Source organism: Talpa occidentalis, unplaced genomic scaffold (genome assembly GCF_014898055.3).
Source record: "Talpa occidentalis isolate TD23 unplaced genomic scaffold, MPIMG_talOcc4v2.1 talOcc4.7, whole genome shotgun sequence".
NCBI lineage: Eukaryota > Metazoa > Chordata > Mammalia > Eulipotyphla > Talpidae > Talpa > Talpa occidentalis.
In genome coordinates, this window is record NW_023605083.1 from 120,929,482 (window position 1) to 120,980,995 (window position 51,514).

The 51,514-nt window shown below is 50.2% G+C and overlaps 6 protein-coding genes across 7 annotated transcripts; 4 read left to right on the top strand and 2 right to left on the bottom strand.

Annotated features, from left to right (window-relative positions):
- Positions 1 to 266: 266 nt before the first annotated feature.
- Positions 267 to 5,537, bottom strand: PTGES3L (prostaglandin E synthase 3 like). 2 transcript variants are annotated; one of them, XM_037491592.2, is made up of 7 exons: positions 5,190 to 5,537; positions 4,708 to 4,821; positions 4,542 to 4,608; positions 4,340 to 4,438; positions 2,954 to 3,043; positions 1,614 to 1,667; positions 267 to 1,117 (listed from the first exon to the last, which is right to left on the bottom strand). In XM_037491592.2, exons 1-7 carry the CDS (start codon positions 5,195 to 5,197, stop codon positions 1,082 to 1,084), a joined length of 468 nt encoding a protein of 155 aa, XP_037347489.1. In that variant the 5' UTR covers positions 5,198 to 5,537; the 3' UTR covers positions 267 to 1,081. The 2 variants fall into 2 exon arrangements, with proteins under 2 accessions (XP_037347489.1, XP_054544745.1); XM_054688770.1 differs by having other exon boundaries at positions 4,542 to 4,636; positions 4,708 to 4,868.
- Positions 5,538 to 5,712: 175 nt separating this feature from the next.
- On the top strand, positions 5,713 to 15,151 carry RUNDC1 (RUN domain containing 1). Its single transcript, XM_037491540.2, has 5 exons — positions 5,713 to 6,223; positions 9,644 to 9,802; positions 11,201 to 11,399; positions 12,125 to 12,244; positions 12,603 to 15,151. The coding sequence occupies exons 1-5, from the start codon at positions 5,723 to 5,725 to the stop codon at positions 13,466 to 13,468; spliced, it is 1,845 nt and encodes a 614-aa protein (XP_037347437.1). The 5' UTR covers positions 5,713 to 5,722; the 3' UTR covers positions 13,469 to 15,151.
- Positions 15,152 to 17,614: 2,463 nt separating this feature from the next.
- Positions 17,615 to 20,682, top strand: RPL27 (ribosomal protein L27). The gene is made up of 5 exons (XM_037491593.2): positions 17,615 to 17,683; positions 17,958 to 18,040; positions 19,033 to 19,202; positions 20,304 to 20,414; positions 20,519 to 20,682. The coding sequence occupies exons 2-5, from the start codon at positions 17,960 to 17,962 to the stop codon at positions 20,565 to 20,567; spliced, it is 411 nt and encodes a 136-aa protein (XP_037347490.1). The 5' UTR covers positions 17,615 to 17,683; positions 17,958 to 17,959; the 3' UTR covers positions 20,568 to 20,682.
- Positions 20,683 to 23,776: 3,094 nt separating this feature from the next.
- On the top strand, positions 23,777 to 33,575 carry IFI35 (interferon induced protein 35). Its single transcript, XM_037491569.2, has 7 exons — positions 23,777 to 23,969; positions 31,699 to 31,797; positions 32,157 to 32,304; positions 32,374 to 32,480; positions 32,578 to 32,764; positions 32,859 to 32,965; positions 33,188 to 33,575. The coding sequence occupies exons 1-7, from the start codon at positions 23,949 to 23,951 to the stop codon at positions 33,365 to 33,367; spliced, it is 849 nt and encodes a 282-aa protein (XP_037347466.1). The 5' UTR covers positions 23,777 to 23,948; the 3' UTR covers positions 33,368 to 33,575.
- VAT1 (vesicle amine transport 1) lies at positions 33,363 to 41,191 on the bottom strand. The gene is made up of 6 exons (XM_037491559.2): positions 40,713 to 41,191; positions 36,900 to 37,107; positions 36,347 to 36,517; positions 36,161 to 36,250; positions 35,374 to 35,615; positions 33,363 to 35,229 (listed from the first exon to the last, which is right to left on the bottom strand). Exons 1-6 carry the CDS (start codon positions 41,118 to 41,120, stop codon positions 35,146 to 35,148), a joined length of 1,203 nt encoding a protein of 400 aa, XP_037347456.1. The 5' UTR covers positions 41,121 to 41,191; the 3' UTR covers positions 33,363 to 35,145.
- A 1,827-nt stretch (positions 41,192 to 43,018) lies between these two features.
- Positions 43,019 to 48,286, top strand: RND2 (Rho family GTPase 2). The gene is made up of 5 exons (XM_037491577.2): positions 43,019 to 43,206; positions 43,669 to 43,756; positions 44,517 to 44,626; positions 45,337 to 45,471; positions 45,650 to 48,286. Exons 1-5 carry the CDS (start codon positions 43,105 to 43,107, stop codon positions 45,902 to 45,904), a joined length of 690 nt encoding a protein of 229 aa, XP_037347474.1. The 5' UTR covers positions 43,019 to 43,104; the 3' UTR covers positions 45,905 to 48,286.
- The last annotated feature ends 3,228 nt before the right edge of the window (positions 48,287 to 51,514 follow it).

The window sequence follows — 51,514 nt, forward strand, 5'->3', positions numbered from 1 at the left end:
AGCGCGGGAGGGTGAGAGAATTCACCAGAGCCAGAGCAGGGAACAGAGCAGGCAGACTGACGAAGTACAATGCTGAGGGGAGCAGCGGGCAGCAGGAGAGGTCTGCGCGCCATGCGGGACCCTCCTCCGGTGGCCGGGGAGCGGCCGGGGATCGAACCGGCGCTGTAGAGGCTGCGGGCAGCTTCGCAACCCAGCGCTCAACCGCTGCGCCACCGGGGAGGCCCTAAAGCTGAATTTTTTAACAAATGTAAATGCTTTATCATGGTTCAAGGGCAAACTTCAAGTATTGCATTTTGTTTAAGTCATAGTCTCTTGTACATATTGGGCACTTTAAAAATGTATGTGGAGGAATGGGATAGCTGATGAATGGAAGAGTAAACAGACATAAGTATTAAGCTATATAACAATAAGCTTTAAAAGTGCATAGAGCAGGAAGCTGAGGTAGTTTTCTAGTGTTTATAAAGATGCAGTTATTAGCCATATAGTGAAGGTCTAGATTCTGCTGTGAGAAATAGGAACACAGATTTGGGGAAATCACCCAGCATGGTTACAAAGCCTGCTCCCAATGTTTGTCTTCTTCCAACCTCAAGAACGAGGACCCAGATCTCTGATAACCACCCAGCCTTCCCCTTCAAAGGAACTCTAGAGAAAGAAGAAACTTGCCTCCTATAACTTGCCTTATCTATCTGTAAGAAGGAAAGAGACAGAGAACAGTTCCCAGAGATTTATTATAATCAATAGGTTGCTTCTTTGGCTTTTGCTCGATCAGGTCCACACGCATGCTTAAATACTACAGAGAGCCCTGCTGAGGGGCTCAAACACAGAGCTTACAGCCAGTAGGGAGGGAGTCAGCACCTACCAGTTTACTCCTCTCCTATGCTGTCATCTGATGCAGCAGACATAGTCAAGTGCTTAGGAAGAAGAAATAAATCATGAAGGAGGACCCTGAACACAGAGCTTCTAGGAAAGTTCAGAGGACCCTGGTGCACAGCCAAAGAGCTGCCAAAGACTCAGGCCATAGCTTTTCATGGAGCCTGGAACAGAGCCACAGCTTCCTTCCCATCTCCGCTGTCACAGAAAATTAACTGCTTGTTGCTTCAGCACTGTCAGAATCATCCTAGGGGGAAAAAAAGATAACAGAACCTATGCAATCTGCAAATAGTGAATAATTGTGTTCACAAATACTGCTCACTCCTTCATGCTCTCCAAGTTTTATTTTGGGATTTCCTCAATCACACAACTTCTTGGGAGGCTAATAAAGAAGGATTTATTTAAACTTTGGATAATAAAAGAAAGCCCTGGTCCTCAACAAACAGTACTGCATCGTACACCATTTAGTTTCAGAATTTAAATTAATGCTACTGCTTCTTACAACTGTAAAGCTATTCAATAGGCTCTGTTCTAGGATGGAGAAGTAGTGAGGAGATGAGAAGGAGGGTCTTGCTGGGGTTTTCTAAAGCGTAGAGAAACATTTCACCTCCTCTGTCAAAGTGAAAGTGGGTAAACATGCACTGAGAATTACTGCATGCTAGATACTGGGCCAGGAGCCTTTCTGGCACCTATTTTTAAGGGCCAAAAGAAAATTGAAGGGTTGACAGGTAGACTTTACTTACATCCAGGTCATCCATGGCAGGGGGAGTTTTCTTAGTGCTGACCTTCTGCAAAAGCTAGTGGGTAATGAAAAATAATCACAAGACAAGAAGGCCAAAGGAAGAAGCAACCAGCATATTGATGGACCACAGGAGAATATCCCAGCCAGACAAATGCCCCATCGTTAAGCCTCTAATACATCACTGGACAGAATGGAGAAAAGCAAATTTATCCCCTTTTTAAAAAGGAATTTATACATACAAACAGAACACCCTCCTTACTAATCCAGGTTGAGGTCTCTTAGTGTTTTTGCCATTTGAATAAACAGTCACTGAAATTCTGGAACCAAATAATGTATGACTAGGTGCAATTTACAGGGATTCAGTGATTTATTTTATTTTTTTTAAAGATTTATTTATTTATGCCTACAAGAACTGGAGTGTAGGCCAGAGGTTTGAGGGGTGAGAAGATTCACCAGAGACAGAGTGGGGAACAGAACAGGCAAAGCAACTGAAATCCACTGCTGAGGGGAGCAGTGGATGAGATAGGAGAGGTCTGCTGCATGATGTAGGTTAGCTCCCTGGCTAGAGATTGAACTTATGTTGTAGTGGCTGCTGATAGCTTGATAGCACTGAGACTTTAACCCCTGTGTCACCAGGAAGGCCCCTGATTTATTTTATGATGTTATTTTTATACTGCTTAGTTTGAGTTTCCTATAAATTTGTCTGGCTGAGGCACACAGGCACATATGCACAGGTCTGTGCGTGTGCGTGCGCATGCACTCACACACACACACACACACACACACAAGAATTACAAAAAAGTAGGAAAAATCTTTCCCAATTTTTTTTCAAAACACAGGCTCAATTCTGTGAACAGTGAATGAATTTATGTATATAATTTCAATAACAGAATATCCATTTTTCTCATCCCTACTAAATAAACAGTGCACAAAACATGTCAAGAATATCAGCACCCAGCCTCCCTGGTGGTGCGGGTGGTTGAGCACAGCACTGTGAAGCTGTCCACAGCCTCTGCAGTGCCGGTTCAATTCCCGCCATCTGAGGAGCTACCCACATGGCACAGCAGACCTCTCCTGTCACGCCCGCTGCTCCCCTCAGCAGTGTGTTTTGGTTGATCTGCCTGTTCTGTTCCCCACGCGGTGTCTGGTGACACACCCTCCCGCACATCTGGCCTGTGCCCTGGTTCTTGTATAAATAAATAAATCTTTAAAAAAAAAAAGAGTATCAGCACCAATGAGTGGCCTGTCTGGAGAGTTCCTATATGTCTGCCTGGCCCTGATGACAATACTCTGTGCAGGGAGACACAGAGAATGATCTCGAAGGGCAGAAAATGGCATTACCTCTGCATAATGTTCCACCTGAGCAAGCTCCATCTCTTCATCTCCTTCCCAGTCTCTCCAATTATCAAAGTCCACATTCAACCACACTGGCTGCAAGAGAAGCACAGAGAGTCAGAGACCAGGAGGGCAGCAGCAGATGCACACAGAAGAGTGTGGATGTGTGTAGAAGAGCATACATGGGGAAGAAGGCCAGTGGGTGCCCAGTCTTCCCAACAGCACCCCTTTGACTAACCACCCTGTGGGCTATCATGTCATTATCATCCACAGAGATTGATCAGAAACCTACTAGATGCCAAGCACAATGTCATTGTAAGGGATGGAAAAGCATAGAATTCTGCCCTCCAGGAGCAGATTACAAAGGAGATGCATAACCGGAGAGATAACTATGTCATAAAGCATGATAGGAGTCAACCAAGCGATATTCAAATGCCTGAAATCCAGAGAGAACATTGCTAAGAGAATCAATTGATCTTAAAAGTTCTCATCACAAGAAAAAAAATTTTTGTACCTGTGTATGGTGACAGATGTTAACGAGACTTACTGTGGTGATCGTGTAGTCATACACCTGAAACTAATATTATGTCAACTATACCTCAATAAAAATAAATGAACAAAATAAAAGCAAATAAAACTCAAATTACAAAACCAAAGAGTGAAGGCAATAGTGAAAAGACTAAAGTAAGGTGGAACGTGTGCCCCATTTATAGGTCCAGTGCTAGGCATGTGGGAATTTAAACCAGTGTGGGCAGAACCTCCATTTTCTTGGGGTAGCTGATATTCTGGAAATTTTTTTTTTTTTTTTTTTTTTTTTTTTTGTGTACCCTTGCCGGTGGCCGGGGAATGAACCGGCGCTGCAGAGGCTGTGGGCAGCCTCGCAGCCCAGCGCTCAACTGCTGGGGAGGCCCTATTCTGGATTTTTTTAGTGACATCTCTACATTTTTAATACGTCAGCAACTAATCAAAAAAAAATGTCAGTAATCGGTCAAAATAATTTTTAACATTAGGAAGATTGTTGAAACAAATGTGAGAGCCAAAGTCAACCAGCAGGCATCAGTGCTCAACCTTTAGGGAAAAAGAAGCCACTGGACAGTCCTAAGTGGGAAAGTGACAGGGTCAAGTCTGCGATTTAGACAGAACATGCTGAAAGCAATACAGACGGTGGGCAGGTGGTGGGGCTGAAAATATGCACCAAACCTCACCCAGGGATAGAGGTGTTCTGAATTAGGAAGAGATGAAGTAATAGGTTCAAGATTATATAAGAGGTGAATGAAATAGGCAGGACATGGGGAATGACTGGGTGTTGGTGGGAAAGGTAGCAAGGATGATTCTCAGACTTCCATTGAGACCTGGGCACATAGATAAAGAACACAAGAGGGAGTTTCCCACCTTGTAATCCTCTTTGGTGAGCCGGGGCCAGGCCACCTTTTCCTTCCATTTCCTCACAAAGCAAGTAATGGAGCGGCTAGAGCGCTTATCCTGGGAGTCCTGTCAAATAAAAAGCCTCATTCACAGGGTCTGGGGTTTACAATGAATCTCACTTCCCTGGGCCAACTTTCCCATCCATACCTTACTCCCACCTCATTCTTACCTTGCAGTTCACCTTGGCATAGAACTCAATCTCATTGTACAATTCCACCCCATCGGCATTCTTGCAGCTGATGAAATAAGACAGCTGAGGAGACTCTGGGAGCTGAGTGTTGGGGGCACTGGGAGAAAGAAAGGGTCTCCAGGCTCTCCAGAGGGGAGGCCCTTACCTGAACACAATGCGGTGGTCTTCGATGAGCACATGGACATCGGTGCTGTCCTCGACACAAAATTCCATGAACACATACTTTGGCCTGTCGTACCAGAGGGTCCGGGCATGCTGCCTGAAGAGGAGTTGCGGTGGGACTTCATAGGGGTGGCAGAGGCAAGACTGAGGGCATTTGGGGAAAGTGGAAGGAGGGGAAAATACAGGGACGTTTTATGCTACGGCCCTGCCAAAGTGGAGCTAAAAGACACAGAAGGAGGTGAAGGGGAGTGATGAGTGGGTGTGTGCAGTGAGGTTGAACCTAGCGAGAATCAAAAGAGCCTAGAGATGCAGGGGGTTATCACCATTCAAGTCACACTCCCCCTTCACCGTCCCAAAGTTAGAGACCTGAGCTTGGGGGTTCCCATGGGCCCTCGTAGGTCCTGGAGTGCCCTGGAAATGTGGGACAGGGAATCTCCAGGGAAAAGGACGACTGGAAAGACTTACTGTGCCATGGCGGCTCCCGCTGTCCTGTGGCGTTAGGAGTCAGAGGGCCACTATCTTTAGATTCTGGGGACGTCCCCAGCAGCTGCCTCTCCTTATATGGCAAGGGGAAGGGTTCAGGGGAAAGAGGATCGTGTTCCCAAAGCCAAGGGGTCCGCTCTCCGGAGGAACTCTGGGGAGCATAATCCCTGAAGCCCTTCGCATACCCGGGGTCTCCAGAAACGCACACAGTAGACGACTGATGTGCTGGACCTGGGCAGGCTACTAGGCGCAGTAAGGTGGAACTCTGTTTCTCCAAAGTTTATTACACTCAGCGCCTGATTCACAGTAGGCGCTTAATAGAAACGTATTGGCCCGAATTAAATCCCCGGGGAAGGCCCGCCCCGATGACGTATGAACCCCGCCCCGCCCCGCCCCGCCCACCCGCCCCGCCCCGCCCGCCCCGCCCCGCCCCGCCCCGCCCGCCTTCCCGGGCGGCGCGCCGTTGCCATGGCAGCAAGGGGGCGCGGCTGACGTGCGGCGGCGATTCCGGGAAGATGGCGGCCGTCGGAGCGGCTGCGGAGCCGGTAACTGTGGCGGCAGCCGTTGTGCCAAAGGCGAAGAACGAAGAGGAGGAGGAGGAGGAAGAGTCGCTGCCGCCGTGCGAGGCGGTGCGCTGGGCCCCCGTGGGGGCGGTGGCGGAGGCCGGGCCCGGGACGGCCGCGTTCTCGGAAGAGGCGGCCGCCGAGGAGGCCGGCGCGGCCCCGGGCTCCCCGCCGGACTCGCCGGCTCGGACGGTGCGGCGGCTGCGGGCCGAGCGGCGGCGCCTGGACTCGGCGCTGCTGGCGCTGTCTTCGCACTTCGCTCAGGTGCAGTTCCGCCTGCGCCAGGTGGTGCGCGGGGCGCCGGCCGAGCAGCAGCGCCTCCTGCGCGAGCTCGAAGACTTCGCCTTCCGAGGCTGCCCCCACGTCCTGGGTTACGGGGCGCCCGGGGACTCCGCGGGCGACGAGGGCGACGAGCCGCCGGGGGACTGGCCGCGGTTGCGCGGCGAAGACCAGGTGAGCCACTGGGGCTGGGCCTCGGGGACGTGAGAATCGGGCGGCTGGGTGGAGAGCGACAGTGGGAAGCGGACGGCGCAGGTGAGTCCGCGCGTCCCAGACTGGCGAGCAGACCGGAGGCTGGTTGGTGTGCGGAGCCTGTGCGGGGCCTGTGCAGGGCGAGCGCGCCCCGGGAACCTGAGGGTGAGGGGTGTGCAAAGAGACATGCAAGTGTGATCATGTGAGGAGCGCGCAGAGGTCAGCAAAAGGAGTATTGGGGGCCTCCCTGGTGGCGCAGGTGGTTGAGCGCGGCGCTGTGAAGCTGTCCGCAGCCTCTTCAGTGCAGGTTCGATCCCGGCCGGCCAGGGAGATACCTACATGGCACGGCAGACCTCCCCTGTCTCACCCGCTGCTCCCCTCAGTAGTGTATTTCAGTAGATCCGCCTCTCCTGCTCCCCACTCTATCTCTGGTAAATCCTTTCACATACACCCCCAACCTCTGGCCTACACCCCAGTTCTTGTATAAATAAATCAATTTTTTAAAAAGATTTATTTATTTATTTATACATACAAGCACTGAGTACAGTCAGAAGCGCGGGAGGGTGAGAGAATTCACCTGAGCCAGAGCGGGGAGCAGAGCAGGCAGACTGACAAAGGACACTGCTGAGGGGAGCAGCGGGCGGCAGGAGAGGTCTGCGCGCCATGTGGGACCCTCCTCCGGTGGCCAGGGAGCAGCTGGAGATCGAACCGGCGCTGCAGAGGCTGCAGGCAGCCTCGCAACCCAGCGCTCAACCCCTGCGCCACCGGGGAGGCCCAATAAATCAATCTTTAAAAAAAAAAAAAAAAAAAAGGGAGTATTGAGAGGGCTGCTCCGCTCACCTTGCTGGCACCTCTTAAAACACCTAAGTCCCGAACCCATCTGCTAGAGCACCCCCTCCTGGGGATTGGGAAAGTTGGTGAGTAAATTGTCTCAATACTAACTAGACCTCTGAAGAAATTGTTATGGAATTGTTATGGAAACCATAGCAATTTAGCTTTGATCCTGTCTGTGCCTTTCTGGACTCAAACGAAAGTGTTTAACCTCTAGACCTCTCGTTGGGTGAGAACTTTGGTAAACAGTGGGATCCCATAGTGATTGAAAGAGTCTATGAGAATCCTAAGGTTGATATTTTAAAACTTCTTTCCCATTCTGCTTAATAACTACATATTCTAAATGTGGTCCCTCTGGTAACTGTAGTAAGATAGATCCAGTTAGCCTACACTGGTAAGTAATGAAGATTGGTATACCATAGGAAGGGAATGTTTCCTTACAATTTTTCTGTCTCTGAAAGGGCAGAGATTGCTTGTCCATCGCTTGTTGGAGATGTTGAAAAGACTTGCTATCTTTTTTCCACCTTTTTATTCTTCAAGTTACAAATCACATATGGCTTTCTTCCCACTTAGATTTGTTTTAAGCAAGAAAACTTATCAGTAGCAGATATTGACTCATTTATTTTAATCTGAACAAACAGAAATTTTCCCTAGTTCTTTTCCCTGGACTGGTTAAACAACTTCCTCTAGTCAGAGTTCATTATTTAAAATGTGGGTTGTTTTTTTTTTTTTGCCTCCCCGGTGATGCAGCGGTTGAGCACTGGGTTGCGAAGCTGCCCGCAGCCTCTGCAGCACTGGTTCGATCCCCAGCCACCGGAGGAGGGTCCCACATGGCGCGCAGACCTCTCCTGCCTCCTGCTGCTCCCCTCAGCAGTGTACTTCAGTCCTTCTGCCTGCTCTGCTCCCCACTCTGGCTCTGGTGAATTCTCTCACCCTCCCGCGCTTCTGACTATACCCAGTGCTTGTATAAAAAAAAAAAAAAAATCCTTAAAAATAAATAAATAAATAATTAAATAAATAAAAATAATATGTGGGTTTTTTTTAAAAAGATTTATTTATTCATACAAGAGCTGGGGTACAGGCCAGAGGTGTGGGGGTGAGAGGACTCACCAGAGATAGAGTGGGGACTAGAACAGGAAGATCAACTGAAATACACTGCTGAGGGGAGCAGCGGGCAAGCAGGAGAGGTCTGCTGCGCCATGTGGGTAGCTCCCTGGCTGGGGATCGAATTTGTGCTGCAGTGGTGGTAAACAGCTTCATATGTTGCATCCTAAATCCTTGCGCCACCAGGGAGCTCCTAGAATGTGTTTTCTTAACTGATTCATTCAGTGACATATCACAAAGAGTGAGAACTTACCCATTGCCAGGCATTGTCCTAGGCATTGGGGCTGCAATGTCAAGGTCCTTGCCCTTAAGGACTTACTAATTGGGGGAGACACAATTCTAAGCAAATCCTATTTATAATGTGACATGAATTAGAGTGAAAGTGTGTACAAAGTACAGAGGAGGAAATGATCAGTTCTGCTTGAGGAAATCTTTGCTTATGGGATAACTAGGCTTTCACTAACTGGAGAGGGACAGGGTTCTTAAAAAAAAAAAAAAAAGCCAAGACATAAAGAAAGGATTGACTTGCTTTCATGTTGAGCAAAGATAAAGCAATTGAACTCTTTTTAAATAGCTTGAACAAAAAGTTAATTTGTTGTTTTTCATTTGTTCTCTCTCATACCTTGCTTCTGGAGGGCTTGGTAAGTACCATTTTGTGGTTAAATTTAATATCCTATAGATTTCTAGTTTAAAATGAAGCTTACACACTGCAGATGATCTGCTGGCCTTGGCAAGGAAGAACCAATGTTTCAGAATATATTGGCAAGACTGAACTACCTGGAAGGAATTTTAATAATTTTAATGGGGAAACTACCTGGTGGCCAACAGTGGAAAAAGGAATCACTGGTCAGGGAAACTGCTCAGACTTTTCTTTTTTAAAACATTGTTACCTTCCCACCCCACCTATTACTTGCTTTTAGTTACTCCAGACATCCTGCTATTACTCTTTAGATTTTGCTAAATCTGTAATAAATGAGAAAGGCTTTTGAATCTTAAGAAAACTGATTATAAGTTATAAAGCCTTTCTCTACACTGTCACCTCCAGATTTTCTTATACAATTTGACTGCAGAAAGTATTCAGGGGATTTTCTGTGGAAATTGCCTGTGGAGGCTGGAATGTTTAATTCCTAGGAGACTGACTTGGCTGAGATAAATTGCCTCAATCCTAACTAAACCACTGAAAAATAAGCCGTTTTAACAAAGGCTTATTAATATCCTATTGTATTCATAGCCTGTTCATATCCCTCTTCCAGTAAGTACAGAAATTCTTTCTTAAAGAAAACATTTAATAAATCGCCCTGGATGAATTAGTTATTATTTTTGGATCTGTCTTATGAATTCTATATTTCATTTGGATTATCTGGAAACATTTTTATTTTACTAGTTGTCATTGGCTTGAGAAAATTCTTAATGTGCCCTGAATCTTCCTTTTCCTGTGAAATAGACCTAAGTATTTTCTTGTCTTAGAGTGAGCAGGAGAAACGGGAACGACTGGAAACCCAAAGAGAGAAGCAGAAGGAACTGATACTGCAGCTCAAAACCCAGCTAGATGATCTGGAAACATTTGCCTATCAAGAAGGCAGTTACGACTCCCTGCCACAGTCCGTGGTCTTGGAAAGACAGAGGGTGAGCTGACATCTGAAGTGCCTCCACCACTACCTGAGGTTACCTTGCCCCTTCCAGTGAAAATCCTCTTTCTGGCCCAAATCAGGGGACCAGTCTTTATTCACACACGGAAACACAAGTTCCAAAGCTTTGTAATAGGATTGCATGCTTTCTTTTTGGTGTTTATTAATAAGCATAATAGTAGTAATGCATAATAATAATTTCTTTCATGTGGTCATTAAAACAGTTCTACTTGGGGGCCTCCCTGTTGGCGCAAGGGGTTAAGTCTCAGCACTATCAGGTTATCAGCAGCCACTGCAGCACAAGTGGGTCCCCAGCCAGAGAGCTAACCCACATGGCACAGTAGACCTCTCCTGTCTCACCCGCTGCTCCCCTCAGCAGTTATTTCTGTCAGTCCACCTATTCTGCTCCCTACTCTGTCTCTGGTGAATCCTCTTACCCCCTTTTTCCTCTACCCCGCATCTCTGGCCTATACTCCAGCTCTTGTATGCATAAATAAATAAATCTTTTAAAAAAAAACCAAAACACAGTTCTACTTGGACACATCTTTCAATGTAAATTAGCTTTTTTCTGCCACCTACCACCAGTTAGTAAATATTCAGGCCTCCAGACTGATTGAATGCAGTCACATTGTTACGTGTCACTTAAGACAAGGATGCATCGTTAGGCAATTTTATTGATGTGTGTATGTCATAGAATGTAGTTACACAGACCTGAATGGTGTAGCTTGCTACCCATCTAGACTATGTGGTATATAACCTATGGGAACCATCGCTGTATATGAGGTTAACAGTGCATAACTGTACTATATGTATCTTGAGACAGGCAAATCTGCTGGTATAAATGTAGTCACAGTATCCCCTACATGTTTCTCTCCCTGGGATGTGGCTGTTTTTTTGACTGGCTGGAGTTACATTATTTGGATTTCAGATTGTTCCTAATAATGTGAATAGGGTATTTTGTCTGTAATGTGCCTTGATGTTTCATAGAGATATTTTTCTTTAGTTGCCTCAAGGCAAGAAGGGATGAGAAGGACCAGAAACTAAGGTAAATCCAAATTCTTTTGGAGGCCTTGGGGAAAGCCAAACATGAAGCTTTCTGGGTAGTCAGTCACTTTGGATTATTCACATTGTTGTTCTCCTGAGGCAAAGCTGCCAGACCTGATAGAAACTTTGCAGTAAGAGGAGCTATTTCTGTCTGAGACCAAGGAAGGGTTCTTGTCACTCTAAGAAGTAAAGGATTGGTGCCCTCAGTTTGGTCAGCAATTATATTTCTCTCACAATTTCAGGCATTCCATGTGTCTTTAATTTCAAGGTAGAAAGCATACTAGTTAAGTATGCTCCCAGCCCTCTCATTGAAAATTCCAGAGGGTGTGCTCATTACTTGTGGTCTTGCTAGGTGATCATAGATGAGTTAATAAAGAAATTGGACATGAACCTGAATGAGGACCTCAGTTCACTGTCTCCGGAAGAGCTGCGACAGCGTGTGGATGCAGCTGTGGCTCAGATCGTCAACCCCGCCCGAGTTAAAGAACAGTTGGTGGAGCAGCTGAAAACTCAGATCCGAGACCTCGAGATGTTCATCAACTTCATCCAAGGTTCAGAGGAGGGGATGGGAAGGAAGGGTGGGCAGATGTCATATTAGATGTATTCTGAGTACTAATACCTAAAGGCGCCAGTTTTGATGTGCTGATTATTTAAGGAACCGGCAGGTAGAGTGGAAAGAACATGGATTTTAGAGGCAGAGAGTTTAAAATCCTAGCTCTGCCTTTTGCTGGCTGTGTGTCCTTGGGCTGGTTACTAACCTCTTTAGTCCCATTCTCCTCATCCACAAAATGATGACTCATGCTTCATTCATTCAGTAAATATTAAGCCAGCTACTTGTACTAGTCACTATTCCACACAATTAAGGTACAATTTGTAAAAGTCTTTTTGGGTGGTAAGCCTACTAAATATTTTTCCTTGAAATATCTGCCATAGGGCCTCCCCGGTGGCGCAGCGGTTGAGCACTGGGTTGCGAAGCTGCCCCGCAGCCTCTGCAGCGCCGGTTCGATCCCGGCTGCTCCCCGGCCACTGGAGGAGGGTCCCACATGGCGCGCAGACCTCTCCTGCCGCCCGCTGCTCCCCTCAGCAGTGTACTTCGGTCCTTCTGCCTGCTCTGCTCCCCGCTCTGGCTCTGGTGAATTCTCTCGCCCTCCCGCGCTTCTGACTGTACCCAGTGCTTGTATAAATAAATAAATAAATGTTTAAAAAAAAAAAAAAAAGAAATCTCTGCCATAAAGTGGTTGGATAAGCATCTCTTCTTTGTAAATTCTGATTCCAGATGAAGTGGGAAGCCCCTTGCAGACAGAGAGTGGACACTGTGAATGCAAGGCCAGTGGACAGATGGGGAATGGCTCCACGAGAGCTGGCAGCAGCAGACTGCCTCCAGGAAACAGCAAACGTAAGTACAACTTCTAGAAGAGCAAGTGGTGACCCAAGGTTTGGGGCGTTGGGGAGAAGCGGAGAGTGGAAAATGCTAACAGTACAGGGTGTTTTAGGGGGTGATAGTTGCACAATTCATGAATATACTAAAAACGCTTGAATTGTATTACGTGGATGAATTGATGGCATAGGAATTATATCTCAATGCAGCTGTTATTAGCCCAAAAGGAAGCAAGTGCAGCTACATCCTAGGTAGTTTTTGGCTTCATGTGAGACTCATATTGTAGCTCAGAAGCAAGTCTTGGGCTCAGTTTGTGACTTCTTGAATGCATCTCTGTGCCTTTACTCTCACTGATGAGTCATTGTGTTCTAAATAGTAAAGGCAGAAGATGTGAAGAGAGTTCGGGAGACGGGACTGCACCTGATGCGGCGGGCACTGGCTGTGCTCCAGATCTTTGCTGTTAGCCAGTTTGGTTGTGCTACGGGCCAGATCCCACAAACCCTGTGGCAGCGGGGCCAGGCCGACAGGGACTACTCTCCCTTGTTGAAGAGGCTGGAGGTATCAGTGGACAGAGTGAAGCAGCTGGCTCTGAAGCACCAGCCACATGACCATGTCATCACCTCTGCCAACCTCCATGACCTCTCTCTGGGAGGTAAGGATGAGCTGACCATGGCCGTGCGAAAGGAGCTGACAGTGGCCGTGAGGGACCTGCTGGCCCATGGACTGTACGCCCCCTCACCAGGGATGAGCCTGGTCATGGCTCCCATTGCTTGCTTGCTGCCAGCCTTCTCCTCCACCCCTGAGACCATGCACCCCTGGGAGCTCTTTGTAAAGTACTACCACGCAAAGAATGGCCGCGCTTACGTGGAGTCCCCAGCCCGGAAGCTCTCCCAGTCCTTTGCCCTGCCTGTTATGGGAGGCACCATTGTGACCCCCAAGCAGAGCCTGCTGACAGCCATCCATATGGTGCTGACAGAGCACGACCCTTTTAAGCGAAGTGCAGACTCAGAGTTGAAGGCCTTGGTGTGCATGGCACTCAATGAGCAGCGTCTGGTGTCCTGGGTGAACCTCATCTGTAAATCAGGGTCACTCATTGAGCCCCACTACCAGCCCTGGAGCTACATGGCACACACAGGCTTTGAGAGCGCCCTCAATCTGCTTAGTCGCCTCAGCAGCCTCAAGTTCAGCCTCCCTGTAGACCTGGCCGTGCGCCAGCTCAAGAACATCAAAGATGCCTTTTGATGGGAATGCCCTGGCCCTAGACCAGCACCTTGCTCAGTAGGATAATGGCTAGTCTTCTAGGATAGGAGCAAGGAGTTTGAGAGGGCTAAAGACTCTTTTCCTGCCAAATAACTGCAATGCTTCTTTTCCTCACCGACTTAGCAGCCCAGACAGATAAGCTAGAGACCCTTTTTTTAAAAGGGTCTGCCCTGGCATGTACACAACAGTGTACAGGTGGGCACACGTTTGAGTTAACCCACCAATGTGTCGGATCATATGTGATATTAGGAAAGCCCAGTTACTCTCTCCCTGGCAGTGAATGGCAGTGGGAGTGAGTTCATCCTAGGAGATATCCAGCTTGAGGTTCCTGTTATTTCAGAGCCATCTTCCTTCACTTGAGACGGGCTTGAGAGAATCCAAAGGCCAGTATTTCCCTTCCTCTTACAAATAGTGATGCCCCTTTCTTCTTGACAACAGGGTCAGGGGAGCCTGTGTATATTCCATAGCTGCCTCTAAATAAAACTTGGAATGGAAATATCTATGAACAGGTTTTCTAAGGGAGTTAACCACAACTTGATTTTAATATGAGCCCTTTTTTATGTAAAGGGGAGAACTGAAATGTGTTCCTCATAAGGTAGTCTCCTCCTCACAGCACAGACATGTCTTTTGGCTTTGGAGGTGGTTGTTTGTGAGGAATAAGAACCATTACCGGGTGCCATGTCCTCTGGCAAGTAATCTCTTCTCTGCACCTCAATGGATTCTGATATCATCCTTTCAGAAGGAACAGTGTTAGAGGTAAACTCCTTGAGAGAACCCTTGCCACCAGAGGCCAGCGTGGAGAGGAATATACCCCAGTGACCAACAGCAACTCCTCCCAGGGGTGAGACTCACCAGGCACCGCTTGTCCTGAAGGCTGGATGATGGAGAAAGTCTGGTCATTGACTCGGTACTACAGCTGGAGTGGGAACTACAGCAGATCACTGTTGACAGGCACAGGGCTAAGCATTTCAGTGGAAAACTGATGCTAGGCTGGTCCTATGTGGTCTATAGGGTTTTAGCCTTTTTTGTTCATGTGTCACTCAGCTTGCACACTGCTCTGGGGCTGACCAAAGATCAGCAAAGTGTATCACTTTCTGGAAAACCAAGTGGATTCCCAAGACTACTGATTCAGCGTTGTTTAATGTATTCAGTTGCCAGCTGCACTTTGCGTCTGCACTATTAATAAAGTGCATTTTAACTTATTTTTTTCAACAACCTGTTATTTATGATGTATTATTGATAATTTACTAGAATTAGTCCTCCTATGTGAAACAGGATAAGTGTAAAATGTTGTGAACAATGATATATCTGTGGTTGCCAATAAAATGATAGTATTTTGTGTAGCTTCTCTGCAAAAACCTTCAAGACCGTTAGCTTTGGTTTAAAAGTCTGTCTGGGTATTATCAGCTCATCTGATCAAGATCAGTATTTCCTTAAGTTATGTCTGGCTCCTGACCTTTCTGTCTCTTTTCTGATCTCTGCCCTGGATCAACTCAACTTTGTTGGCATTTATATTTCCTCTTGAACAAATTCACTGAAAACTGCCATTGGCATTGCCGCCCCTCTCACCAAGGCTTACAGTGCCGTCACCATGACAAATCTACAAAACATTGTTAAAGACTTCTAAGGTGGTCTGCATTCATTCTTTCATCCTTGGGTGCCTACCAACTCCTGGCCAGGCTAGATGCTAAGGAAAATGGTAAAACATACTCGGCCCTCAAGGAACACAATCCAGCTAAGAAGACACCCAACACCTGGCAATTTAGGTAGCCTATTAACACACACATGCTGGGTCCCATCCCCAGAGTAAATTCAGTAGCACAGGGGTGGGGCCGGAGAATTTGCATTTCTAACACGTTCCCATGTTTGTTATGCTGCTGGTCTGGGAACCACAGTGATCCAAACTAATCGAGCTGCGCTCTATAATCAAGGTAAGTGTGGGTTGGTTTGCTAAGGGGACCAGGGAAGGAAGAGATTCTGTCTGGGAGAATTCTGGAGTCCTTAAAGGGTAGGTAGGATTTGGATGGAACTTTCATCTAGCTACAGTGAAGGAGGGGAGAATAAGTACACATGCAACAAGCTGAGTAGAGACCCCAGAGCTCAGAAGAGGTTGGGTCTTTGTGGATTTGAGCGGGCTAGAACCCAGAGAGGTACACAAGGAGTGTGAAGTCAGGAGCTTGTGCTGAAGGGAAGAAGTGAGAGAGTTCAAACTTTAGTATAGCAAGCCAGCGAAGGAGTTCAAGCAGTTAAGTGGTGAATGTGGAGTTGTATTTAGGGACATTTTTCAAAATAAGATCTATAGATCTTACCACTGTACTTCAGACCTAAATCAGAGTATCTTGGGTTGGAGATGCATCTTTAATTAGCCTCCCAAGCAATTATGACCCATTCGAAAGTATGAGGAGAAACTGGACAAGAAAAAGCTGAAATTGGATAAGTTAGGGAGCAGGCAGGGGAAAAAGGGAAGATTTAAAAGACAAGGCAAAATTCACAGAATTTAGTTACTAATTTGATTTGAAGAGTGTTAGTAGGTGAGAAGAGTACAAGGCAGTAAGATTTAGGATTTGGTTTCTGTGTTCCCAGAAAGAAACAGCAAAGAGGCAGAAGTAGATAAGAGAAATAATGGAAGACCTTAGAGATGGTAATGAACAGAGCAGTGTGATGTATGGGAAAAGCACTGGGTTGAGAATGGGGAGACCTTGTTCTGTGCACCCATTCCGTGACTTTTCTGCCCTAGAATTCATCTTTGAGAGATCAGGATGATCTCTGAGGTCACTTCCAACTGTAAAATGTCATGCCAAATTAAACCAGAAAATATTTTAATTGAATGTAGACATATAAATACATAGTATGATAAACCACTGGAGTGGAGTTTCTGAGGGCTGCAGGGAAAATTGATCCCTGGAGAACCTTAAGAAAAAAACTTGTTGAAACCCTCATTTTCCCCTTATCTTGCCCGAGATTAGTTTTGTTCAGTAAGCAAAAATCTAATATTTCTTTCTCCTAAACTGAAAAGATGTGCAAGGAACTACCTAAATCATTTCCAAAAATAGTTAATTTAAAAAAATTTTAGGTTCAAATAATTCCATTTGAGAGCCAGCTAGACCTGGGTTCAGGCATAGATTCAAGTCCTATCTATGCAACTGATCAGTGACCCTCACCTAATTTATCCTTTCTGAACTTCAATCTCCTCAAGCCTAAATGGAAGGAACATATACCAGATATATAGAGTTGTGTGAATTAAATAACCTGTCGACTTAAAAGTTGGGCCTCCCCTGGTGGCGCAGGCGGTTGAGCGCCGCGCTGTGAAACTGTCTGCAGCCTCTGCAGCGCCGGTTCCATGCCGGCCAGCGAGGGTCCCACATGGAGGGCAGACCTCTCCGCCCCTCAGCAGTGTATTTCAGTCAGCCTGACTGTTCTGCTTCCCATTCTGTCTCTGGTGAATCCTCTCACCCTCCCACGCATCTGGCCTGTACCCCAGTTCTTGTATAAATAAATAAATCTTTAAAAAAAAATATGTAGAAGTGCCTGGCACACAGTAGGTGTTCAATTTAGTAACAGGTGTAAAAGTATGGGCTCAAAAGTTGAACTGCTTTGATTCTGAGTCCCAGCTCCACCATTTACCAGTTTGGCACAGGTAAACCTCTGTGCCGGCCCTTAACTGTTCATTTTAGTCTACGATGTCAATGTCTGGGGCTCGTGCCCTTGTTTGGTTAATACTTGTCTTTCCCTCCTTAGGGCTAGCCACCCGTGCACACACTGCTGACGCTAACATATGTACTATTTTGTTCCCAGTTTTGTTTCTGAAACGGAAAACTAACACTGAACCCCTACCCACGCCCCCCTTGCGTAAGCGAAGAGAGCTGCTACCACCAAGCAGGCAGCGGCGCCGCAGTGTGAAAAGACCGCTGCCAAATAAGCCTCCCTAGCTCTTCCACCCGCGCGTGCGCGGCAGGATTAACTACGCTTGTCTACTGCGGGAGCTGTTGATAAAGTTTGATTTGAATAAACGAGCTGCCAGGCCCTGCTTTCTCCCTTAAGCTTCTTCCGCCCTCAATACAGACGCTGAGTGCACACGAGAAGCTTGGCGAGACTTACGGGGGCGGAGCCGGAAGTGACATCACCGCTCCCCGGGGTGAAAGGTTAGCGGAAGTGCTGGTCTTTCCTTTTTGCTGTAGGCCCGAGTAGTTGCTGCTGGTAAGTAGACTTGGGCAGGGTCTCCCAATCCATCGCCATCCGCGGCCTGGGCGTCGAGTCCAGGGGTGCGTCGTGTGCTTTCGGTTCCTCGGTCTCTGGCGGCTTCGGAGTGGACACTGTCCTGCGATCAGGGTCCCGCGGGCGACGTGGACTAAAACGCCCGTGAGCGCAGCCTGAAGTTCCGCGCCCAGATTCTGGGCTTGCGGTCAGGCGTCGGCTCCCGGGGCTTTGGCCCTACGGATTCTTAGCGGCCCTTTCTCCTTCTTCTCTGCAGAAATGGGCAAGTTCATGAAACCCGGGAAGGTGGTGCTGGTCTTGGCCGGACGCTACTCCGGACGCAAAGCGGTCATTGTGAAGGTATCGGCCTCAAGAGCCTCTGCGCCCGTGCGTCTCGGGAATCGGGCGGGTTTCAGAAGGTTGGCAAGCCCCCTGGTGTGGGGGCTTTTGCCACTGAGCATTGGGGGAGGGCGGTGAATGCAGGAAGGCTTTAGGGAGAGGAATATGCAAAATAACAAATGTGCCTTGAAATGGGCACCAATCACGTACGCGTCCGGTACCAAAGAGACTTTAAGTTGCATCCAGCGTGTACTGAATGTTTGCTTGGTGCCTCGTCTACTGCCTTACGTGTTGTCATCCAATTCTGGCTGTAACCGTAAGGGGATTCCCTTCCACTGCTGAGGTTCAGCGAGGTTCGGTAGTTGACCTGAATCAAGCAGGTAGGAGGTGCAGCGCCTGGGATTCTGCTAAAAGAGATTATTTCCAGTCAAAATGGTCGCTTAGCATTTCAGCCCTTCACTATTTGCCTTCGCCTTACGATTCGTGGTATCTTGACCTCGCCATGGTCTTTCACATTATAGCACCACTGCTTTGACTGGGTGACACCAGGCTACACCTGTTTTCCTCCATCTACCTACTGTCAGAATCTGGAGTGAGGCTGAAGTTCTGGAACCGTGCCTCTGCCCCTTACTAGCAGTGCACCTGTGCAGGAAGTTACAAATGTCAAATGCTGACAACCGATGCTTGGCATATATCAAGCACACTCCATAAATGTTAACATTTGTTAATATTTCTAAAATCTCTTGCCCCACAAGAACCTTTCTGAATTTTTCTTGATGGACTATGTAATGCCCTTGATTTTACTATTTTTGGGGCATCTGCGAGCACCTAGTGTCTAGTTTGTGTGGCTTTCTCTTTTATAATAGTGGGTCTCAGAGCAGCGGGGGGTGGGGGAGGGAAGGTGGGTATTTTTATTTTTTAAGAGGCTATCATTTCTATACGTGCCCTATCTGTATCTGCACAAGGTATGAGAGACTCTTGGTTAATAACAAATACAATTCTTGCTCATTCAGAACATTGATGATGGCACCGCAGACCGCCCTTACAGCCACGCTCTGGTGGCTGGAATTGATCGCTATCCCCGCAAAGTGACAGCTGCCATGGGCAAGAAGAAAATTGCCAAAAGGTCAAAGATCAAGTCTTTTGTGAAAGTGTATAACTACAATCACCTCATGCCCACCAGGTGAGCATTTTGAGAATGGGACTGGAAGTACTTCTTTCTTCCTCTTTCCACTGTTGAATAAGGAGACAGCCTTGCAGCCATTCCAATGAGGAAGGAACATCATTTTCAGTTTGTCACTTACAAAGTGGCTGTGGTCTCTGAATCTTAGTCTCTTTTTTCCATCCACAGTAAACATAGGCACGGTATCTAGTCTGCCGCCTTCCAGAGTTCCACTCACCAGGATAGTTATTATAAGCTTCCAAGAATAGTTGGTAAATTAATGAAAGCAAGTCTCCCCTAATTCCACTCAGCTGCTGAGCCACTTTTAGCCTTTCATAATATTGTGCAGTACATACACAGTCTTGGTACTAGAGCAGTTTTAGAAGGAAATACAAGATTGGAAAATCCTGAACAAAAATACCCAAAACCCAGCAGCATAGCCCTTAACATTTGCTACTAGGATTGTGTGTAAAGATGCAGAGCTGTTTCCGGGTTCTGGAAAGCGGTGAGACAGTTTGTGTGTTCGTGTTTTTTTTTTTGTTGTGTGGGTTTTTTGTTTGTTGTTTTAAGATTTATGCATAGAAGAACTGGGGTGTAGGTGGGGGGGTGAGAGGATTCACCAGAGACAAGAGTGGGGAGAACAGGCTGATTGACTGAAATACACTGCTGAGGGGAGCAGTGGGAGAGACGGGACAGATCTGCTGTGCCATTTGTGGATCAGCTCCCTGGCTAGGGATCAAACTCAGGCCACAATGGCAGTAGCATGACAGTCCTGAAACTTAACCCCTACGCCACCAGGGATAGCTGCCCAATTTTTGCATCAGTCGTGATGAGATTGACCCTGCCTGAGTCTGAACAGAAAGCTAGCCAGTTAACCGTGGTCATAAAGAGGTACTTCTTGCCTAGAAACAATGGTTATAGAAAATTAAGCATGAATTGTGTTTCCAATTGCTAGAATCTATGGAAATGGGTATTACAATTGAAGGTTCGAAAAATATCCTCAGGACTTTGGCATAGCTTTTGATGATTGCTCCTGGTGCCCCCCAATGTCCCAGGAGTACTTAGGGGCTATGTGAAGGTCCTGGCATGTGGACTGGTCCTATCTCCCTGTCATTGCCCCAGGTACTCTGTGGATATCCCCTTGGACAAAACTGTTGTCAACAAGGATGTCTTCAGAGATCCTGCTCTTAAACGCAAGGCCCGACGAGAGGCCAAGGTCAAATTTGAGGAGAGGTAAGTAGGTTTAGATGGTGGGTGTTGGGGTATGGCTTCACTATTTTCCATGAAGGGAATTTTGTTGTTCCTGTCCTCATTGGTGTCCTTTTTTTCCTCTCTAGGTACAAGACTGGCAAGAACAAATGGTTCTTCCAGAAGCTGCGATTTTAAATGTTTTGCTTTGGTCATTACAAATACAAAAAAAAAAAAAAAATGTGTCTGCCTGCTACTTGTATTATTACACTAGGAAAGAACATTCATGATAGATGGTGGGTATAGGACTGTGGGGAAATATATATGCTAAATCTCCCTTTGTGAGATGTGGACTTTCTGTCTTACCCTGACAACCCTTTCATGGCCCAGCTGCCCTCTAGGTACTAAAGTGTGATCTAATGAACTTTGCCAAAAAGGGCTATTCCTGACATTTTTTGGTGTAGGGTTAGTTGGCATTCCTGGCTTCAACTCCTGCAACCTTGAGGACCTGAGCCACTCCCTGCCATCCCTGACTATGACAGCCAAAGGCCCCTCTGAGCAGGTACTGGTTGTTTTGGCTTACAAACCCCTAACCTGGGGTTTGTTAAACCAGAGACCCATCTCCTGCAAGTAAGAGTTAGTAGGATTTCTGTCAAGTCAGTGATGAGGACTACACTAGAGAGCTACAGGCAGCAGACTGGTGAGGGGTGTGATTCAGAGGGCTTGGGCCCTGAGTTGTGACACCACTGTTGTCAGGAAAGGCATTTGGCCTCTCAGGATAGCTAACTGAGGTAAGCTCTCTGGCTATTAAAATGCATCCCTAACTGCCCCAAAGACAATTCTATAACCACCTCAGGAGCTCATTTTCCTGGAGTGTGGTCCATAGTTTTCATTGGAGACTCAAGGTCCTGTGACCCCAAAGTAAAGCAATTCTGAAGGCTCTGGACAGAAGCAGGATTCCATTTGCTAATCTTTGCACTTCACACACTTCCTCCTGTGATGATGAGAGGAAAGTGAGAAAGGGACATGGTAATAAAAAATCTGGACTAGGTAAAAACAAAACATATTCTATGCTTCATGTTTTTATGTTTAACTTCTCACATTTCCGTATTGGGTATCTATTGAGATAGGCTCCTGTTTTTTTGGTTTTTTTTTTTAATAGAGGCATGTTCTATTTGTTTGTTTTGTTTATACAAGCACTGGGTACAGTCAGAAGCGCGGGAGGGTGAGAGAATTCACCAGAACCAGAGCAGGGAGCAGAGCAGGCAGAAGGACCAAAGTACACTGCTGAGGGGAGCAGTGGGCGGCAGGAGAGGTCTGCACACCAAGCGGGACCCTCCTCTGGTGGCCAGGGAGCAGCCGGGGATCGAACCGGTGCTACAGAGGCCGTGGGCAGCTTTGCAACTCAGCGCTCAACCGCTGCACCACCGGGGAGGCCCGAGATAGGCTCCTGTTAAGTAGCTTACCTATTTAGTCACAAGTGGAACTAAATATAAGTGTTCCTTCAACTAAATATCTGAATTTTTGCCATCCTATCTCATCCTCACTTCTAGCAGTGTGGCCTTTGGCAAATTTCTATGCTGTGCTTCAGAAGTTTAGGATCTCCTCTATAAAATGAAAAAGAACCAACTCCCTGGGGTTTTATTTATTTTTTTTAAAGAGGCATGTTTATTTTTTTATTTGTTTGTTTTGTTTATACATGCACTGGGTGCAGTCAGAAGCGCGGGAGGGTGAGAGAATTCACCAGAGCCAGAGCGGGGAGCAGAACAGGCAGAGGGACCGAGGTACACTGCTGAGGGGAGCAGCGGGCGGCAGGAGAGGTCTGCGCGCCATGTGGGACCCTCCTCTGGTGGCCGGGGAGCAGCCGGGGATCGAGCGCCGCAGAGGCCACGGGCAGCTTCGCAACCCAGCGCTCAACCGCTGCGCCACTGGGGAGGACCCCTCCCTGGGGTTTTAAAGATTGAGTAAACCTGGGTCTCCCTGGTGATGCAGGGGTTAAAGTCTCAGCACTTCAAGCTATCACCAGTTTCTGAGGCACAATTGCAGCCCCCATCCAGGGAGCTAACCCACATGGTGTAGCAGACCTCTCCTGTCTTGCCTGCTGCTCCCCTCAGCAGAGTATTTCAGTAGATTCACCTGTCCTGCTCCCCACTTTCTCTGGTGAATCCTCTTACCCTCCACACTTCTGGTCTACACCTCAATTCTTGTATGTATAAATAAAATCTTAAAAATGCATTGAGTTGGGGCCTCCCTCATGGCGCAAGGGATTAAGCACAGCACTGTGAAGTTATCTGCAGCATGAGTTCCATCACCTGCCTGCCAGGGAGCTACCCACATGGTGCAGCAGACCTCTCCTGTCTTACTCGCTGCTCCCCTCAGCAATGTATTTCAGTCAGTCTGCCTGTTCTGTTCCGCACTCTGTCTCTGGTGAATCCTCTCACCCCCTGCCTGTTTTTTTGTTTGTTTGTTTGTTTGTTTTGTTTATACATGCACTGGGTACAACCCTCTGGCCTGTTCCGCAGTTCTTGTAAGTAAATAAATCTTTAATATATATATAGGGCCTCCCTGGTGGCGCAAAGGGATTAAGCACAGCACTGTGAAGTTATCTGCAGCACGAGTTCGATCACCGCCTGCCAGAGAGAAACCCACATGGCAAGGCAGACCTCTCCTGTCTTGCCCACTGCTCCCCTCAGCAGTGTATTTCTGTCAATCTGCCTGTTCTGTTCCCCACTCTGTTTCTGGTGATCCTCTCACCTCCCGCATCTCTGGCCTGTACCCCAGCTCTTGTGTGCATAAATAAATCTTTTTATCAACAAGCAACTATAAACCAGAGACACACTGGGTGGGGGGAGGGAGGGGCGGGGAAAGGAAGGACTAGAGTCAAAATAAGGGGAAAGGGGTGCAATTTTATGGGGAATATAACCAAAATGAAAATGCATACATTGTGCAAAGATGAAAAAAGATGTAAGAATTATATAAAATAAAATTTAAATTTAAAAAATAATCTTTTAAAAAATATATGTATATGTATATACACACACATATAGTTAACCTGTAAAGCATTGGGCATTTAACACAATTACCTGTAAAGCAATCAGTATTGGGCACTTAACACAATTACCAACAAGTGGTGGAGGGGCTTTATCTGCTTTGATGTTATTTCTCATGCAACTCGTAATGTCTGCCTGAACCCAGCATCATTCTAGGCGTTTGGGAAACACCCATTAACAAAAGCAGACAAAATTCTACTAATGGATTTGTGCGGAGCTTGATAGACTGAGAATGAAGGGCAACAGGAGCCTGCTTTCACTTTGCAATTGCTTCTAGTACAGCTTATCCTGCGTGAGGCCTCAAAGCTATGAAGGCCCCTCCCAGGGGAGGGGAAACCATCTAGGGTGGGTGTGAACACTGAAGGCAGAGTTCTCAGAAATGAAAGTGCAAGTAAAGAGCTGGTTGTGAACGGTGGGGCTCAGAAGTGTGTACACCAACAGGCCTCAGAAGGTAGTTTAGTTTTGGTGGACCCTGCCACTTTGTGCCCAGCCCTGAAGCCTTGGCTCTTTCCAACCGGACCCCAGGCCCATGGCAATGGCCCAAGAAGTCGTAAGTGAGGAGGAATGTGTTTGGGGTGGGAGCTGCAGAGGAGCGCTCTTGCTTTGAGGCTGGGTGTCTGCTGGTGTCTTGAGGTCTAACGGACAAGTCTCTCCCTGCTCATCTCAGACCTACTGACGTTCTGGGGACAAACTGCTAGGATTTCCTCCCCCCTTCGGAGTTGCTCCCTAGTCATTGCCTCAAAGGCAGGTTTATAACCTGCACCACAGGAGCTCCATTAATTCCTTGTGTGAATGTGCATTTTTCGGAGAGAGAATTCAGTTTCATTAGCTATTCAAAGGGTTCTGTGACCCCAAAACTTTCAGGATTTTTCTTTTAAAAAAAAAAAATTATTTATGCATACAAGAACTGGCCAGAAGTGTAGGGGGTGAGAGGATTTACCAGAGACAGAGTGGGGAGCAGAACAGGCAGACACACTGAAATACACCGCTGAGGGGAGCAGTAGGCAAGACAGGAGAGGTCTGCTGCCATGTGGGAGGCTCCCTGGCCAGCTCTGGCTCAAAGTAGTGCTGCAGTGGTTGGCGTTGGGGAAAGCTTGATAGTGCTGTCTTTAACCCCTGTGCCACCAGGAAGGCCCACGAGGATTATTACTGTAGTCTTGTTTACAATAGGAAAAAAAAAAGCAATTGACATGATCAAAATAGAAGACTAGCTAAATAAACATAAAATATTATGTAGCAATTAAAGGACTAATGAAGAACATTTAACAACAAAGAAAATGACTCATAAATTCAAAAAGCAAAATATAAAAGTTTATATTATAAAGTATAACTCCTGCTCTAATTAAAATTTTAACTTTACGATTTTAATTCATAAGGATATTTATTAATGCATAAAGCCACATAAAAAGCTCTGGAAAGACAGACACCAAAATGTTATTATTGTGTCTCAATAATGAACTTGGTGTGTTTTTTTTTTTTTTGAAATATAGTTAAAAAGTTTCCTGAACCCACATTTCTTTCTTCCTTTTTAACATGTAAACATCCTTAGGGGAGTAGTTTTAGCAAAGAGATAGTAGGAGTGTGGTGGGGGGGGGGAAATAAGATTGTCCTGGGAACTGGGGTTCTGAAAGGTTGATAATATTAACAACAAACAGGTATTGCATGGGTCACTTGCTATCTGTCAAGCTCTGTTATAGATAAGAAAATGGGACTCAGCCAGGGCCAAATCAGAACGTGGATTTGGAACCAGGCAGGCTGACTCTGGAGCATGTGGTCTTTTAGGGACAAATGAAAATTTTCCAATGAGGAGCCCACATGTATGTAACAGGTCCGGTAGCATCAGGGAGGGAAAATATAAAGGAACTGAAGAGGGGATGAGGCTCATTCACCCAACAGCTCTCTGTTGAGTGACTGGTACATGCCAGGCCCGGTGCTAGGGTCAATGACAACAGGCTAAATGGGGGACCAGTTCTCACAGAAGTTCGTTTAGTATGAGTAAAGTGTTCATGGGTCAGGAAAGGGGGGACTGCAGTAGACAGGAGGAAGTTAAAGGGGTTAAAGTCTCAGTGCTATCAAGTTATCACTAGTCAATGCAGCATGAGTTCCATCCCTGGCCAGGGAGCTGACCCATATAGTGCAGCAGACCTCTCCTGTCTCACGTGTGATTCAGTCGATCTGCCTAATCTGCTCCCCACTTTGTCTCTGGTGAATCCTCTTAACCCCCGCATCTCTGGCCTCATCCCAGTTCTTGTATGCACAAATTAAAAAAAAATTTTAAAAATAATAATAATCCTTGTATGTGAACTTCTGACTATTTCCTTTGATAAATAGGACTTTTTCTGCTGCCTCAGTCTCAGTGATCATTCTCAGTCCTCTTACCCGGCCTGTTAGCCACTGTGTTGGCACCACTACTAGCTCCTCCACCTTGAAATATGGTCTCCCTCTTGCTCTCCCTGAATCTCACTAGCCACTCCCCTGCTTCTCCTTGGCTACTTCTTCCTTGTTCCTCTTGACCTCTTAGTGTGGGATGCCCCAGAAAGCCCCTGGTCTCTTCTCTGTCTACACCCTCTCCCTTGCGGATCTCATTTAGTTTTGTGACATTATCTATCTCCTCTATTTGGCTAATTCCTGGCCAGGGCCTGTTCCCTGAATGCTAGCTCAGCAGAGGCAGCCCTACTGGGATGTCAAACAGGCACTTCACACCTAATACATCCAAAACAAACCCCTAATTTTCTGCCCCAAATTCCTTCCTCTCACAGTCTTCCCCATCTCAGCAGATTGCAATTTTCTCCTCTACCTGCTCAGGTTAAAAGGCTTCGAGTCATCCTAGGCCCCTTTCTTTCTTCCACGCCTTATTACTAATCCATCAACAGCTTCAATCTATCTAGACTCTTAACTCCCCCTTGCACTCCACTGCTCCCACCTGGACCAAGCCACCAACATCACTCACCTGGATGAAGCAGTAGCCTCCGAGGTAGTCTCCTGCTTCTGCTCCTTCCCTGCATCAGTCTGTTCACCCCAGTCAAGTAAACCTGTAAACATTTAAGCCTGAATTGACCCCCCCACCTCACTTTGCATAAAAGACCTTGCATGATCTGACCCAGTTTCCTGTGTAACTTCACCTCCAACCACTCTCCCTGCCCTCCTTCTCCCAAACGGCAAATACTCACATGCTCAGGTACACCTGACAAGCTCCCACCTCAGGGCCTTTGCATTTGTTATTCCTTCTGCATCGGATCTGCCCCCCCCCACCCCACAGCTTGCTCATGCCTTGCAAGTATATGATGAAATATCTCTCAGCAAGCCCTACCTTGATCACCTCGACTTAAAGCTGTACTTTAACATGCCCAGCCTTCCCCTGCTTTGTCTTTAGCTCTCAGCATTAACATTGTAGACTTCACTTATCCTGTTCATTGTCTGGCTTGTAGACCACAAACCCCACAAGAAAGCTTTGTCTGTTTTGCTCACTGTAAGTTCCAGAGCCCAAAACAGGGCCTTGGCTCCTGGGGGAAGCCCGAAAGCTAATTGTTGCATGAGTGAGTGAATAAGCAAGTGAGCAAGTAGCCTTCCCGGAGCCCCTGTTTTCTTTGGCTTGCTTCATTCTCCTTTGTGTCTCTGACACTACACAATCCTGACTCTGGCAGTGCTAATCTCTAACCACTCCTCCTTTTCCTTCTCTGCATGCTTTTGTCTCTCCTGACCCCTGACTACATATTCTCAAAAATCACATTTTTAAGGCTCTGTCCCTCAGAGAGTTCTTCAATCCTCTTGGCTTTGATTTCAGCCATTACCACATGCTATTCTAACCCAGAGTTCTACCTCGCAAGTCCTGTCCCCGCCCCTTGTGTCTTTAACAGTTTTGGGTCTGACTTACCTTGGTTCATTTGTTAACCTTAATGAACTTCAGTTTCCTCACCTATAAAATGGGGATTAGGGCCTCCCTGGTGGCGCAGGGGTTAAAGTCTCAACATTATCGAGCTATGGACAGACACTGGCCTGAGTTGAAATCCCAGCCCTGGAGCTAACCTACATGGTGCAGCAGACCTCTCCTGTCTTGCCCGCTTATAGGGTCAGGACTACCATAGTGCAGGTTTTCTATGATCCAGCAGACCGGGTAAAGGAGTCAGAGTCCTCAGTGGTTTTTGCAGGTCTTTTATTTAGATTTACCAGGCATATGGCAGGCAGGGATGCTGGGGGGCCGGGAGGCTGGCAGACATCCCAGCCCCCAGCAAGTCTTCACGCTGGGCTCTCCGACCTTCTCTCTCTCCCTCAGCTTCTGCTGCTGCTTTCTCGGCTTCTCTTTTGACTTCTACTGGTGTCCCCGTGATGCCGCCCTTAAAAGCACAGTCTTAGCCCAGGTGAATCCCATCTACCTATGCCCACACCCTACTCCAGGTGCCCACCATCAGGCAGGCATTCAGACTGCAAGGATCCATCATCTATCCTGATGGCGGGAGGGCAGAAAAGCCTGACATTTTTTCCTTACCCTACACCGCTGCTCCCCTCAGCAGTGTATTTCAGTCAGTCTGCCTGTTCTGCTCCCCACTCTGTCTCTGGTGAATCCTCTCGCCCACGTACCTCCGGCCTACACCCCAGTTCTTGTATGCATAAATAAAATAAATCTTTAGAAAAATAAAATAAAATGGGGATGTAGGGGCAGGAATGGACACGGAGCAGGATCTCTATGATCCCATGCAGACCGGGTAAAGGAGGAGTCAGAGTCCTCAGTGGCTTTGCAGGTCTTTTATTTAGATTTACCAGGCATATGGCAGGCAGCAGTGCTGGGGGGCCCGGAGGCTGGCAGTCCTCCCAGCCCCCAGCAAATCCTCACTCTATCTGGGCTCTCTGGCCTTCTCTCTGCTTCCATTCTTCTTCTCTCGGCTTCTGTTCGTTCTTGGCTTCTGCTGGTGTCCCCATGACGCCGCCCTTATAAACTCAGTCTCTTAGCCCAGGTGTACCCACTTCAGGTGCCCGCCATCAGGCATGCATTCAGGACCACAGGGTTCCCTCATCTATCCTAATGGCGGGAGGGCAGAAAAACCTGATACTTTTTCCTTACCCTACAGGGGATTATTAGAAAACATTTAATATAGCACTTATTATATGCCAATACTATTGTTCCAGACAAAATTTCATAAATGTGTGGAAATTGCCTTCCTGTCCATTTTACAGATGAGGAAGTCAAGGCACAGAACTTTAACTAATTTGCAGTTTGTTAGAGGATGTGAGCCTGGAGGTTTTGCTCTGGAGTTTGTGCTCTTGACCATTATGCTAAACTGCCTCCCAATACTCTCCTTTGAGAACATAGATGACATGAGATTTGATCTTAAGGGGTGGTGAGGTTCTAAACTCGAGAAGTAAGGCAGAAAGGTGCATGTGGTCAAAATCAACCTTAAATCAACCCCCAGAATATCCAGATTTTAGTGTCACATCAGCCTGAGCTCACTGTAGAGTGGATCACAGTTGAGGCATTGGCTTGCATTTGGATACCATGTTATCATGTCATGTAAATATGTAGCTTGTGTAGTTGAATTCAAGTAAGGAACTACAACCAGCCTTAGTCCTGTAAGAGAGGAGGTTCAGTTGGGAGGTGAAGACAGGACAATTGTGATATGACACAATGAGAAGGCACCCAGCTGTGCCTGGTACTTAGCAGGCCCTCAATCACCACCTGCTCTCTTCCCTTGGTTGTTGGGTAGGTGGCATTGTACCAAACCCTCCATACCTACATCTGCCAACTTGCATTCTCTATTTTAACACAGTCACAGAGTCACAGAGTCTGGAGGCTTTTCCTTACAAAATACACCCCTCCTTGGTGCCCATAGCCAGAGGCCCAGGTCCACTCCATTCACTCAGTGAGAATTAGAGCCACCTCAGAGTAAGGATTTGTATTCCTCATTCCATGGTTTCCACTGCTCTGTTCACCGTTCTATCATTGCCAGATTGATCTCTTTCAAATACCATGTCGATTACCTCTCTTCCCCTTTTAGAAAACTTCACTAGCTCCTCACTTCCTATTGATATCAAATCTAAACTCTCCTGCATGAAAGATTCTTTTAAAAATTCTATTTTTTAAAATGGTTTATTTATGCATACAAGAACTGGGGTGTAGGCTAGAGCTGCGGGGGTGAGAGGATTCACCAGAGACAGAGTGAGGAGCAGAACAGGCGGATCTACTGAAATACACTGCTGAGGGGAGCAGCGGGCAAGACAGGAGAGGTCTGCTGCACCATGGGGGTCAGCTCCCTGGCTAGGAATCGCACTCAGGCCGCAGTGGCTGGCAATAGCTTGATAGCACTGAGATTTTAACCCCTGCACCACCAGGGAGACCCTAAAAATTCTATTTACTAAGCTTTTATTTTGTATTAAATTATTAAATAGCACTGACAATTAGAATTTCAATTAAGTGTAATTAGATCAAGCTGAAGTTAGAAGACAGACTGAGGACTAAACCTAGCTTACTAATGTATTTCACTTTTCATATACTTTTCATTTTAATATACTTTTCAAAGTGAGCCATGTTTTTCAAATAAATATACAAATAAAATTTGTAAATTTGAAATAAAATTTCAAATAAAAATAATTTCCCTTGGGCCTCCCTGGTGGCGCAGCAGTTGAGCACTGGGTTGCGAAGCTGTCCGCAGCCTCTGCAGTGCTAGTTCAATCCCCGGCTGCTCCCCGACCACCGTAGGAAGGTCCCGCATGGCGCGCAGACCTCTCCTGCCACCCGCTGCTCCCCTCAGCAGTGTCCTTTGGTCCTTCTCCCTGCTCTGCTCCCGGCTCTGTCTCTGGTGAATTCTCTCACCCTCCTGCGCTTCTGACTGTACCCAGTGCTTGTATAAATAAATAAATAAATCTTAAAAAAAAAAAAAAGATTTCCCTTTAAACGGGGAAGATATAGGATACTGGAACCACATTCTTATGGAAAAAAACTTCGTTAGAGCTGAGAGAAGTTTGATACTTCAGCAGGGTTATGCCCTTTCCAGTTTGTCAGAGTCCCCACCATTCCTTAATGTGTTACTCTGGCTCTCTTGACTCACTGATATCATCACACTGGCACTTAAAGGCACTAAGTTTGCAACCTCTGATTTAGAGACATATAAATAGGTACCTTTCTCACTGCTCATAAACCAGCATAATTTGGTCAAGTCCTAGTTTTCCTCTGCTTAATATAGAATGAACTCACACTGATTTTCAGTGCCCTCTGAAATACATTCCCATACCTTTATAAATTCATTCATTCAACGAACACAGTTGCTGAATTACTGTTTTGTGCTAGGGACTCTGCTCAACACCAGGGATACAGATGACCATGGAAACCCCTCTTCCCAGTGAGCTCACTTCTCTGAGCTGACCTTATTTATCAGGCTTCCCAGCTACAGGGTGAACTCTGCTAGCTAAGGTCTGCTCCATTCCACAAACAAAGGTGCATTTATTCGTATCCCTGTATCATTTCCCTGCCCGTGGTGTCAGTTCTCTCTGGACTCTTCCAATTCACACCATCCTGAAAGGCCTCTTGGTACAGAGGAAAGGGTGGCAGTCAAGGAACAAGTTGGGAAATCTGGGGAAAATTACTCCCCCACTCTAGGCTTGATTACGGTGAATCACAGATGAGCAGCGTGGAGTCAGATTGCCTAGGGCTGAATGGCAGTCACTTAACCTCTCTGAGCTTTGGTTTTCTCATCTATAAAACAAAGATGAGAGTATTTATCTCCTAGGATTCTTTTGAGGATTGAGTCACATTATTCATAGAAAGGGCTTAGTACAGTGCCTGGTGTATGGTTAAGTGTGTACTAAATGTTAACTAATAGTTACGACTAATACTAATAGTCACGACTGACAGCTCTAAGCCCCACTCCTCTTGGCATCCCCTCGGACTGTCCCTCCACTCTACTGCCCGGGGTCATGTGATCGGCCACTACTTTGAGTACAGTTGTCCAGACCTGAGGGCTGGAGCTTTGTCTTCCACTGCCCTGTGTGAGTGCCCAGCACCTTGCAGCAGTAGCTCAATGTTTGTTAAACTCCAGGTCTGCAATGATAAGCCAGGCATGGCTGCTGCAAAGACACCTGCCCTTCAGAGAATGGCTGAGATGGAGACAGTCAAGCCCTCAGTCAAGCGGGCCAGGACCAACTCAGGGCAGAGTAAAGGGATTGACTTGTTCTTGGAATGAACATCAAGTCTAGTCTGGGGAATCGAGAATTGGGGACCTCTTCCCCTGGGCTCATTCATTCTCTGGAAAGGGAGAGGAATGTCTGTTTGTACTCCCTTGCTCTAATAGACCCTCAGTAGCCTTCGGGAGGAGCAGACCAGACTAAAGATGAGGTTGCAGGAGCTGCAGCAGCTGAGAATGAAACTTAGGGACTCCTCCCAAGACAAGGTAAGCTGGAAAAGGGGTTATGGTCTGGTAGAAACAACGGGGCAGCTTGTAGTTTCACTTCTGAGTGCCATTCCTTGCTGCGAGACCTTGAGTGTGATACTTGAACTCTTGAACCTGCCTATACTCATCTGTGGAGTTACCTACCTTGCAGGTTAAGGTACTAAGATCTCGTATGTGAAGCGTCAGTGCAGGCTTGACCTGCACGCAGCCACGCACATAGGCAGCTCATTTCAATGAATGTATCTACTCTTGGTTCTCAGCACCAATCTCAGGAAACTGGGGACACTTTCCTCCTGGGAAAGAGTGGGGAGCTCTTCTACCCTTGAAGACTGCCTCAGTCTCCCTTTCCTTACCTCTAGATCCTATTCGCAATGCCTGAAGTGCCCCTGGTGTTCCAGGGACACACTCATCAGGGTGGGGAAGCACCGAAATCTTCAGTTTCTAACCTGAGGATCTGTTATCCTCTGCCTGGAGGCTCTGCTCTGGTGACCTTTGATGATCCCCAAGGTGAGCCCAGGGAAGCCTGAGGAGGGAGGCTGGAAGGTTCCCAGCACTGACCCTTACACCCCCACCCAGTGGCTAAAAGGGTGCTGCAACAAAAGATGTATAAGATTGACATGGAAGAATGCCGGCTGCGGTTGCAGGTCCAGCCCTTGGAGCTGCCTGTCGTGACCACCATCGAGGTGAGAGTGCCAGGTCCTGGATTGCACATGGGGTACCATGCACCTGGGCATAGGGGTATGGGGCTGTGCAAGGACCACTCCCTCTTGTCTCCCCCAGGTGTCCAGCCAGATGGATGGCCAGAGAGTGCTGGTCAGTGGGTTTCCTGCGGGGCTTAAGCTGAGTGAGGAGGAGCTGCTGGACAAGTTAGAGATCTTCTTTGGCAAGGCCAAGAATGGGGGTGGTGATGTGGAGACTCGGGAACTGCTACAAGGAGGTGTCATGCTGGGCTTCGCTGAAGAGAAAGGTAAGTGCTTGGAAAATGGTCAAGGCACAGATGCGTCAAGCTACAGGAGAGGAGAACCCTTGAGGGTAAAGGTCCACCCTCCCTGTTCCTGCAGTGGCCCAGCACCTATGCCAGATTGGCCAGTTCACAGTGCCACTGGGTGGGCAGCAGGTCCCTCTGAGAGTCTCTCCCTACATGAGTGGGAAGATCCAGAAGGCCGAGGTAAGTAGGAAGGGGGAGGGAGGATGGAGGCTGGACCAGGTACCCTGACTTTGCCAGAAACTTTCCCAAGGAAGAATCAGAGCCCCAAGCCTCACAAACTTCCCAACCAGCCTCTCCACCCCTCCTGCCCCTTCCTGAGCTCCCATGGTCCTCACCTGCCCTGACCTCTGTTCCTAGCCTGATGCCCGAAAGCCTTGGCCCATCTCCCTGCTCCTTTTCCAGATGAGGAATCAGTCAGTGCCCCAGTCTGTGCTGGTGTTGAACATTCCCGACATCCTCGATGGCCCGGAGCTACACGACATCCTGAAGATCCACTTCCAGAAGCCCACCCGTGGGGGTGGGGAGGTGGAGGCCCTGGCCGTAGTGACCCCAGGACAGCGGGGCCTGGCGGTCTTCACCTAGTCGGACTAGAAGTTGCCCTTCTCATCACCCCCACCCCCCTGCCGAGCTTCTCACAAGGGGCTGCGGTTGGGTGCCCATGTACCAGGGAGATCTTGCTGGTCGACTGTGAGCAGGGATTATGAGTTGTGAAATGCTGAACAGTAAAAGTGCCCACATGGCATGATCGTCTTCCTCATTTCATTTCATGAAAGGAAACAACTGGGCAGGGAAGGTGGCTGGGGGTTGGGAAGAAACCCTAAGCTTCCACTATCAGCGCTGGCCTTTTAGGAGCGCTCACCTTCCCCAACACTTAGGTAACAGGCAGGACCCAGGGTTTGGCTTTTTATTGACACAAACACAAAGGCAGCTCCGGTAATGGGGTGGGGTACACAAAAGCAGAAATCAAACCTCAGCTGTTCAGGCCTCATTTAGAAAATGAAGAGGTTGTGCCCCTCCCCCTGCCTCCCACTGGCAATTGCTGGGGCAATACCTCTCCCTAATTCCAGCTCAAAGAGCAGAGGGAGTCTCTCCCCTACCCCAGGAAGCCTCCACTTTGGTTCCAGCAGCCCAGGTCCTAAACAACCCCACCCCCTTACTGCCCTGCTCCATCTCCCCACCCATGTAAACAAAGTTTGGGGCTGAGTTTGAAAAGCCACCTTCCTGCTCTAAGAAGGCAGTGGGCCTCCCTTGACTACACGGGGAATGTGCTTTGAGTTTTACTTTGGTCCCAAAACAAAAACAGACAGCACTGCCTCTCATAGCTCTGGTTGGTAAAAGCCACACTTATCTGCAAGGCTGAGAAAGCTCCCCCAGCCTCTTTCTCTCCAACCCCATAGAGAAATGACAGCCCCAGAGACAGGACATGGCACAGACCCCAGAGGGCCAGGGGCTGGCCCCCACCCATTGGCACACACTCAGAATTTTGGCAGTGTTGTGGGACTGGGGAGCAGCAAAGCCCCAGCCCCACCAGAACAAGGAAGGCACTGGGGCATACAGAGGTGGAGGAGGAGGTACGAGGCAGGGAACCCCCACATACACAAGCACAGGTTTTCCGCTGGTAAGGCACTGAGAACAAATCCAGAGAACTCAGTGAAGGGGAGGGGTGTCTGTGTTCCTCCCACAGAATCATGACCTCAGGGGAGCAGGTCTGATTCCCACCCTTGCTGTAAGAGGCAACCTTGGTTAAGAGTGGCAGGAAATCCAGAGGTGGAAGAAGCCCAATTGTGCTTAAGAAGTTGGGGATAGAAGACGAGGCCATGCAACGAGGCAACAAGAGTTCAGAGGTGGGTGCTGGTCGACCTGGGTTGAAGGGACACTAGGGCAAGACAGGCACATGCAGGACTCACACAGATTGGCCCCACATCCTGAGCTGACATTTCAATTCTTTGGGGAGGTGGTGGGGCAGGGGCAGGAGGGGAGATGGGGCAGAGGCGGAAGCACACAGAACAGGACGGGGAGGGACTGGCTAACCTTGGCACAAAAGCAGCACAGCAGGCCTGGGGAAAGGGTGGGGGCAGGAAGCAGCGGCCTCCCTCTGTCCCTCCCTGTCCCCTTGGCAGGGCCCAGACATCCAAGTGGTCACTTCCCAACCTCTTAAGAGGGCAGGAAGGGGAGAGGGGGCAGCCCTGACTAAAGAGAAAGAACAGGGTAGGGGAGTGATTACCACGGAGACCTTGGGGTGGGCGGGAGAGAGGGCAGAGCATCACCATAGAGGATGAAATGCAAGTGTCTGGTGGCCCCCAGCACACGGCTTCCCAGCTTCTCCCTCCCCAGGTCCCAAAGGTCTCCTAGGCCCCATCCTAGTTCTCCTTCTCTGGCCCAGGCACCAGGAGGACTTTGCCCACGTTCTTCTTCTCCTGCATCTGCCTCATGGCATCCACCACCTGGAGAGGAAGAAAAACACTGCTCCCAGTGCTGCCCAGCCCTCCTCTGCCTAGGAATCCTGCTCTGGGACCCCAGTCTTCAAGGTCTTCAGGTCCCCCCAGGACCCCAGTCTTCAGGTCCCCCCATGGAGTCATCACACTCACCTTCTCGAAGGGCCACACGGAGTCAATGTGGGGTTTGATGTGGCCCTGGTTATAGAGAGTCAGGAGGCGGGCCACCACGCCACTGACCAGCTCCACCTCGCCCTCCAGGTAGCCCAAGTGGAAGCCACACACAGCGCGGTTAGCTGGCAACAGCTGCAAGGCTGTCACGCTGAACTGATTCCACCACGTACGGGCCAGCGCCATGAGGTTCCTCTTGGGGCCCGTCAGCAGATTGGCCATTCCTGTGGGACAGGAGAAAGGCCACATCCTTGGGTGTCTGCACCAAGCTTGTCTGCCCCTGCGGGCCCTAGAGTTATCCACACCAGCACCGGGGAGGGAGAGGACAATCTCCCAGCTGTTGGCTGCCAGGCCCAAACTGACTCCAACTGACTCCAAAATTGCTCTATCCTTTATTTATTTCTTACATTAAACACAGATTTTTTTTTTTTAACAAACAGATTTTACATACTCTGCTTGCCCAAGAAGCCAGGTGAGTAGAACAGAAGGCAGACTGGTTGATTTTGCCTCAGGAATACTCCCCACACAGGAGCACAGAGAGAACACATGATTTGCATGGAAAGTTGTGAAAGAGAATGACAGTAGCTGGTACCCAGGAGGCAGCCCTCTCCAGTGCCACCCCAACCCTGATGCTCTTTGCAGAGCACCTGAGTCCCTGCCCAAAAGTTCAAAAGTTCTTCATTCAAAAGTTCTGGGCCTCTAAGTCCCAGCCCTTAGACCTACTCTGCTTCCCTAACTTCCCCTCCCCATACCTCCCCCGCTTACTTACCATAGGTCACTACTTTGCCCATGGGTTTGAGGAGGTTGTAGCCCTTGGCAGTATCTGAGCCACCCAGAGGGTCCATGACGATGTCCACTCCTGTCACAGAGCAGGGGATCCAAGAACAGCATTAAGCTCCACAGATCTGGAGAACCCCTCTCAGCCCTGAACCATCCTACACTTTCCCTGACCTACCTTTGGGGGAGATCTTCTTGATCTCATCCACATAGTCAGTTGTATGGTAGTCGATGGGGTGTGTGACCCCGTTCTCCTTCAGCACCTCATGCTTGCTGGCTGAGGCCGTTCCGAACACCGTCACATTCTCCACTGTACGGCACAGCTGCACAGCGGCCATTCCCACACCCCCTGCGGCAAGACACTGGTGAGTAGGGAGTATGGAGTCACCCAGCCATTTCAGCCTCTCAAGGCCCCAGCCCATCGCCTTCATTTTGTCTGGGCTCATTTGAGACTTTCTCCCCTCATCCCATGTCCAATTTCCATGATCGAGAGTTGGGGGGAAGAGCAATTGGGGAGGAGGGTGATGGGTGAGGACACGTTGCTATGGCTAGCACACCAGGCTGGACCTGGTGCCTGAATGTTACCACGGCAACACTGCAGAGGCCTCTGGCGCCACAGACCTAGGCAGCCTGGTGTTGCCATGACAACAGTCCAGACAGGCTGCAGGGAAGGGGCCTGGAAGGAAATCTGGGTGGGGTAAGGAGGAGGGATAAAGGGAAGGGCCTGTCACCTGCAGCCATGTGTACTAAGACGCTGTGGCCAGGCCGAAGGTTGCCGAAGTCAAAAAGGACCATGTAAGCTGTGACATAATTGACCAGCAAGGCAGCAGCTTCCTCAAAGGTCATGGCCTCCGGCATCAGGAAGGTCTGGGCTGAGGGCACAGTCACCTCCTCCTGCCACATGCCCGACCGGATCAACACCATCACCCGGTCCCCTACCTTGAAGAATGGAAGAAGAGTGTCATTCATTTATTCATTAACCCACAAATGATTTATGACCTATAACAAGACCCTCTCCCTGGCCACGAAGCAGCTATAGAAGCAGCAGTAGTCACAGCAATAAGAATAATACATCATCCAAAACAATAACAACCTAGCTTTACTAAGTGCTTGCAATGGGTCAGGTCCTACTGCAAGCGCTTTATACACAGAAACTCTATTAATTGTTACACCAGCTTTTTGAGACAGATACCACCCTTATCTCCATTTTGCATGTATACTTCACTATTGTGTAAGATCCCTGAATGCAAGAAGCCTACAGTTAGGGCAGCATGAAGTGTTGTTGAAGAAAGCAGACTGCTTCAGTTTAAAAAAAGAGGCTCCAAAAAGGAAAAAAAAAAAAAAATGGGCTCCACTATTTACTGGCGGTGTAAACTTGAGCAAAAAAACCTACTTAACCTCTTTTTTTTTTTTTTAATATTTATTTTGTAGAAGAACTGGGATGCAGGCCAGAGGTGCGGGGGGGCGGGTGGGGGGTTGGGGGGGGTGAGAGGATTCACCAGAGACAAGAGCAGGGAACAGAAGAGGCAGATTGACTGAAATACACTGCTGAGGGGAGCAGTGGGTGTCAGGAGAGGTCTGCTGCGCCATATGTGGGTTAACTCCCTGTCCTGGGATGGAACTCAGCTCGCATTGGGGATCGCCCTGAGCATTAACCCCTACGCCACCAGGGAGACCCTTTACCTTTTTGACTCTCTTTGTTTTTCTATTTGTAAAATAGGGGAGTTACAAGGATGAAATGGCAGAAAAATCAATCATTCAGTGATTTTTCAGCCCAATACCTAGAACATGGTGAAAACTTAGAAGTGTTAGGTAATAATAGTAATCATAATAATGACACTAACAAGGAGGGGAAGTCACTGGTCTAGTAACTGAAAGAAGAGGGCAGTATGTTGTAAGCACCATGCCAAAGCATAGACAAAGGTCCCTGAGCCTTTAGGGCTGGGTACAGTCACCTCTTGAAAATTGAGCCAGCGGGCCTCCCTGGTGGCGCAAGGGGTTAAGCACTGCACTGTGAGGCAATCTGCAGCCTCTGCAGCAAGAGTTCGATCCCCAGGTGGCCAAGGGGCAACCCACATGGCCCAGCACCCCTCTCCTGACTCGCCCTCTGCTCCCCTCAGCAGTGTACTTCGGTCAATCTGCCTGTTCTGTTCCCCACTGTCTCTGGGGAATCCTCTCACACACCCCCCCCCCCCCGCATCTCTGGCCTGTACCCTAGTTCTTGTATGCATAAATAAATAAATCTTTAAAAAAAATGGGGGGGCCTTCCCTGGTGGCCCAGGCAGTTCAGCGCCACACTGTGAAGCTGTCCACAGCCTCTGCAGTGCCGGTTCCAGCACTGGTTTGATTCCGGCTGGCGGGCGAGGGTCCCACATGGTGCAGCAGACCTCTCCTGTCTCACCCGCTGCTCCCCTCAGCAGTGTATTTCATTAGTCTGCCTGTTCTGTTCCCTGCTCTGTCTCTGGTGAGTCCTCTCACCCTCCCGCAAATCTGGCCTGTACCCTGGTTCTTGTATAAATAAACAAATACATAAATCTTTAAAAAGAAAGAAAACTGAGCCAGCACTGGGGACCCAGAAAACACCCTCACCCAGAGATGGAAGGAAGGCTGGTGGACCAGTAGAGCCACCAGTCCCACCACCGACCAGGAAAAGGCATTTTCCCCTACTCTGAGTTCATGAGTCTCCTATTTGGAGAGAAAGGGGGCAAAGGAAACAGAATCTTTTCCTCTAGCTTAGCAACTGGAGCCACAGGGGAGGGCACAGAAAAGGCCTCTCCTCACTCTATAAAGAACATGGAGCGGGAGATGTGGGTGCTGCTCCAGGACAACCTGGGTCAGTCTTGTTCCCTGCCAGGAATGATGGGATTTCTGTATATTAACAATACTAGGGATGCACAGGGACAGGGGATGGGACTCCCACAGGTACACTTTTCATGTCCTCACGCACCTATACTCTGCTGACCAGGACTGAGGGCAGGCTGGGATCTTTCCCTGAAGGCCCTGGCTTCAAATGAGGTCTGGCGAATGGAAGCCCTCCACCGCAGAACTCAGGACTACCAGACTCAGAAACAACCAAGGAGAGTTGGAAAACACAGCTCAGGTCAAGGCCCATCCCAGATTTGCCCCAGAACATGGTTCACTTACCCAAGTAAATGCCCACCCCCCAGCCCATCACAGGGCAGGGCCATGACCCCTCCCCAACCCAGATATCAGGAGGGAGCTAGGGAGAGAGGGAAGGCCCTACCCACAGAATCCAGCCTCTTACATCAGATTTGTGCCCTGGACAGGATATCCTGTATTTACTGAGCGGAAAGTATGGGGAGGGAGGTCAGGTGGGTGGCCTTCAGCAGTAACATGAACTACAGTAACTCCCTGCTCAGCCCACCCGAACACAAAATTCCTCTTAGCACCGTCCCAAGAGTGGGATTATTTAGAAGTCAGGGAACAGAGATAAATTCAGGGACAAGCCCTTTAAGAAGGGGCTGTTTGCATGTACAAGAAATCCAAGAATTCCAGCTCTGGGATCTGGGATTGGCAGGTCCAGCAAAACAAGCCTGTGTCTGAGAGGCCTCTCTGACAGGGGCCTGAATTGAAAAGAAACCCCTAAACAAATGACGTAGTGGCAAAGGCCTCACCCCAGGTCTCAAAAGTTGGTCATTTGGAACTCTGGGGTGTCCGGGGTTGTGGCCAAGATTAATGATAACCAAAAGGAGAAACAGACTGGTAGAGCTGGGCCAACCTGTTCACGACGCCACACCCCCACCCCACACCCCCACCCGGGCCCCAGTGGGCACCATCCTGGTTTCTGGGCAGGGGTCTTCTGACAGGAAGGCAGAGGCAGTTCTGCCGGAACATTCCCCAGGGCAGGCCTGGGTCAGGGCCCGCTGGCTGAGTCACAGGAGGAGGAGGCGATACTGCAGTCACGGGAGAGCCCAAGACAAAGATCCAGAGACCCAATCCCGCCTCCCCCACCCAAACACCAGACTCGCAACGTAAGGGGGGCCGGGGAGCGGGGAGGCCCCTTCCTCGGCGATGGGCGTGCCTCGCCGGCCCTGCTCTGGGAGGGGCCGCCACACACCCCCACAGGCCACGGGGCTGCATGTGACTAGGGCTCTGGCACCGCCATGCGCCCCCGCCCAACTTCGACTACCGCTCGAGGGCGGCGGGTAAGGGGCACCAGCCGTGGCGCCACCATTACCCGCGGCGTGTTGGGTGAGCGGGGGCACAGGTGCGGGCTCAGCCAGGTGGCGGGGGGCTTGTGTGCGCATGCGCGCAGCCGCCTCATTGTTCCCCGCCCGTCCGCTCCGCCGCTGCGGGGCGAGGGTGACAATTAACATGTTTGCGGAGGCGCCGGCAACTCCATCTCCGCCCCTCTCCCCCGAGCACGAGCGCAGATCCCCAGGAGCCTCCGAACACGCGCTCCTGCCCGCGCCCGACCGCCCGGGCCGGTACCAGTCCCCGACCCGGCCACACCCCCGCCGCCCGCCCACCCGGTGCCCCCGCCCGGCCGCGCCTCTCCCCGCCCGGCCGCGCGGCCCGCTCACCTTGCGGTCGTCCACCCCCTCGCCCACGGCGATCACGACGCCCGCGCCCTCCATGCCCGGAGTGATGGGCAGCGGCGGCAGCCGGTCGTACAGCCCCTGCCGGGCCATCAGGTCGGCGAAGTTGAGCCCGCAGGCCCGGACGCGCAGCGTCAGCTGGCCGGGCCCGGGGGCCGGGGGCGCGGCCGGCCGGCTCTGCAGCTTCACCTTGTCGTAGCCGCCGAAGCCGGTGAGCACCAGGCAGCGCAGCGGCGGCGACGCGGGGGCGGCGGCCTCCCCGGAGGCCGGGGGCGGCGGCGCGTCGGCGGCGGCCTCGGCTTTGGGGGGCGGCGCAGAGGCGTCTTCCACCCGCCCGGGCTCAGCCGTTGCCACCGCGGTGGCGGCCTCCGCTGCCTCTCTCTCCGCGGACATGGCTGGGAGTCCCGACGTGCGCGCACAGCTGGGCCGAGGTGCACAGCTGGGGAGGGCGGGGCCGCGTCCGAAAGCGCCGAAGACTGCGGACTCTGAGCCGGGCGGGGGCCGGGGGCGGGGCCTCCTGGGGGCGGGGCCTCGTGGGGGCGGGGCCTCGCGCGCTCACTTAAAGGGCCAGGGCCGAAGTGGGGCTGCGGCCGGAGCTCGAGCGTGGAGACCAGAAACACCTGGGGACAGACGAGGGCGAGGGCATGCTTGGGTCGTGCAAACTGCGATTTAATTTAGCCACTTATTCATAATAAGCCTTATGCAGATTTAAAAAACATGTTAAGAGATAGTCTGAAGAACGATCCCAAAATCTAGGCCTGCTTCAGGTTTTCGGGAGTCAGCCACCTGTGAACTGGAACCCACCCAGGTTGTTCCTCAAGCTCTGACTCTACCCACAGGTGAGCCAGGGGCAGAAATCAGACCTTTCCGTGTGGACTTGCAGTAGCTAACTTAAAGCAGAAGACCGAGTCTTTAGAACTTCCCATTTGCCTTTAGCTGTGAAAGCGTTACGCCTCAGTTTTCTCATTTGTGAAGTGATGATTGGCGTTGATTGCTCTGGTTATCTTTACAAGGTAAAGGTAAAATTAAATCGAGTGCCTTGATTTGAAGATGAGCTAAAGATTTATTTATTTATTTATACAAGCACTGGGTACAGTCAGAAGCACTTCACCAGAGCCAGAGCTACAGAAGGCTGGTCTGCGCGCCATGTGGGAAGCAATTGAAATGCAGAGGCTGCAGCTTCGCAAGACTGCTTGAAGATGAGCTTTTAAATGGTAAAAGATGGGCCTCCCTGGTGGCGCAAAGGGTTAAGATGCAATCTATGAAGGTATCTGCAGCCAATGCAGCACGAGTTCCATCCCCGGCCAGGGAGCTGACCCACATGGCGCAGTAGACCTCTCCTGATTTGTCCGCTGCTTCCCCTCAGCTGTGTATTTCGGTAGATCTGCCCGTTTTGTTCCCCACTCTGTCTCTGGTGGATCCTCTCACCCCCCACACCTCTGGCCTGTACCCCAGTTCTTGTATGTATAATTAAATAAATCTTAAAAAATAAAATATTTAAATAAAGGTAAAATATGGAATGGAGATGCAAGCCTGAAATGTTTTTAGAACTTGTCTCCGGTTCCAGCAAGTCTATCACATAGGCAGTTCTAGCTGCTGCTGCTTCCTCCCCATCTCGGTCTCCCTGAAGCATCCACCAGAGGACGCAGCTCCGTCAAAACATTCCACCCTGCCCTCGGCTGGAGAAACTCAGTCCACACTACCCTGTAGTCCAGACCCGCCGTTAAATCACTGCAACTCCAGACTAGGCCATTCGTTGCCATGGAGACGAAAAGCCATGATGTCATCATTGTCCGGGTGGATGTGATGAAGTCCATACCTCAAATCCCCAAGAACCCCGCCGGGACATGAGCGTGGAGATGGGGGACAGAACCAAAAAGACTCCCTCCTTCCCCTACACCCCTGGCCCCTCCCGCCCTGGAAGCGGCGGCTACCCCCGCGCGCGCCCTGGCACCCCGCGTGGGCGCGCCGAGGCCCGGGCCCGCCGGGCGCCGCTCCGCCTGCGCTCAGAACCTGGCCCGAACCCCGCCCCCCACTTTCTCCAAGAAAGTCAAATTCACCGAAGAGCCCCCAAGCCGAGGGGCCCCCTACATCACTCCTGCGCCCTAAAATCCGGTCCCCTCTCCTCGGTCCCCGGCCCCGCCCCTGGCCCCCGCCCCTGGCCCCGCCCCTCCCAGCCCCGGGCCCCGCCCCTCGATGCGCGGCGGGAGGCGGGGCCGGGGGCGCGGCCGCCGGCGGGGGGCGGGGCGGGGGCAGGCCCCGGGCGGGGCTCGGCGCGGGCCCGCGAGATGCCGGTGGCGGCCGCCCGAGCGGCTGCAGCTGCGGCAGCGGGGCCCGGGAGGGGGGCTGCGCCGGGGGCCGGCGCGTAGCCGGCACTATGGAGGGGCAGAGCGGCCGCTGCAAGATCGTGGTGGTAGGCGACGCGGAGTGCGGCAAGACGGCGCTGCTGCAGGTGTTCGCCAAGGACGCCTACCCCGGGGTGAGCGCCCCGCGTCCCAGAGGCGGCGCTGAGGCCGCGGGGGTGGGCGGCCGGGGCCCGGGGGACGGACGGGTCCGAGCGCTGGGGTAGCCAGGGACAAGAGTGAGGGGCTGCAGGCGTTGGGGCTCTGGAGGGACTGCAGAAGATTGGGGCGGGAGGAATTGGGGAGCAGGGTGAGATGAATGGGCTTTGGGAGAATCCGAGGATCCCGGAGGGGGCGCTAGGGGAATGGAAGGAGTCCTGATCTTCGGAGACGGGGAGGACGAGGGGCTGAGGGGACCTGGAAAGGGTCTGGGAGCCGGGCAGAGATTCTGCGGAGGCAGCAGCTCCCGGCTGCCCGCTTTGCCCAACACCAGACCAACTTGTGTCCAGGGGCTGGGCTGGACGGGGTGCGGGGGTGAGGAGGGCATTTGTCTGGGGTGAAGGCTGGAGGAGCTCATCTTGACCCATCCGTGTCTGCAGAGTTATGTCCCCACCGTGTTTGAGAACTACACCGCGAGCTTTGAGATCGACAAGCGCCGCATTGAGCTCAACATGTGGGACACTTCAGGTAGCCAAGTCCCTGGGGTCACCCTGACTTACAAGACCTGGACCCTTACTCTGCCTTTGGCTAGACTCTGAGGATCTAGGTTAGCTCAGCCTATCCAATTCTAGGAGGAAGGAAAATCAAATTTCTGCTGTAAGTCAGGGAAACTGAGAGAGAGCTTGCCGAGACACAGAAACGACCTCCTGGAGGAGAAAGCCCAGTGTCCATCCCCTCAGCTGGATTCTGCCTACCTGGGAAAGTTGAGAAGGAATGGCTTTTACGTTGAAACATGTTCCTTAGGAGATGGGACTAGATTTTGGAGAGACATTTAGAAGCTCTTGGAGGGGGAGGAACTGCTTCTCTAGATTTAACTAGAAATCTCAGATCAGTCCCAAGAGGGTGGGAGAGCTTTGCTGTTCCTCTCCATCCCCACCCCCCCAAAAAAAAATGGAGGAGGGTTTTTATTTTTACTTGGCTTCCCTGGAGGACTTTGGAAGATGTCTGTCAAAGCCCAGATAGCACATGAAAAATTTTGTGAGAATGTGTGTCTTCTCAAAGACACAGAAACGATTAAGAAATACTTTTTAGAGTAATCCCTAGGGAAGCAGAGAACTGTTTCCTGCCTTCTGCTCCCTTCCATGGACTCCCTGATGGGTATTAATAACTACTCTTTTCCATTATCTGTTCCTGGCATCCCTTGACCAGGATTGCTAAGTCTCCCATTCCCTTCCAGGCCTCCCACCCACTCAGGACCCTCGTGTGTTCCCTCTCTGTTTTCTTTCAGGTTCCTCTTACTATGATAATGTCCGGCCCCTGGCCTATCCTGATTCAGACGCTGTGCTCATCTGCTTCGACATTAGCCGACCAGAAACTCTGGACAGTGTCCTCAAGAAGGTTGGGACCCTGGGGAAACAGAGCAGCTAGACTGAAGGGGACCAGAAACTGTGGACCTGACACAGAGTAGGCAGGAGGAGGAAGTGGGGCATGGCCATTAGCCATGTGTGAAGCTTTTATCTTCCCCTGTTCTCCTACCCTCTGTATCCTGGAAATTAGCTCTCACTGCTGGATAGGCATCTGGGTAGTTGAAGGGTGATCTGGGGGAAGTAAGTACTCAAGGGATTCCTTATTCACTCTGTCCACCTTGGATGCGGGAGCCCCATACAGGGGACAGGGATACTGCTCCAGGATCCTGGAAATCCCTGGGGTCTCCAATCCGGAACTCTCTTGCCATGAGAAAAGCCCTGGTGAAAGGACCTAAGTCAGCTAAGGCAGTCATGGTTCCATGGTGGGGGAGGGGAGGTCAGAATTGATCTTCCCAGAAACAAATCTGGGAAAGGTGGTGGGCATGGGAAGGTTAGAGGCTGGCAGACCCTGCATGAAGCAGGGCCCCCAAGCCTACAGCCCCACCCCTGTCCTCTCCTCCCTCTCCTTTTCTAGCACCTCATCTTGCTTTCAACCCAAGCCCACTATTCCCATCTCTTCTCATGGGAGAGTCCAGAGGGGTGCAGGTTTCTGCATGTGGTGAGAAGGGGCATACTCCAGTGTGAAACAGGGGTTCACACAGAGCCTCCTACTCTTCCATAACGATTTCTTCTCCCAACTAGTGGCAAGGTGAGACTCAGGAGTTTTGCCCCAATGCCAAGGTTGTGCTGGTTGGCTGTAAACTGGACATGCGGACGGACCTGGCCACACTGAGGGAACTGTCCAAGCAGAGGCTTATCCCTGTTACACATGAGCAGGTGGGCACCCTTGACCTCTGACCTAGTCTCAGCTGAGAACTGCCCCTTTTAATCTCTGATTTGAAAACACTCACTTGGCTCTTCCCTTGCCCTGGCCTCTGACCCTGACCCCTTGCCTCCCTATCCTTGCTGTGCTGCAGGCTAAGCCCATAACTTCCTCTGTCCACTTCCCTTCTAGGGCACTGTGCTGGCCAAGCAGGTGGGGGCCGTGTCCTATGTGGAGTGCTCCTCCCGGTCCTCTGAGCGCAGCGTCAGGGACGTCTTCCATGTGGCCACAGTGGCTTCCCTTGGCCGTGGCCATAGGCAGCTTCGCCGTACCGACTCACGCCGGGGACTCCAGAGATCCGCCCAGCTGGCAGGACGGCCAGACCGGGGGACCGTGGCCGAAGGCGAGATACACAAGGATCGTGCCAAGAGCTGCAACCTCATGTGAGGGCCCAGGGTGGGGCAGTGTGAGGAGGGGCGGTGGAGGGCACACGTGTTCCCCTGCCTGTACTGGGGCTTCTGACCTCCTGATTCTGGCTGGGACTTCAGGGTGGGCCTAGTGAGCGATCCTGAGCAGGGAGCTGCAGGCAGAGGGTGCCAGCATTCCTCACATCTTCATCCCCCTCCTCTCTACAGGAAGTTGAGAGAGCTAGCAGGGCTGGCATCTGGGCCAGGAGCTGGGATGGGCAGAGGGGGTTGGGGAAACTGGCATCAAGCAGTGACCTTGACTGTCTCAGAATGTGAAAGGTGCCTTCCTTCCCCTGGTGACACAGCCCGGTCCTGGCTTCCTTCCCTAAGGAAAGTGTCCGTGCTCTGACCTTCCCTTTTTTCTCTCCTCTCACTTCTCCAGCTGTTCTCACTCATCCTAACCTCCAGGCAACATGCACTAAATTACAAGCAAATTGAGAAGCCCCTCCCTGTCTATACCCACCAACTCTAGCTCCTCCCCTCCCCTCCCCAACAGTCCCCAATAAAGCCCTTGTCCTCGGAAAACGGCTCTGGCTTTAGTTTGTTGCTTCTTAAAAAAAAAAAAAAAAAACCCACAATCTACCAATCTCTAGCAGCAGGAGGGAAAGTTAGTCTTCAAGAAGAACTTTCCTATCTGTGTCCACAGAGATAGGGAGAGAGGAAGGACCTGTGGGCCAGGTCAGCAATGTCTTTTTAGGAGCCATAGGTTGGGGGCTGAGACATCTTGGGAATATTCATCTCAGTTCAGGGGCCAGACAACCCTAAGGCCATCGCTGTGCTATTCATTATGCCACTCAGCTGCCCCCTACACACTCACCCCATGTAGGATGGGGTCTATGGAAGTGGTCCAGGCCTCTCATTCACCACCCCTACCTCATCTCTCCCCACTTGGAATCTGAAGGTGCCCTGGGATTTGTGGGGGTGGGGAGGGCATCAGGAACCTTCACTCCCAGAAGTCAACCCTGTGCCCAGGGAAGATTCCCAAGAGGACAGTAGTTTGATTGTGGGGGTCTCCTCAGAGCAGGGGCTCTTGCCCTTTCCATCCCACATGGAATTTTGGAGGGAGCATCAGCTGTGAGTTTAGGGTCATCCTCCACCCCACCCCCTAGAGAAGGAAAGCTGGTGGAGGGGCTGGTGGGAGCACTTGTTTTCAGGAAAGACAGAGCTGGTCTGTTTTCTTGGGAGTCTGGTTTCACATTGTCCTGTATTCCCTCTCTGGCTCTGGTCCCACTGGCCTCTTTTCGGTGACATTCTCCCCCAGGAACCATCTCTGGCCCTCCCCTACCCCGGTCCCAGTCATCATTTCCAGACACTGTGGGAGAGAACACAGACTTTCCCCTCCCATCTGCTGGGACCCCCCAGGAACCCCCATTTCACAGCCTGTCCCTCATTCATTCAGCAGATACATACTGAACACCCACTGTGTGCCAGGCACGGGCTGGGGATTCTGAAAGGACCAGTCTGTGCTCTGGAGGACAGCCCAGTGGGGGAAAGAGGTAACCCAGGTGTGAAGGTGCCTGGCTGGGGAGCGACTTGTGTTCTTGGGAACCAGTCCTCTGGGCCCGGTCCTGAGGGTGAGGAGTTTGCCAGGCAGTGAAGATGTAGGAAGCCCTCTGGGCAGAGGGGATGGCATGTGCACACATGTGGAGATGAGAAGGAGCAGGCAGTGTGGCCTGCCTTAGTGGGGAGGGCACAAGACAAGCTGGGAAGTTACATTGAGGCCACTGAGGGGCCCACAGAGGTACCAGGATTTCATTCTGAGGATGAGAGGAACCACCAGGATTTCAAGCAGAGAATGAAGTGACCAGATTTGGTTTTCAGGTAGATGGCTATCTGGATGAGGTGACACAGGCTGGAGCTCCTAGAGGTGTCATTTCAAATAGCTTGTCCTTTCACTATGTCTAGAGCCCGGTCTCAGGACAGGAAATCCCACCCACTCCTGGCTCATCAGATACCCCTTTCCGTTCCTCTCCTGCAGGTCCCTGTCCTGGCCCATCTCAGTCTCCAGAATTCTAGGACAGGGCCTCCCCTGGTGGCGCAGCAGTTGAGCGCTGGGTTGCGAGGCTGCCTGCAGCCTCTGCAGCGTCGGTTCGATGCCCGGCCACCGGCAAGGTCCCACCAAAAAAAAAAAAGAATTCTAGGTAGGACAGCTTCAAACCCACTGGGCATCCCATACTCACAGAGACCTGGTTAGGGACTGCCTCTGGGACTCACCCCCCTCAAAGGCCCTGAGTCTTGGATTAAGGGTGCTAGAAAGGGCCAGGGCTCCCAGACAGCTAGGTGGCTCAGTGGATTGTCAAAGGGCTGACCCTTCATACCTTTCACTTGGGATTTGGGGCCAAGTGGCTTCTCTTTTCCACATTGGATTTTGGCTAAAAGCAGGCTCAGGCCTGTAGCCTCCAAAGTGCAGTTTTTTATGCCCCCTCTCCTCTTCCCACCTCCCGCTCCTCTGCTCAGCGCTCAGGGAATGCAAATGCATTTCAATATCCGCCTAAAGCAAACATAATTAGGAAGATAAATCAGTTGGAGGAGCCCCCAAAGTTTAATACATTTCCAATACCACTGGGATCAAATTTCAGTCCCCCCTGAAGTCTGGGTTGCCAAGCATTTTATTTCTGGAGAGGGGGTGGGTGGGGGGAAGGATGGAGCTGCTCCTTGATCCTCAAAGGTCCCTGCAGGCTGGAGGGAGGGGACCTTAAAACCCCAACCCCTTGCAGATGCTGGAGTCAGACCCAGCATCCTCCTCCACAGCTGTTTCCCCCACAAATTAGACACCCTTTGGGAAACAATGTAGCCTCGTTAATCATTTAATGAAATAAACAACTAATCACAAGTGATGGTGCCAGTGCTTCTTAACCTCCACAATCAGCCTGCCCAGGAGGGAGGAGAGGGAAGAGTGGGCACCTGTGTGCGTGTGGGCATATGTGTGTGGAGGGGGGGTTCACTTCAGTCTAACCCCTGAAACTTTACTGATACTGGGTCATCCATCCCCTTGGGACTCAGGCCTTCCCAGGAGGGACAGTCATGAAGAGCTTGGGATGCAGAGGCAGAGGTTGGGGGGGCCTGGGTCCCAGCTCTGCTGCTTCCTCCCTGTGGAGCCTTTAGGGATGCCCTGCACCTATTTGAACCTCAATTTTCACATCTGGAAAAGGGAGCGGGCCACATCTACCTGTGGTTGAGGAAGATTCAGAGAGGAGAAGGGCTTTAGAAAGGGAGCTAAGCTGAGTCAAGCTTGATTCTTTACAGTTTAGACACATTGGCTGCCTGTGAAAGGTGGCAGTCCTTTGGTACTCATTTTTTTGAACTCCCCCAATTTTTTTTTTAAGAAAAAAACACCCTGTGTCCCCCGTGGATATCAGGGCCCTGGTAGGGGAGGTGCAGCTCTCTCCCCTCCCTCCACTCTTCCCCAGAAAAGGGGTTCAACTCTACTGCTTATTCCTCCTCTCCCAACAAAGGAGTTTCTTCCACACAGCGCAGCCCTGCTCCCGCCTTCCCTCTTCCAGCTGGGTTCCCAAGTCTCCCTCCATCTCCAGGTTAATCCTCTCGTCCCTCTCCTCAAGGCTGACATGAGGGTCAGAGAAAGGGGACTCCCCAGGCCCAGGCTACCCCCTAGCAGCCAGAGAGACAAGAGGGACATGTACATAAGTGCCCCTCCCCCCAAGAAAAATGCCTCTGCTGTTGACTCCTAAATAACAGATGTCTGTCTGCATATTAATGAGATTGGACGAATAATTGGTGAGTTTTTCATTCAGTGTCAGAATGAAGCCGGAGGCCTTATGTTCATGCACACAGACACCCACTCATCCCGATTCTCCCCCCAACCCAGAGAACAATGAGCCAGACACAGATGCTGGCAAGCTTGACCCACAAAAGAAGGGGCAGACAGGGAACTGGGTGAGAGTGTCAGCAGGGGGGTGACCTCCATGGTCTGGGGTCTGGGTCTGTCAGGTTCTCCTGCTGGATCACTGTCTTCCCAGGCTCCCAGGGGTAAAAGCTAGCATTTATTAGATCTTAACCACTATGCAGGAGTACAGAGGAATGTGGAGGTCAGAGGATGGAGAGGACTGGAGGGCAGGGGAGGAAAGGGAGGCAGGTGCTGTCCAGGGGGGCCTTGGGTAAGGTTGTGTCTTTCATGAGCCCAGAATCGGAGGCCCTGACTCTGCATTGGGACCCTGCCAGTGTGGCATAGGAAGAACGCAGATTTTGGAGTCAGGTAACTACCATTTATTTGCCAGCTGGTGCTCTTTTGTGTGTGTGTGTGTGTGTGTGTGTAGAAGTACTGGGGTGCAGGCCAGAGGTGTAGAGGGCAGCAGGGATAGGGGATTCACCAGAGACAGAGTGGGGAACAGAACAGGCAGACTGACTGAAATACACTGCTGAGGGGAGCAGCGGGAGAGACAGGAGAGGTCTGCTGCCATGTGGGTAGCTCTCTGGCCAGAATCAACTCAGGCCCATTATGGTGGGCTTTGAGGTGATAGTGCTGAGACTTAACCCCTAGGCCACCAGGGAAGCCCACCAACTTGGTGCCCTTAGGCAAGTTACCCAACCTCTCTGAGCTTTGCACTCTCCTTGTCTCTAAGAACACCTACGTTGCAACATTGAAAGGATGAAATGAGATGAAGTATGTCATGTGTCTCTTTCCAGCGCCTGGTTTATAATAGGCCCCAACACATGTTTGTTCTCTCTACCTATCTCCCAAACACACCAAGACAGTTTCAAATTGCTGTGTCTCCTGGCAGACCCATCCTTGTTAGGGCAGGGGCTAATTAGAAGTTTAGTAATTATCCTGGCTGCCTGGAAACCAGGAGGAAAAGAGAGAGATGGGCAAGAACAGGGAAAGAAATAAGATAGACACAGTGGAGAGAACAGATGGAAAACTACGCCTGGAGTAGGAGAGACTACAGACATCCAGAACCGCAAGACCAGAGAGTAGGGAAAGTACTGCAGACAAGTGAATGAGCTCTGCAAAGAGAGCCTAGATTCTAGCCTGTAGATTCTAGAAGCCCCGGTTCTGCCATAAGTCACTGTTGAACCTTAGCAAGGCTCAAGCCCTCTTCACATCTCAGTCTCCTCATCTGTAAAATCCGAGGGGGTGGTTTGCTAAGACCCCTTCCCATTGTGTGAGAACAAGAGTCTCAGTGGCTGAGGGAGAGGAGCTGCCTCCCCGCCCCGCCCTGTGCTCTAAGGTCCATCAATCACTCTTGCTCTGTCTCCTCTCTCACTTAGTAAATGGAGCTGCTGCGCCAGCAAACAACTGTCCATTGTGTCCTAATGAGGGAAGAGCAGGGAAAACCAATCATTTATGATGCAAATGAGTGGCGGCTGCAGCTACCTCACTTTCACTGAGGGCCTCTTTTCTGCCCAGGCCCGCTCTGCCCCAGTTGGGCCTTTCTCCTTAGCTCCAGTTTCCATCTGGTCCTGGAGGAGGGGAGGAGCCCCAGACGGGCCTTCCCATTGTTGCTCATTGCCGCTCCATGGAAGGAGCCTCAAACTTCGGAGAGGCCCAGATTCTCTCCCCACCCTAAAGAACTCCCAGGGCAACAGTTTTTGTTTTCCATGGAGGTGAAATCCACATAATGTACAAGAAACT

What these genes read in the sequence shown, in the direction of transcription:
- PTGES3L (XM_054688770.1), bottom strand. An exon ending in GACCACCGCATTGTGTTCAG is followed by an intron (nt 4,637 to 4,707) that starts GTAAGGGCCTCC and finishes CTCAGCTCCCAG; the next exon opens with AGTCTCCTCAGCTGTCTTAT. An exon ending in ATGCCAAGGTGAACTGCAAG is followed by an intron (nt 4,439 to 4,541) that starts GTAAGAATGAGG and finishes TTTATTTGACAG; the next exon opens with GACTCCCAGGATAAGCGCTC.
- RUNDC1 (XM_037491540.2), top strand. Translation starts at nt 5,723, where the DNA reads ATGGCGGCCGTCGGAGCGGCTGCGGAGCCGGTAACTGTGGCGGCAGCC. An exon ending in GTTCATCAACTTCATCCAAG is followed by an intron (nt 11,400 to 12,124) that starts GTTCAGAGGAGG and finishes TTCTGATTCCAG; the next exon opens with ATGAAGTGGGAAGCCCCTTG. An exon ending in GCCTCCAGGAAACAGCAAAC is followed by an intron (nt 12,245 to 12,602) that starts GTAAGTACAACT and finishes TGTTCTAAATAG; the next exon opens with TAAAGGCAGAAGATGTGAAG.
- RPL27 (XM_037491593.2), top strand. Translation starts at nt 17,960, where the DNA reads ATGGGCAAGTTCATGAAACCCGGGAAGGTGGTGCTGGTCTTGGCCGGA. An exon ending in AATCACCTCATGCCCACCAG is followed by an intron (nt 19,203 to 20,303) that starts GTGAGCATTTTG and finishes TCATTGCCCCAG; the next exon opens with GTACTCTGTGGATATCCCCT. An exon ending in AAGGTCAAATTTGAGGAGAG is followed by an intron (nt 20,415 to 20,518) that starts GTAAGTAGGTTT and finishes TTTCCTCTCTAG; the next exon opens with GTACAAGACTGGCAAGAACA.
- IFI35 (XM_037491569.2), top strand. Translation starts at nt 23,949, where the DNA reads ATGGCAATGGCCCAAGAAGTC. An exon ending in GGGACTCCTCCCAAGACAAG is followed by an intron (nt 31,798 to 32,156) that starts GTAAGCTGGAAA and finishes CCTTACCTCTAG; the next exon opens with ATCCTATTCGCAATGCCTGA. An exon ending in GGAAGATCCAGAAGGCCGAG is followed by an intron (nt 32,966 to 33,187) that starts GTAAGTAGGAAG and finishes CTCCTTTTCCAG; the next exon opens with ATGAGGAATCAGTCAGTGCC.
- VAT1 (XM_037491559.2), bottom strand. Translation starts at nt 41,120, where the DNA reads ATGTCCGCGGAGAGAGAGGCAGCGGAGGCCGCCACCGCGGTGGCAACG. An exon ending in CTTAGTACACATGGCTGCAG is followed by an intron (nt 36,518 to 36,899) that starts GTGACAGGCCCT and finishes GTCTTGCCGCAG; the next exon opens with GGGGTGTGGGAATGGCCGCT. An exon ending in CCGTGTGGCCCTTCGAGAAG is followed by an intron (nt 35,230 to 35,373) that starts GTGAGTGTGATG and finishes CTTCCTCTCCAG; the next exon opens with GTGGTGGATGCCATGAGGCA.
- RND2 (XM_037491577.2), top strand. Translation starts at nt 43,105, where the DNA reads ATGGAGGGGCAGAGCGGCCGCTGCAAGATCGTGGTGGTAGGCGACGCG. An exon ending in CCAAGGACGCCTACCCCGGG is followed by an intron (nt 43,207 to 43,668) that starts GTGAGCGCCCCG and finishes CCGTGTCTGCAG; the next exon opens with AGTTATGTCCCCACCGTGTT. An exon ending in TCCCTGTTACACATGAGCAG is followed by an intron (nt 45,472 to 45,649) that starts GTGGGCACCCTT and finishes CTTCCCTTCTAG; the next exon opens with GGCACTGTGCTGGCCAAGCA.